At 48.6% G+C, this 71,210-nt stretch overlaps 1 protein-coding gene across 4 annotated transcripts; it reads left to right on the top strand.

The window, feature by feature from the left end:
• Window positions 1–17,291: 17,291 nt before the first annotated feature.
• Window positions 17,292–55,086, top strand: KIAA1755 (KIAA1755 ortholog). 4 transcript variants are annotated; one of them, XR_005653055.1, is made up of 15 exons: window positions 17,292–17,559; window positions 27,889–28,086; window positions 31,339–32,689; window positions 33,184–33,378; window positions 34,592–34,715; window positions 37,248–37,341; window positions 38,172–38,258; window positions 39,860–39,976; window positions 41,701–41,799; window positions 42,747–42,895; window positions 45,042–45,180; window positions 46,366–46,488; window positions 46,983–47,204; window positions 47,527–50,609; window positions 50,844–50,979. XR_005653055.1 is itself a non-coding variant. In XM_039864317.1 (14 exons), exons 1-14 carry the CDS (start codon window positions 17,557–17,559, stop codon window positions 51,543–51,545), a joined length of 3,603 nt encoding a protein of 1,200 aa, XP_039720251.1. In that variant the 5' UTR covers window positions 17,293–17,556; the 3' UTR covers window positions 51,546–55,085. The 4 variants fall into 4 exon arrangements, 2 of the variants coding, with proteins under 2 accessions (XP_039720251.1, XP_039720250.1); XR_005653056.1 differs by having other exon boundaries at window positions 17,293–17,559; window positions 47,546–50,609; XM_039864317.1 differs by lacking the exon at window positions 47,527–50,609 and having other exon boundaries at window positions 17,293–17,559; window positions 50,844–55,085.
• The last annotated feature ends 16,124 nt before the right edge of the window (window positions 55,087–71,210 follow it).

Here is a 71,210-nt window from a genome sequence, read left to right as displayed (position 1 = left end):
ACTCATCTACAAGAGCCCAGGCAGAGGGGGAGGGGTGTGCTAGTGGGGGCCACTGGCTCTGAGACGGCCAGGCTGCCTGGTGACAACTGAAAGGGGGCTTCTGAGTCTGAATTTCTGCCCCCTCTCCCAGTCTCCTGCCTTGTCTGCTCAGGGAGGAAAACAAACATTGACAGGACGAGGCCCAGGGTTCATCTGGGGGCTGCTGTTTTCCCAGCTGTGGTATGGCTGCCTCCTCCCAGCCCCCTCCCCGCCCCTGGGGTGGGGGGAGGGGTTCCAAGGAGCCAGGACAAAATATGATCATCGTGGGAAAATTAACAGACATAGTAGCTAAAGAAAATAGAGATAAGCCGTAACCCCTCCAGTCAAGAGAGACTCGTGGACACCATTTTCTAGCAGTGTGTGCGTTTGTATGTACACGAACAGGTGGAAACCTAGTCTATAGTTGGGTAACGTGGATATATTCATTTGGCAACATCGTGGATGTTTTTCCATAGCATGAAATGTTCTTACAATCTATTTTTCTTTAGCTTTCCCATTGTTGGTTTATTTTAATTGACAAAGGTATTACATACAGTACCTTTTATGGTTTGCATTTTTATTGAAGTATAATTTGCAGACAGTAAAAGTCACCCTTCCTAGTGTTTATGTCTGAGTTTTGACAAACTCATAGTCATGTAATCACCACCATAATCAACACATAAAACAGTTCCTTCACCTCTCAAAAATTCCCTCATACTCCTTTGCAGTCCACCCCTGCTGCCACCTCAGTCCCTGGCAACCTCTGATGTTTTCTTTTCCTATAAATTTGCCTTTTCCAGAATATCATATAAATGGAATCACAGAATACATAGACTTTTGAGTCTTGCTTCTTTCACAGAATAGTGCGTTAAGGTTCATCCATCTATCAATAGCGTTTCTTTTTATTGCCGAGTAATATTCCATAGTATGAATGTTTGTTTATTCATTCCTCAGTTGAAGGAATCTGAGTTGTTCCCAGTTTTGTTGATTATAAATAGCATTGCTGTAACGTTCATATGCAGCTTTTTGTGTGAACATAAGTTTTTATTTCTCTTCAGTAAATAAATATCTAAGACAGGGGTTACTGGATCCTATGATACAGCCTTAAGTGTATTCAACATCATTTTTTAAAAAATTGAGTTTTATTTATATTTGTCTGATATCATTATTAAAAAACTCAAACAATACAGATAAACTGCTAGCAGTTTAATATAAATCTTTCCTTCTTCGAAATGCATCTATGAAAGTACCTCAAGATTATATAAATAGGATTATACCATATAAATAGTTCTACAGTCTGCGTTCTTTCAATATTTCTTTCCATGTCGCCACATTAAAATCTATCATATCTTTGTAGCTTACAGCACAATGCTCCACTGTATGGATGTACAGAAATTTATTTAAGCATCTCCTTCTTGTTGGATATACGAGTAGATTGTTTTCTGTTTTTTGTTGTTGTTGTTGTTGCTGTTGTTTTAGCTCTTATAAACAAGACCCTTGAGCTAAGTGTTTCACATTTATGCTTATTTCTTTAGGATAAATTACAAGACATGGACTTACGGGGACAAAGACTTTCATGCCACTCTATTTCAGTTTACTTTTTCCTTCACATTTTTTCTCACGCGTATATAAAAAGCTGATATACAACACAACCTGCACTGCAAATCCAGAAGGAAAAAATGTCCTTTCCAATAAAAAGCACCAGAAAAATTGGCTATTCATGTGGAAGGGAATGAAAAAGATTTCCTATCTCATATCATACATTACAAATCCTTCAGCTGGATTAAGGATTTAAAGGTAAGTGGGAAAACTTATGACTTTAGAATAAAATATAGGTGAGTATCTTTATGAAAAGATTCTTTAACCAAAGCTTTTTAAAATAAGATACAAAAAGTTTAAACCATAAAGAAAATATTTGATAACTTTGACTACATTAAAATGGAGAACTTCCATTCATCGAAAAACCCCATTAAAGAAAATAAAAAGACAGGCGACAATTTGGTTAGTTATGACACACATAACTAACCAAAAAGTATCCGTAATATATAAAAATGCTTGTGAATCACTACGAGACTGATAAAGAACACAAATTGAAAATGTGCATACACTTAAACAGAAATTACATTAAAGAAAGAGAAATGATCCATAAACACGAGAAAAGACACTCCGCTTCATTATCAGCCAAAGAAGTACAGACTAAGATCTAATGACATATCATTACACACTTCCCAGATTAGCAAAAGTTTGCATTTCAGAAAGCACCAAAAGATGATGAGGGTCTGGAAGGAGCTGGTGGCCATATAAACTTTGAAAAACAGTTTTCCATTACCTTCCGTAGAGCTGAAGAGGCTGCACTGTGATGTGAACACAGATGCACACGCACTTTTACTCAGGTTTACCCAAAAGAAGGATACCTATACGTCAGCAACATATGCAAGAATATTCATAGACACATTGTTCACAATAGCAAAAAACTCGGAGAGAGCCAAAATAGTCATTAACAATAGAAAATAGATACATTGCAACGTGCAGTTGTACAGTACACATTTAATATGCAGACAATGAAATACTATATGGCAGTGAAAGCAAATGAACTTCTGCTACTATATTCGCACGGCAGAATCTTAAAAGCAGAATGTCCAGGGGAGGAAAGCAAGTCACAGAGAATATGTTCACTATGACTCCATTTATATACAATTTGAAAACAGACAAAGCAAAAGAAACTTGTGTTTAGGGGTCTATATATAAGAAGCAGTACTATAGAGCCTAGCAAGGGGATGGGTTACCTCCGGCAGGGGGAAGAAGAATGGACAGAGGGGTGTATTAACCATGTTTTTTAAAAAAATTTCTGTATCTTATGGTCTTTTAACATCTTAAAAATCTTGCTGGCCGAGGAGACAGGGCCCTCCCAGGGCTAGCCAATTCTTGGAGTTAGCAGGGGGCTCGGCCAAGAGCAAGCCTTTTATAGGCAAACCACTAGGGTCCAGTTTATTTAATTCATACACCAAGCCAGTATTTCCCTGAAGTCGTTTCAGGGCCAGAGATAGGAGACCTAACCCTACAGCCCGAAGTCCACTGGATTTTTCAAACCAGCCAATCCTAAACTGTTTGCCCCGCTCGGCCTTGCACTTTCCCACGGAAACCCCAATAAACACTGTGCCTAAGTGCTTCCTTCTCCCCTGCTTCTGTCTCCTGACCGCACAGATGCTGTTCCCATGTAGCCCCGCGTGGTATGGGGCGCCCCCTTCCGTTGGGAAATGTAAGTAATACATTTTTCTTTCCATGACATTAGCCTCTCCTAGCAGTCACTCAGTCACTTCTATCAGTTAAAATCTGCGGGTACAATCATTGAGACTGGGAATTTGATCAGAGAGGGCGTAGAGAGAGCATCAAGGTTACGGGGATGTTCTATTTCTTAAATGGACTAGTGGGTTCAAGGGCACTTATCATTATTCTTCAAACTGTACATATATGCCTTTGTATCTGCGAAATACGCCACGATAAAAATGAAAGAAATCCATATGCATTTTTGTTTACTCTGAAAGTAACACATCATTGGGCCAATGCTAATTCTTTAGTTTGGATAAATGTACTACAGTATATTAATATCGTTAATATACAATATTAACGTTAGGGAAACCTAGGTGGGGGTATATTGGAATTCTTTATAGTACCTTTGCAATTCCTCTGCAAAATTAAAATTATTTCAAAAAAATTATTTTAAAGTACTACAGAATCCAAACCATGCAGGGTCTTAGAAATTTCTCTGAAGTATTTAGATTCTGTTTTCTGAGCAATGGGTTTTCAAAAGGTGGGACAGGGTCCAATGGCTGTGAAGACAAAACAAAACTTCTTAAGAATTTCAAATATTGGCAGAGATGTGGAGGCAGAACTTCCCTTCGGCCAGATGGAGATTGCCGTGACCATCCCATGTGGTCCCTGGATGAGGGATGCGTGGAGGGGGTGCCAGAGAGAACACAGCATCCATTGATCAGAGTAGACAGCAGATGGGAGGGAGTGTCCCACAGACACGTCATAAGAGGGTCCTGGGGGACATGGGGAGGAAATGGGAAGGACAGAGGCTTCAGGCACTGATGGGGGATTGAGAGGGAGGTCTGGGAACTGAGGGCATTCTGGGGAGCCGCCACCCTCGAGCTCCCTGTGTTCCTCAGCCAAGCCCTCAGCCTTCTCCCTTCTCACTCTCTTCCACCCCCTGCACCCCCACTCTTAGCGAATCGCCTCTTTCACTCCCTTTTTCTACTTTTCCCCAACACTCATGCATGTACACCTGCCTCTTCCCTCCCTCCCTTCCTCTCAGGGCCCGGAAGAGTCCTAGACATCCTTTTATTTTTTTCTGAAATGTTTAGAGTCTTCTCAGCTCACAAAATTCTCCCTCATAAAATCAGATAAAATTTCCGTTTAATCCCAGGCCTCCTTCCAGCTACTGCCCTCCCTCCCATCCTCAGCCAAACGTCCTCAAAGTCCCTGGTCCAGACTCCCACTTGCTGCCCTCAGGCCACCCTCCCACTCAGCCCCTGGAACCTTCCACCCCACAGATGAGAGCAACACCTTCTCCTTGGCCCGCTCATCCCCTTGTCCTGATGTCTGTCTCACCGTAACACCCCTCACCTCCTGAGGCATTATATACTTATTTGCTTGCCATCCGTCGCCCTCGCTAGACTGTAAGGCAGATGTTATGATTTGAATTATGTTCTCCCAAATCCATACATTGAAGTTTTAACTTCCAGTCCCTCAGAAAGTGACCTCACTTGGAAACAGGCCTTTTACAGAGGCGATCAAGTTAAAATGAGGCCATTAGCATGAACCCTAATCCAGTATGATCAGTGTCCTTATAAAAAGGGGACATTTGGACACACATACACACAGGGTGGAGGCTGTGCGAACATAAAGATGCTTATTCACGAGCCAAGGAGAGAAGTCTGGAATACATCCTTCCCTCACAGCCCTAGGGAGGAACCAAGCCTCCCGACACCCTGATTTCAGACTCGCAGCCTCTGGAACTGTGAGAAAATAAATTTCTGTTGTTTAAGCCGCCCAGTCTGTGGTATTTTGTTATGACAGCCGTAGCACACGAATCCAGCTAATGACAGCAGGAACTCTGCTCCGTTCAGTGCCAAGAACAATGCCTGGCACACGGTAGGAACTCCATAAAAATATTTGTTGTTCAAAGGAACGAAAGAACTTCTTTCCAAACTCAATGGACACTCTTTTCGTCAGCTGGAAATTATTATTTTTTTTAAGGTATTTATTAGAACAGGGAAACACGTACAAAATACAAAGGGACAAACAGTGAGAAGCATATCCTCTCAGAGAAGTTCTATGAAATAGACATCAGATGCTTATGTAGCTGGGTGGCCTTTTAAAGACAACTGTCTCTGGTTCTCTTGTGGGTGTCTATTTCACCCCTTAAAGCCAGAGGCTTCCTGGAGTTCTGGCCTGGGACCCCTTCCCTTCCTGCTCAAATAGTCATGAGCCATCTCAAAGGACCAGTGGGTCCCGCCTCTCCTGCCAACTTCCCAGCTCCACTCTCCAGCTCAGATCTCTTGAAAGCCTTCGATGGTCATTTGCCTGGACAAGGATGTCCCACAGGAGCCTCAGGCTCAGGAGTTCAAAGCGAAATGTATCTTCTTCTCAGTCCTGCTGTCCTGTTATGCCTCCATCTAAGAGATGGCCCTGCCTCCCGCCAGTAACCTGATGCCATCCTGGACGTTTTCTTCCCCAACAATAGCGACCAGTTGAGCCCCGTGGATTTTGCATCCCGGAGAGTTAGTTTAGCCTTTCTTTTCTCCTCATCCCTGCCAGTCCTCCCGCCACAGTCCACTGCCTGGGCAATCGCAGCAGCCTCCTCCCTGGTCTTCCTGCTGTCACCTGCTCAGGTCTCCACATGGCAGCCAGAGGACCTTTACAATCTCAATTTGATCACGACCCCTCCTCTGCTTAAACCTGTTGCTGGCTTCCTATACTTTACAGAAAAGAAGAAAAAAGAACCTTCTTAGCACGTCGGATAAGTTCCTCCTTGAACTGGCCCTGTCGACGTTTCTCCGGCCTCATCTCACTCCTGCCTCAGGACCTTTGCATTTGCTGCCCCTTCTTCCTAAAACAAGCTCCACGCAGATTCTTCACAACTCAGTCTCTTGTTCCCTTCAGGTCTCCACTAATGGCCGTTATCCCCAAAGGCCTTCTCCGGCTGCCTTTCATGAAATTAGAACCCTCAGCCCCTTACCCTGCTTTTTATATTTCTCCTCAACGCATATCACCTCGTACATGTTATGCACTTAATTGCTTATACTTTGTGTGATTCTCTCCTTCCCACTAGAATTTAAGGTCATGAGGGCAGATACTTGTCCGCTTTGTTCACTGTGCCCAAACCCAGTGCCTGAATAGGGTCTGGCAAACAGTAAGCACTCAACAGACGTAATCAGTGAGTAAACTTGCCTCTTCCTGTCTCACATTTTGGCCTCCAGCAACATTTAACTGCTTTCGGCCGCCCACACACAAGATGTTGCTTCTCACCTCCAAGGCTTTGCTCCCGCTGATCCACTTCCCCGGAGGGTCTTTCCTCTTTTGCATAGAGATTTTCAATGACTCCTTTAAGATTCTGCTTGGATTATTACCTCCTCCAGGCAGCCTTCCCTGATCACTGCCCCCTTGCCTGGGTTAAGAACCCTTCCCTGGGCTTCTGCAGAATACTGGACATCTCAATTGCAGTTCTTATCATTGTGTTTTTGAAAAATCTGTTTGCTGTTTTCTTGCTTGTGTATTGTGACCATCTTATGATCAAACCCTCTGTCTGGTAAATCCTTAGCATAGAGCCTGGTATAGTCAGTGCTGAGTGAATACTTTTATGAATGAATAAATGAATGAATGAACAGATCTGCTTTGGTCCAGCCATAACACTCGCTCCATGACCCTGAGCAAGTCCATGTCCTTCCCCGGACCCTAGTTTTTCTCAGTCTGTGTAACCAGGTGTCTCACGAAACAGCTGTGTTTGTTAAAAATACAATTTCTTGTCCTAACCCTGGGGATTCTGATCCCGGAGAAGAAAGGCACATCTGCATGTAATGCACCTCCGCGGGTCACGCTGAAGTGTCGACGGCTAGACACCATGGCTTCTGAGACCCAATTTCACTCTACAGACATGACATTCTGCTTTGACAAGAAACCAGGAGTGGAAGGCGGCACTCGATGGCCCCTGAAGGGCCCAGTCCTAGAAGATTACGGGGGAAGGTAGGGGATGGGCAGGAAGAAGATGATGCCCCCCCTTCCCGGATTCGGGCTGCAGACCAAAAGGAAAAGAAAAACAGGCACAGCTGCACGGGACAATTTAGCCCTTTCATCAGGAGCTAAGTTCTCCGCTGGCGGAAAGAGGCCACGGAACGACCTCAGCCCCTCTGCCGGCGCAGCCGCCACAGCGCCATCTGCCCAGTTTTGTTCATCCTACCCAGGCCTTTTCACCCTGGGGAAATCAGTGGGTGGAAGAAGCCCAGGGTGTCCATGGGTGGCCCTGGAGTCCCAAAGTGGGGCCAGGGGAGAAAGATACTGTCCCCACGAGGAAGGAGGCATTTCAGGGCTGAGAAGCCCAGAAATGGGTGTAAATGAAACTAAGCTGCCATCCTTGCAGGGGATGTGGCTCGGGGGATCCTCACTTCCTATTTTTTGCAGCTCTGCCACTCCAAGATGACTTGGGGAAATCCCACCAGCTCTCTGAGCCCCCTTACCTTCTCAGTGGATGTCCTCACGGTGGCAGCTCTCGCGCTGTTTGATGCCTGCCATTCTCAGTACTCTGGAACTTGGAGGCAGATGGATCCCCAGTCAGGACAGTGAATTCAAATCCTGACTCTGCCATGAGCATGCTATGTGGCCTTGGTGAAGACTATTACCCTCTCTGGGCATCTCTGCAAGGCAAGTAGGGGCGGAATAGAGGCCTGTAACTTAATTATACTATTCTTGCATGGCATATCAAGGGTACATACTATTAACAGGACCTATCACTGTTGATATTGACCTTGATCACCTGGCCAAGGTCATTTTTGTCAGGTTTCTTCACAATAAAGTTGCTATTTTCCCTCCTTTCCGTACTGTATTCTTTGGAAGAAAGTCGCTACGTGCACCCACACTTTAGGTTGGGGAGTTATGCTCCACTTCCTGGAAGGTGAAGTATCTACATAAATTATTTGGAATTCTTCTGCATGGGAGATTTGCCTATTCTCTTCTACTTATTTATTTATTGACTCATTTATTTGCATCACTATAATACTTTATTTTCTTACTCAACATTTTCAACTTTGGTTAGTAGAAGCTCTTTTGGTTTTTTTTCTGTGCCCCCTTTCCATCAGTGTGAGTTTTCTTTCTTTGTTTTTAGCATTTTCTTACTTTCTGGCACTGTAAAGATGCTTCAGGTTCATCTTGTAAATTTCCTACTCCAGGCTTAGAAACAGCTATTTCTCTAAAAAGCTCTGTTTTCTTTTGTTGGAGAATGGTATTAGAAGCCGAGACTTGGGTGCTAGGTGTGTGTTGCTAATGGAGTGTCTTTGCCTTTAAGCCTACTCAGCTGATGGAACAAGAAAATATATGTGTATATACTAAATATATGTGTATATACTAACTTCTGTAGACACACATATCTATAAACATTTTTAGATGTATCTATCTATAAATCTATTAATTTATTTACATCTGTAGCTATATTAAGCTAAGCATGAGTTTATACTGTGTCCAGCTCTAATCCATTACCGCATGGAACATTCTAGCCCCTTGCTTGTCTATAACTTCTCACTCCAACAATGAGAAACCCTTTAAGTTGGCTCCTTTCACTTGAAATCGTTCTTTGAGGGCTTCCTTGCTTTCTGACACAATATATTTCAGGTTTACCTTGCTCTTTCTCTACTCAATCCTGGAATCAGCCGTTTCTCTAAGGGCTTCATTTAGTGGGGAATGATATTTAGGAACCAAGATCTGAGTACTGGGTGTGCTAATTGCTATGGGGATGTTGCAGTTCCTCGCTGCTCCTCAGTGCTTAGAGCTAAGGAGTGTGTGTGTGTGTGTGTGTGTGTGTGTGTGTGTGTTTTAAAGCATGAGCTCTCACTGATGACCGCAATTAAAACTCATAGTCACAGATCCTCCTTCAAGTCTATATTTTTAACTTTCTTTTCCCATAATGAGAATCCAGGTTCCCAAATCATTAATATATTTACTCATTTCTTCTACTGTACAACACAGATAACAATTTCAGGTTTATAACATCAACACCTCTGCTAATTAAAGTTCAAAATTTCTTCTTAGTTCTTTTTGTCTTTAGAATATATCCCACTAAGAGGTTAGAAGCCAGAGTCCCGTGGCCAAAGAAACTTGAATTATTTATGTTCTGTGTGTGGTTCTATTATTAATTTGACATACATACAGTTAAGCTCTTTTTTTCCTCTTTATTTTCAAATTTGGAGCTTAGGTTTTCATCTTTTTATTTAATTTTATTTTTGAAAATGTAAAATGTTTACATAGTTAAAAAGTCAATGCCATATAAAAATATATTCAGAAAAATCTCACTCCCATCTCTTTCTTCTCCATTGCATTCCCACTAATTCCTTCTGAGTAACCATTTCCAATAAGTTTCTCATTTATCCTTTCTGAGTTTCTTTCCCATAATTAAATAAGTATGTGTATAAATAAAAAATGCTCTTTAAAAATTTTCTTACACGAAAGGTAGCATACTATATGCAGTCCTTTATACTTTGCTTCTGTTTTATTTTATTTTATTTTTGCTTGACAATATATACTGTAAATCCCTCCACGTAGGTTCATAAAGATCTTCCTCCTTGCTTTTATGGCTGCATAATATTCCCCTATGCGGTACCATAGTTCATCCATCCAGTTACCAATGGATAGACATTTGGGTGTTCCAACATTTTGCTATTACAAACAACATCTCAATGAGTAACTTTATACATGTGTCTTTCATATTTGTGGAATTATATCTTTAGGATAAATTCTAAAAGTGAAAAATCCTGGGTCAGAGGGTACAGCATATGTCATTCTGCTAGATATTGCCAAGTACCCTTCTATAAGCCCTGTTACCAACTGGCATTCCCACCGATGATGTATGAGAGTGCCTGTCTGCTCAAGGCCTCCCCAACATGTGTTGTCAAGCTTTTGAACTTTCGTCAACTTGATAGATGAGAAATGGTATTTCAGCATAGTTTGATTTGCATTAAAATTTCTCATATGTTTCCAGAACATGTGATTGGGCTATTTCCAACAACCCCAATAGACTGGATCAGGATTGACCTACCCCCCGTGCGTTGCTGGGAGTTATGGTTTCCTATCACACCTAGGGGCCAGTGGGGTCTCCGCAGAGTCACAGCTCCTCAGTCCCCTTCTTGGGTTTCTGAATGCCACTGACCTCCCCCTCCCCCCACCAGCTGAGGGAGCAATGGCTTCCTTCACACAAAGAAGACTCTGAGTGAGGAGGATGACTTGGCCTCTGAGAAATGCTGAACTCTTGACCTTCTCCACAGTTCAGATGGCCAGCTGGGGCTGAGGGATGACGGAGCCAAGAGCACTGGGTGCGGAAGACTGGGTGAGATGTTGCTTGAGGAAGTTGGAATTTGGAGACACAGGGTACCCCGTCTCTCCAGGATGACTGATTCATCCTCTCGCTTACCTCTCAGCTTTAAGGCTTGTCAACTCTATCCTCCCATACCTGGCTGCCTGACATCTCCTCCTAAAACTTAGAGTGTTAAACTAAACACTCCTAGGTTACAAACTTCCTCCAGCTCTCCAGGAGGGTGAACTCAGTTGGGATCTGATCCCCATTCACTTTTCCAATGGAATCTCCCACCCTATCTAACACACTCTGTATTCATCCACTTATCCATCCATCCATCCATCCATCCATCCATCCATCCATCCATCCATCCATCCATCCATATTCATTACCTATTGATGCATAACAAATAACCTCCAACTCGACATCTGAAACAACAATAAACATTTATAGTTTCACACCGTTTCTGTGGATCAGGTTTTTAGAAGCAGCTTATCTAGGTGGTTCTAGCTCAGGATCTCTCATGAGTTTTCAGGCAAGTTGTCAGCTGGGCATGCAGCCATCTGAAGGCTAGAAGGGCCACTTCCAAGGTGGCTTGCTCGCATGGCTGGAAGTTGGTGCTGGCTATTGGCAGGAGGGCTCAGTCCCTCAACACGCGGGAGTTTCCATAGTTGCTTGAGTGTCCTAACAAAACGGCAGCTGGCTTCCCTCACAGCGAGTGATCCAAGAGATAACAAGGTGGAAACCACATGTCGTCTCAAAAGTCACACACCATCGCTTCCTCTACATTTAAAGGCGAGTCTCTAAATCCAGCCCATGTTGAAGGAGGCTCTACCTTGGGAAGGGAGGAGTGTTAAGAAATTTGTGGACGTGTTTTAAACCCATCACACTATCCATCTACCTAGTTCAACATTTATTGAGCACTAGCTGTATGCATGGCCCTGTGGAGCAGCTCATAGTCCACAACCTTGAGGAACATATCATCTGGATTGGGAGTGAAAACTCAAATGCCTCAGGGTCCACGAAGTAGCATAAGTGAATAAAGTGAACCAGGTGGGGGCTCGGGCGAGCCGGCTACCACGGGCCTGGATGAAGGGACAGGCTGCTACTCAGCTGCAGAAGTTTACGTGAAGCCTCCCTATCGTTAGATAGTGTCAGTATTTGTTTTTATTTTTTAAACCCCGTGTTTGCCTCGTTTGGCCTGTACATCACCAGTTTGCAAACTCTGATGCCGCCACACCGAATTTCTCAATGTTCTCCCCATTCGTTCATTCAACAAACATCTGTATGCACTGGGCCCCTTTCACACGTTACAGAAATGACTCGCAGTCGCCGCCTGCACACACTATTTCCTTGGCCTGGAATGCTTTCCCCCCTTTCTCCTCTCAGCAAACTTCTATTCCTCCTTCACAACCCAGATGCAAACATCACTGCCTCTGGGAAACCTCTGATCCCACCTCTGGGGGCTGTTACTGGTTCCCTACTCTAGGCTCCTATCATGCGTGTTTCCACGGCTCTCCATCATTGCACTTCCTTGCCTCCCTCCTCGGAAGGTGAGCTCCTGAGGGATGAATAAAAAAGACCAGGTGCTGCCGAGCGGAGGAGGGACAATCACCTTGGGGCACTGGGCACAGCTTCCCAGAGGAGATGGTCCTGAGAAGATGAACAGGACTTGCAGAAAGGAAGTCCTGTGGCAGGGGGAAGAGGTTAGGCAAAATCACAGAGGCAGGGAAGCGTGGGTGGCGCCTAAGGCTGGCAGAGTCCCAGCTCCTTCCTCCTTAGACCTCCCCACAGCTGGCAGGGCTCTTGGCTGCCTCCCCAGATGGTGAGGGGCGAGGTCTGAAGGTCCTGAGGAGCTCCGAGTAGGGGGGAAGTGGGGAGACGGCTGGAACAAGAAACCCAAGTCTCGGATGAGTCATCGATGGAGTCTGTCCCACAATAACAAGAAAGGGCTGGACTGAGAGGAAAGAGAACCCTGGGGGTGCAGGGCGCAGAGGGGCATGAGCTACGGCATGGGCTGGGGGAAATGGGACAGCCCTTAGCACCCCCTTGCCTTGGGGTGTCCGGCCCCAAGTCCCCCTGGGGCCTTGGTCTTGGTGTCCACTGCCTTTGGAGCTAAACCTTTCTCCAGCCCTCTTTGGCAGCTCCCTTGCTGGTGGTCTCCTTTCAGCCCCTGCCCTCCTTCTACTGTCTCCACCCAGCTGCTAGAGAAATATTAAAAACAACAACAACCAAAAAACCCTAATCTGATCATATCGTTCCCTCCTTAATTCCCCCCATGGCTTTTCATGGCTCCTAGGAGAAAATTCAAACTCTCTGTGATCTGCAGAGCCTGCCCACCTCTCCCACCTCTTCTCGTGCCCCTGTCTCTCTCACTCCAGCACTTTTGTGCCTCTAACCTGTTCTCCTGCCACAGAGCTTCTGCATGTGCTGTTCCCTCCGACTAGAATGTTTTTCTCTGATTACTAGTTAATTCTTCCTCTCTTCAGATCTCAGTTTAAGCCTGCAGAGCAGCTCTCGCAGACCTTTAGAGCCTACCGGATTCCTTCGATATGTGCTTTCCCCCCGTTTTAACAGCTGTACCACCATTTTCACGATGCATTCATCATTAAGATCTGATCCCCTACTACACCGTGAGCTATGTAAGGGCAGGGGCTGTCTATCATGTTCCCCGGCACTCAGCACACTGTCCCTGGCATAGAGTGGGTGATCGATAAATGCATCTCATGACCTCTGTCCCTTGCAGGATATGACAAATGCTCGTGGCTAGTGCCTCACAAACAGCAGGGGAGGGAGGCAAAGCAGAGGTTACTGGTTCCATTGTGCAGCTGAGAAGACTGAGGTTCACAGAATTCAGGCAAACCCCATGACCCTCAAGGAAGTTAGTGGGCAGGCAGAGACTTGAACTCAGGGCCCCCACATATGTATCATGGGCTCCTGTACCATGAAGCAATTTTAGGAGCAGACCAAGTATGACAGGTAGTTGTCCTGGCTGGGCAGTGGGCAGTGTGACCCTGTGTGAGTCACCCGTCTCTGAGTGGATCTCCTTGCTATGAATTAGGACAATTGAAAAAGCAAATTTCAAGACTGAGGGGCTTCGAGAGGTTTTGTTCTCATGGGTTGTTTCCATCTCTGTCCCTGTCACCAGATGTGGGCATGCTAGGAGAGGATGGGACAGTGTCTGAGGTACCTGTGCATTCACAGGTCTCCTCCACTCCCATTCCCAGACTTGGTATCAGGAAGCTCACTTAAACTTTACATTTTCCCTTGCAAGAAGAGTAGGTCACTGAAGGATAAAACCCTGTCTTTTCCATCTTTTTTCTTCCTAGTGTTCATGAAGTGGACGGTGATCACCAAAGCTTAACCTGTCGACTTAACCTGTTTCCATCTCTCTCTTTCTGGTTTCTTTGAAGACCTTCTCTCCACTCCATGCTGTCCTGGTAGAGTCACCATCATGTGTTCTCACCTAAGGGTGTGGATAGAATCTATTCTGACCAATCAGACAGAGTTGCCCGAGTTCTGTGTTGAGGAGGATTCTGGGGCTGCTTCTAAGGTTCAGCAGGAAGTTCCATGCTTGATGAATGATATCTACCATGGGTAAGAGAGGGGCGAGTATAAACATGTGTGCTAAGTATTCACTATCATTATAGTTGGAACAAATAAATACTTATTGAATGAATCAATTCTGAACTACATGACATTCTGTTTAAATTAGGTGATTCCCTTTCTCCAAGTGAGACTGTCCCCTGGTGAGATGTCTTGGCATCTGGCCCTGGGAATCTCAGATGAAGCTACCATTTGCTGGGGACACATGATAGGCCCTATAAGTGGATTCTCACGAAAGTCTCATGAGGAGAGGATTATAATATCCACTTTATGCTGAGGAAACTGTGACCCCAAAAGGGGAAGGATCTACACAAAATGACACAGCAAGTCAGTAGTAGTGGAGCCCATTTCCACACTGCTTCCCCATTTTCTCCACTCCACCGTGTGTAAGACCAGTGACTGGTTTTGCTATTTCTCCAAATCTAGTGTAGCAATTGGAGCATGATTCAGTTATTCATTTACCAAAGAGAAAGGAAATGAATACTTAAACAGTCCTTGGAAAATTCTCTGGAAAGTCCCCAAGGGACGAACCCAGTCCAATTCAGCAGTTAAGCCTGTTTACTTGGAGACTGATTTCACAACCATTGGCCCCTAACATAAACAACACTATTTCATGTGTTGTATGCTAATTCTGTTGCATACCAGGCACAGCGCAAAGCACCTTACATTCATTAACTTATTTAATCCCCAGCATAGTCCTATAAGGAAGTAAATATTCTGTCTTACAAAGGATGAATCTTAGTTTCCGAAAGGTGAGTCTCCTTGAGGTCATGCACAGTATGAGGCCACACCATACGAGGGTGTATGTATGTGTGTGTGTACCCTTTTGGGTGCGTGTGGAATTGGACCATGTCAGTAGAGAGTATTTTTGGGAAAACATGCTTGAGAATAAAGGTGCAAAGGATGTCAAGATGCCCAAAGGGTGGGCCGTAATGAGCACTTGTTATTTATAAGCCTTTTTAGATCCATTCCCACCTTTCTTAGGCAATCTAATCTCCTTTTGGGTGACCAACGACTCCTGATATGTCCAGTGTTAGCAGACCCTGAGCACATGACCCAATTAGAATCTCTCCTTTAAGTCTTCACATCTAGCAAGGAGTGACACAAGCTTTGAGATTCATTCAGAGAGCACAGAAAGGGGGGTAAACAAAATAACTTCTGGAAATGAATAACCTTGTCCAATTCTGGACTCCACAGTTCACTAGCCATCGGACATTGAGCGAGCTGCATCGCCTTTCTGTGCCTTGTTTTTTTTCATCTGTAAAATGAGGACAATAATAGAATCTACCTTATGACTGTTATACACTTAGAGAAGTACCCAACACATAGAAAGTTCTACTTTGGTGTGTGTGTCTGTCTTGAGATAATTCCACCAATCTTTAAGGGTTTACAATTCATTCCTGCTAATGGGACCCCTGGAGCATCTTGTTTGTTCCCGTGCTTTCTAGAAAAAGGCACCCCCAGCCTTTTCATTGATTCCGTGTTCACCTGACACTCTGCTAATCCATTATTTTTGTGCCTCCTGCGTCTCTCCTTCATCTCTCTGTGTCTCCAGTCCAGGTTTCGCCCATCTCTCGGGCACCTCCTCTCCAGGAGTCAGAGTCAGTCTCTGTTGCCTGCAACCCCAGAACACTAGCTATCATGTCAATTTGGTCTCACTGCAAAGCTGGAACTCCAGAACCTCCAAGTTACATCCCCCAACTCCCAGTGGAATTCTGCGCTTGACATTGGACAGTCTGTTCTCTCCCAAACTCACGTCTGAAGTAGTGCTACCAAAACCACTCAGACTGGCTCCTGGGTGGTTAGTAAACACTGCTGAGGAAATCTCTAGGCTATGTGGCATGGTGGAACTATTGAGGATTATTTGTCTCAAATTAAGAATGAGCAAATGGAGATCCAAGGAAGTGAAAGGGCTTGTTAAAAGTTACACAGTATGATGGGCTGCTCCTAGCTCAGGTTATCTCTGCTAAAAGACTGATTAGCCTGATGAGATGAGAGATGGGCTGTGAATAAGGCTTGGGCTTTTACCTTAAATCCTTACTAAAGAACTTGTCCTTTTTCAGTTCTTTGCTTTCTCTCAATTTCTTTAAGCTTAGTACTACCTCAGAGCCTTTGCACACGCCGTTCCCTCTACCTAGAGCTGTTTCTCCCCCTTGCCCCTCCCTCACTCTTCACCTAATTCCTTCCCCTCTTCCAGATCTAGGCTTCTCTGTCCCTTCCAAGACCCTCTTAGGCGATCCCCTTACCGTTGCCAATGTCAACATTTGTCTGTTTCCTTAGCAGTTAACAGCACTCAGTTATTTATTTATTTATTTTTTCCTTGCCTATCTTCCCCCCTCCCCCACGAGATTGTACATTACCTGGGAGCAGACACTCTGACTTGTTCTGGTTAAGTGCTTGACACAGTGTTTGATAAATAAATGGAGGAATCTCAGAATCATCGAATCAGAAATCAAGAAATCATCTAGTTTCTAGTCTCTCTCCAAAGTTAAGGAACAATAGCTTGGCCAAGCTCACAAAGCTAGTCATTATCTGGGAAACACAAGATGCTTATTCCTCACCACCAAACCTCAGAGGCAGGTATCATCATCATCATCATCATCATCATCATCATCACCATCACCATCACCATCACCACCATATCATCATCATCCCCATTTTACAGATGGGGAAACTGAGGCTTAAGATAGTTAGTCACCGGCCCAAATCCCTCAACTAGGAAGTGGGCGAGGGGCGGACTCGAACTCGGGTCTCATTCAGAAGTCAGCAGGCTGTGCCTCGGTCTGCCAGTCTGTAAATGGGGGCTGTCCAGGCGGGTGGCGCTGCGAGGTGGAGGCGGGAGCGCGGTAGGAAGAGGAGGGGCGGGTAGGACAGGGCGGCGGGCCGGCTCGAGCTCCCCTTGGCAGCCGGCGCGGCCTCGAGCCGGGAGCGGGGCGCCTGGTTCTCATCACGCGCGCGGCAGGGCGCGGGGCGGAGGCGAGGCGCCGGCACAAAGGGCCGCCGTCGCGCCGCCGAGTCCCACGCGGGGGGCCGCGCTCCGACCCGGGAGGGGACCTCCGGCAGCCCCCGCCCCGCCCCGCCCCGCCTCCGCGGCCGCCCCTCGTTGGTGGCCCGGCAGCGCCGCCCGCGTCTCTCTCTCGTTTCTCTGTGTCTCCAGTCCAGGTTTCGCCCGTCTCTCGGGCACCTCCTTTCTCTGTCTCTCTCCTTGTCTCTCCCGCCTCCCCCTGGAGAAGAGGCTGGGGTTGGAGCCCCAGGCCGGAGGGCTCCGGTGCTAGGCGGGGGCCGGGGGCTGCACCCTACAGACGGACCCACGGACCTACTGACCCCGTGCGCAAGAGAGGAGCAGCCGTCGCCGCTTATAGCCCATCACCATGGTAACGCTTGCCAAGGCCTGGACCACCTCCCTCTATATTCTTTTGGCGGGACCCTCAAGGGGATGTCCAGGGCCGACCCCAACCTTTTATGCTGTGACGACCCTCAGTTGCCTGCCACGGCTCTGTGCTTAACTGCCCCCAATGAGCAGGGGCGAGGTAGTAGGGGGGTACAGGAACCTATCCCTGGTGATGGCCTCTCTGCATTCTGGGATGTAAAGTAGATGGTGTGAGACGATGACTTGTAAACTTCGTTATTGCCCTATGCCACTGCCTAGATCAGAGCTGGAATCCTTGCTCTTGGGCCTTGGAGCAAACTTGCTGTGGTGTTGCATTTCAGACCTGGGCTGAGCGTCAGACATGCCCACTGTCCTGCTAGGGTTTGGATGTGGATGGGGGTTAAAGGCCCCTCTCAACTCAATAAGGGCACAGAGCAGGGCGGGGTGGGGTGGGGGTTGTTAAGGGTGCAGAGTAGAGAGGAAGACATTGCTCACCAAAACTTGGGATGGTTTTGCTATTTTAGACTCAGGGCAGGGAAGTCAGATATGCATATTGTGCCAACTTGAGGTGCTTCCGTGGGAACTGGGTGGGAGGTAGGCCTGCAGGAGGGGACAGAGGGAGAACAAAACCTCCATACTGTGACTTCCTCATCCCACTTCAAGAAGGTTGGGATGAGGCACGCGCGCACGCGCGCGTGTGTGTGTTTGGACAGAGAATGAAAGAAAAGTCTGTTTTCAGGGAATCCCAACCCAGCTCCAGACAGGCTCAGCAGTCCTGGGCGGATTCACACCCATTCGCAGGAGATGGGGAACTTGGAAACGGGCTGTGAAGACAGACCAAGGCTTTAAGTCCTTGACTGTGATCTACCGTGTTGAATTTGTGTGGGTTTTCACTATGAGCACATCCACACACAGAAGAATTCTATATAGAGATGTGTTCACACGGACACACGTGTCCTCTCATACATGTCCACCTGCTCTCCCATACTGCTAGAATATGGGCACATGACACAGACATATTGCAAAACCAGGCTCCTAAATTCATACACCAGCAGGGCAGGTGTACACACACGTTGCTCTTGGAACTGTTCGACAATAATCATCGAAGTGAATAAGCTAATGTTATTCACTCCTCACCGCAGGCAAGGCCCTGCTCTCGGTCATTTACATGCAGGAGCTCGTGTAACTCACAGCAGCTTTAAGAGTAAACCTGCTGGTATCTCCACCCCACAGATGGAGACCTGAGGATCTGAGAGCATAGGTGGCTGCCTAAGGTCACCCTACCAGGAAGTCAGAGTCAGGACAGTGTGAATTATGAACCTATCCTCGGCTATCATGGCCACCCCAGAGCCACCTGCGCCAAGTGGTATTTGCAAAACTTGCCTGATTTTGGATATAACTTAGTTATTAGTTTTAGAATTCAGAAACTCTTTGCTGAACCCCAGACCCTAAGACCAAGGGCGAGGCACTAGGTGGCCCTCTCAAAGAATGAGCAACTCTTTCCTGAATGGGAATGATGGACAGATCTCCCTCCTGTTGTTGCCCTTAAATATTAAAGGTTATCACCTGCCCACCTGTCTGGCCTAACCTCTGTGCTCCAGACACTCTGACCTTCGTTCAGAGCCTCATAGTTTTCATACTCCCTCCTGCCAAAAGGAAGTATGGGTGGGACCCCTTCCCCTAATGAATTCTATTCATCCCGTACATCTCTGCCCAAATGTCACCTCCTCAGGAAAGCCTTTCCTGATTTTCCCAACTCTCACTCTAGCATGCTGTAATCTCTTCTTCATGGCACCCATCAGAGTTGTAATTTTCATGGGATGATTTGATGAATAGCTATCTAGTATTCTGGGGCAGCCCAGTTTCAGAGCATCTTATGACAAAGGGGTTTAGAATTTATCCCACATTCGCAAAATGTTAGTATTATCATAATAGTTTTTACATATCCACTTAATACTGGATAAGGTATTATAAGAAAATAATAAAGCTACTACTTATTATTTGCTTAATATTTTTCTTTAAATCAATGTACTTTATAAACTTAAAAATATATTTAAATAGGAAATTTCACATCATGGCCTTGAAAAACCAGTATCCATTGTCAGAATAGGTAATAACTATAAAAACATGTGCAACAAAGGCAAATCTGTGTTAGAAAATTCTGGCTGAATGAGGTTGGCTCATCTTGAAGACTACTTTCTTTTTGTTAAAAAGAGTAGTGACGAGGTATTGAGAGGTGTTTAAGAAATGCTGGCAATGAACTGAGACTTTCTGTTCCATGTCATCAAGAGCAGGGAGTCCCCAATCCCCAGGCCACAGTACTGGTCTGTGACCTTATAGGAACCGAGTGACATAGGAGGAGGTGAGCAGTGGCAAAGGAGCGAAGCTTCATCTGTGTTTGCAGCCACTCCCCAGCGCTAGCATCACCGCTTCAGCTCCACCTCAGATCATCAGGCATTAGTTTCTCATAGGAGCACTGTCCCTGGTGCCAAAAAGATTGGGGACTGCCAATCAAGGGGACCGAAAGAGAACTGAAGTAACTTTCTCACTGTGATTTCATAATGAGTTCACGTCCTCCCCAGATCGTCGTGTGGGCCACCTGTGATACCACCCCACACTTTGAGAAAAACTGGCTGAGTCCAATTCTATTCATTCCACTTTGCCAGAGTACCGACTTCGTGTGGTCCCCGAGACCACCTGCTGTGTGCCAGGCCCTTTGTAAGGACCTGGGGGAGAGATGTGTAAGCCCTAGTAGTTCTTGCTTTGGAGGCTTACAGTCCATAGGGAAGGCAGCCTTACTCACAGAATTCTGTGCTGTGTGATGGCCAGAGGGAGTCCGTCCCTTTGCCTGGAAGCACACGTGTCATGAGAAGAGAAGAGATACAGGTGGAACAGGTCTCTAAAGGGTGGGGGGAGCTCTCCTGGTCCAGGGAGGGATGTATGCTTCCCAAAATGGGGCACCCACCACGCGTCCTTGGAGCAGAGACTTTCGATGGCCCTTGGATGAATATTTTTTTTAATTTTCGGCTTCTCAATTTAGCAAATGTTAGGAAGTGATTTAAACAACACAGATACATGATAATAAATACGAATAGATTTAAGTTGAAAAACGAATTGACACAGAGACAAATGTGAAGTAAATAATAAACAATATTAAGAAAACAATAAATGAGGACCTGTGAACAGCACGAAAAACTCGTGCATGCAGGATGTGGGTGATGGGGAAGCCCTGGTTAGTATGTCAAGGGTGTTAGAAGAAGCAGGAAAGGGATGCTGGGTGTAGACTCTTAGGCCACCAATGCTAGTCTGAGTTGCTAAGGCAATCGGGAGCTGCTTGAAGTTGTTGACCAGTGGAGAGTCCCAAAGGCCACTGCAGTGGCCAAAGGAAGCCTGGCCTGGTGGCAGGGAGCCTGGGGAAGAGGCAAAGGAGCTGGTAGTTATTTACACGGATTCATCTCCCAGCTCTACCATTTACTGGCAGTAAAGCTTTGATCTCAGTTTCTTAACATGCGAAATGGGAATAAAAATATCTACCCTATAGACTCCTTGGGAAGATGAAATAAAATAATGTGTGGAAAGTGCTTAGTATAAGCACCAGTACAGAAGACTTGCTCAGTAAGAAGACGTTCTGGTTGTAATCGTTATTACGTGTTTTGGGTGGGAAATGGTGAGCTCCAGGGTTGAAGCGATCTGCCGAAGGTCACACGGATGATACATGACAGAGCTGGACTTGAACGTGGGTCTTCTGACACCCACTTGCTTCTTGGTTCACTGCGACTGGGCTGTTTTTCCAGTTTCTGAAAGTTCTTTTTTTTAATTTTTTAATAGGAGCCAATTCTCACTCATACCTCCACCCACACAAAAATAAAAAGGATTTAAAGCAGGAGAAGGTTGGACATGAGTGAGAACTTCTTGGCAGCCAGAGCAACAGAATGCTGGTTTTAGAATCTTCAGCCTGGAGAAGTTCGAGAGGAGTGTCTCCGGTAGCTGAGGCTAATGGTCACAACCTGACACCTACTGGGCTGTACCTGGCTCACAGATATGTTTGTTTTGGCCGCCCTATAAAAAAATGAGAGGTTTTACTAAAATATCAGTAGACTAGGCAATGCTGGGTTAAGGCGACACTCAACTAAAGCTGATGAGATGGGGCATGTGCCTCAGGCCCCACTACTCCCTATTGCTTCCCTGACACCAAGGATGACTGCCAGGGACTTCTCACCAAAGGGCTAGAGGGGTTGTCTTCTCTTCTCACACTTGGCTCACTCTGTCTTGCATGTCACCTGTCAGGCCCCTGTAGGCATTTACATCTGTGGATGCTGGTTTAGACTCTCCCTGGGCCTGAGTAGGTAGATAGATAAGGCAGAGCTTTCTAAACTTTCTCACCAACTGAGGATTAACTGATCTCATTTAGAAACTACAGCCTAACTCTGAACCTTTCTGGACCTGATGATACCTTGAATTCTAGAATGGCCTTGCTGGAGGTAAAAAAGCCCAATGCCTCTATTTTACACATGGGGAAACTGAGGCCAAGGTCACCTAGTGAGTCAAAGGTGGAATCCCATCCTCCCTAAGCATTTCTGCTACGAAGGAGACTGGGTGTTGAAGGCAGCCCTAGAACAGTGCCAACCTGGGCTCTTCTCAACTCTGTCTTTCCGAGCTAGGAGGTGCCGATGCTAAGTGATTATAAGATCTTTGCCTGGTGAAGCAAATGGGTAAATCTGGACCTATAAGAAAAGTTCAGCCCACATTTCAGAAGGCCTGACTAACAACATCTGGTGAGACCATTTAAAAAGAGGACCAGCCTTAAAAACCACACAATAACACTTTGATTTTTCTCTCGATAAAAGCTCTACGAGCTGGTTACAGAATGTTTGGAAAATCCAGCAAACTATAAAGAAAATGAAAACAGTGCCTTACAATGACCCTGGCCCTTGCAGCCCTCAGGGGGAGCCATAGTGAACACTCTTGGATGGCCTCTTGGCTGGCATGCGTTTTCCACGGTGGAGATCAGAACGTGTGGGGATTTTTCCTTTAAAAAATTCCGGTAGTCAGAAGAGGAGTAACCCCTGGGGTGGCGGTGCCATCTGAGAGGGGCCTCTTTCGGGGGTAGTAGAAATCCTGTATATGGGCCTGGGTAGTGGTTATAGGGGTACGTACGTAGGTGAATAGGCATCAACCTGTGCACTTCATATTTGTTTATTTTACTATGTTAAGATTACAATAATAATAGAGGCTCATTGCAAAGACATTGAAACAGAAGTGTACAAAAACCTGACTCCTCTCTTCCCACGCCCGGATGGAACTGCTGGAAACAGATGCTTCTCTATGTCCTTTGGCACCATACGAGGTCCTTGGGAAGGTCCATGAGCATCACATAGGTGCCAGCCCTGTGGGCCGGGTTCGGCTGTTCCCTTTGCGGCCTCCTTCTCTGGCTCCGGGTTGCAGGGGCGGGGGGAACCAGAGGCCGCAGACTGGCGCTGGCTTGTCTCGCCTCTTCCTTTCCAGCCTCACACTGTCTTCTGCTGAGGAGCAGTTAAAGGCCCAGCCAGGCTGCGCTCACTGGGAAGGAATGGAAACATGTCGATTAAGTTTCACGAAAATCATTTCGAGGGGCCCATGTCTGGCTGACGGTGTTTGGGTTCTTGTGGTTCCAGGCTAGGCTGCCCGGGTAATCGTGAGTGGAGAGTGGCCAGCTTTCCTTCCTACAGCCTCCTGGGCCCCTTCACGGCATGCTTCCCCCAATACTTGAGCTTATGAGCCCCTGGGGTTCAGGCCTATAACAGGTAATGCTCTGGCCAAGGGCTCGGAGTCCCGTTAACTTGGAACATTCTTCCTCGTTACTGGCTGCCTCTTAAACGGTTACAGTGTGTGTGGGCAGCTGAGCCAATTTGTGAAAGCCAAGGGCGTCCTAGACTGTGAGCCTTGGTCTGTGAGAGGTAAACAGCTTCTTTAGGACTCATTGGAAACAGCACAGGACAGGCAGCTGGGAAGGCCATTCCCAAGACTGGTGGCCCCGAAGCAGATAAGGCACCGGGTTACAGGGGAAGAGAGCAGACTTGGCTGATCCAGACCTGGGTTGGAACCTGGCTTTGTCTCCTTCTCTCCGATCTTGGGCAAGATCAGCCTCAGTTTCTTTATCTGCAAAATGGAGTGTTTCTACTTAGCTTCTAGTATCATCGTGTGGCTAAGCAAGTGGGTGTGAGCAGAGGGCCTGGGGCACAGTAGGTGCCTGGAGACTGTTGTTATTCTTGGGGTGACGGTAGTAGATTCAGGAAGAGACCAGGAGAGGGAAGATATCTTTGCACAGAGGCTGTGACTTGAGCTTTGCCTGACATGATGAATAAAAATAAATAATAAGCAATAAAAATAACAATAGCAGTAACACTTTTTACTTTTCCCAAGATGCCCTACACCTGTTATCTCTTGTATCTCCAGAACAGCCTCTGAGCGAGACAGGATAGGACCTAGAATCCCCATTTACAGATGGGGAAACTGAGGCACATCAAGGCAGAGCTGGGTTAGCTCATTGCTCCCAGAGGTTGGGATACAGACAGCAGTTGGGACGCACGTTGTCACAGACTAAAGCTAAATAACATGGAATCATGTGGGGAGAGAGTCAGTCCCTTTTGAATTCTCCTCTGACCTTTTGAGGACCCAGAGAGAAAACTTCCCTCTGGGATGATGTCTTTAACACATTTCCAATGCATGGCAATCTTACTTTGGAAGAAAGAAAGAGGAAAGACTTACTGGGCCTTCAGGAGGTGACCAGATGTCCCCAGAATTTGTTTTCATTACTTACTTTTTATTTCTTAAAAAAGTTTATTTTTATAGAAACAGAAAAATTAAAAATAAAATATATTTTATATAACAAGTGCACATTTATTATGTGGTTATATATTACATGACTTATGTAAAAATATGCTTTAGCTATTCTAATAATAAATATACATATATTTATTTAAATAAAATAATATAAAAACCACCCAGTGCACCATTGGTTTATTTCTGGAGTTTCATTCTATTTGTAGCAGTTGATACTGATTTTTCCATTTCAAGTGGTGGTATAATAATAATATAATATGACCACAAAAATAGCAGTGATGTCTGTTGCTTAATGAGCACCTACTAAGTGCTAGTCCTGTGCAGGGGATTTACGTGTATTATTTCATTCAATCTAGCTCAACTCTTTCAGAGAGGTACTGATGGGAGGAAATTTAGGGGAGGAAATGGAGGCAAATAGTTAAATAACTTGCCCAGTCCCGTAATCAGTAAGCGGCAGAGCCAGAACTTGAACTCGGGCTCTATTCTCATAACCAGTATGGTAACAGAGAGTCTCCCTTTAAAATGCAATTATGTAATTTCTTTTTTTTTTTAAAGTGAGTGGATTTGAAGAAAAACAGTAAGTGCTAAGAGTACAAATGGTACTAGGATATGCTAAAATTCATGAAGGTGACAGTGAATGATTAAATTTCTGAAAACAAAATGAAACACACCTCGCCCGACTCCATGGGACACGAAGAAAGAGACCCAGAGAAGGAAAGCACCGACCCCAGGCGGCACGGTGAAGTGGAGCCCAGGGGAGCCAGTGCCCTGGGAGAGGCCGGGTGGAGTGGGGAAGGCGTCGTGTGTCTGTGTTCTCGGATGGCAGACATGGCCTCCAGCTCCCGTTCCCATTCTCACCACTGTCATTAGAATTGCATGGGTAACTGTTGGGGTTTGACATTACTTGGAGGGGCATTGAAAGAGGTTACCAGGCCAATTGAGACAACCAGTCTGCCAAATTGAAGACCCCTCCCCACCTCAATGTGAAAATAGCCCCTTCTGGGCATGTGCTACATCGTCCCCTCTGAGCTTACGGCCAGGACAGTGCCAGGACCTTCTTTCCTTCGGAGTGGGGGCTATAGACAGCCATCCATTCATTCTGCAAATAGTGATAAAGGACCTACCCTGTGCTCAGTGTGAGTACCAAAGACGGTGTTGACACTGACTTATGTTTACATGCTCTGGGCTGGTGTCCCCTGTTCTACAGCCTCCTGGCATTAGAATATTTCTAAGATTCAGAAATGTCATCTTTTTCCTCCTCTAAGTTCCTGTTTTATTTCCCTATCTATCTCCAGATGCCTCATCTATAAAAATGAAGATTCTCATTTATTCTCCTCTTCCTTTACATCCCTGAATGTTAAATAGACTCAGAGCTTTCAACCAGTCTAGGGCAACCAGAATGGCTTCCATTAGGCTTCGTAAGAGCTGGAAATCATAACCATAGATTATATTACTGTACCTGGGTGAAAACCTCTGGCCTTGTCTGACTTGCCTATTTTACAGATGGGAAGACCATGGTTGAGAGAGGGACATCGTACTTATCCTTCTACGACACTTACTGAGCACCTATTTTGTGCCTGGGGCTGAAGACTCTAGGGGAATAGGAGCCAGTGCTGGCTGTGTTTCTATTGCTGCTGAAGCAAATGTTCACAGACTTCGTAACTTAAAGCAACACCAATTGATTATCAGAAGTCACTCAGGCCTCGTTGGGCTCACATCGAGGTGTTGGCAGGCTGCATTCTTTTCTGGAGACTCTTGCGGAGAACATGTCGCTTGCCTTTTCCAGCTTGTAGGAGCCGCCCGCATTCCTTGGCTCTTCCTCCCTTTTCAAAGCCAGCCACATTGCACCTCTCTGACTATTCTTCCATGGTCACATTTCCCTCCGACCCTCGCCTCTTCTGCACCCTCTCGCACTTTTGAGGAATCTTGTGATTGGATTGGGTCCACCTAGGTAATCCAGGATGATCTCCCTGTTTTAAGGCCAGCAACCTTTATTCCACCTGCAACATTCATTCTTCTTCGCCACGGAAGGTAACGTGTTCACAGGTTCCAGAGATTAGGATGTAGGCATATTTGGGGCCATTATTCTGTTTACCATTCCTGTCCTCGGGGAGCCCAGAGTCCACTGAGGCAGACAGCAATCAGTGAGGGAACCACTGTGATAGGGACACCACAGAAGCCCAGAAAAGGGGACACCTGACCTGGGGGAAGAAGGGAGGGAGATCAGAGAAAAATCTGCAAGAGATGCGGGCTGACCTGAATCTTGAAGAATGAGACTGAGTTAGCCAGGTGAAGGAGTGGAAGCGAAAGGCATCCTGGGGGAAGGAACAGCCTGTGTGAAGTCCTGGAGGTGAGTGAGAGAATGCGTATGTCATTGCGGTAGAAGCATGAGAGAGGCACTGAGGCTGGAGGTGAGGCTGGATTGGTACGCGATGGCAAGATCACGGGGCATCTGAGTGCCTGGAGGCAGTGGGGAACATTAGAGGGCTTTGAGCAGGAGACTGAGGAGATCAGATTTGTATTTGAGAAAGGTCACTCTAAGGTCTTGATGGAGAATGGCTGGAAGCGAAGCTGACTAGAGGTTGGAAGGCAAGGAAGAGGTGGTTCAACAGAACAGGTGATAGATGCCTGGGTCAGGGTGGGGGCAGGGAAACAGAGCAGAAGGAGTACGTTGGTGAGCTGCCGGAGGCGAGAAGACTGTAAAAGGCATGGCTGAGAGTTGTTTGCTGGCCACGGAGGCAGGAGTAGGGGGTAGGATGATGAGCAGATTTCTGGCCTGGGAGCTGACTAGACGGTGGTGCCATCACTGAGGTAGGGACATGGCAGCAGGGGTAAACTTAGGAAGGTATTGAGTTGAGTTTGATGTATTGATGGTCTGCGTCTGATAGGCCTTTAGGGGAGGGATCTAGAAGGTAGCTGGATATGTGACACTGGAGTTCATTTATCAATTATATCAACTCGTATCAATTAGTTATTGCTATATAAAAAGCCACTCCAAAACTCAATAATAAAAACCATCCATCAGTTATTATCACTTAGGCACCTGCATGCTGACTGGGGGTTGTCAGATCTAGGCTGGGCTCCACTGATGGCTTAGCTTCAAATGGCAGGTCTGCAGATCTGCCAGGTGGTGGGATGTGGGGATGCTGACCTCTCCTCCCTCTGGCCCTGACCTGGCAACCTCCCCCAATTTCTCCACTCGGCCTTAGACCAGTGGGTAACATTTAGGCAAAGACCTGCAGGAGGTGAGAGAATGAGGATGTCTTGAGGAAGAATATTCTAGGCAGTGGGAACAGCCAGCGCAAAGGCCCTGAGGTGGGACTGTGCCGAGTGTGTTTGAGGACCATGAATAAAGGCCAGTGTGGCTGGAGGGAGTGAGTGAGGGGGAGAGGGCAGGAGAGGAGATTAGAGAGTTAGTAAGGGCCTTAGTCATATGGGGCCTGGGGAAGGGGGCACTATCCTTATTATTACTGCTATGATCACATTTTATCTTCTCCCTCTGTCCCTACAGGACCCCCCATCCCTGGACACAGCCATCCAGCATGCCCTGGCGGGCCTCTATCCTCCTTTTGAGGCCACGGCACCCACTGTCCTGGGACAGGTGTTCCATCTACTCGATTCGGACTTCCGGGGGGACGGGCTGAGCTTCCTCCTGGACTTCCTGATTCCTGCCAAGCGCCTGTGTGAGCAAGTACGAGAAGCAGCCTGTGTAAGTTGGAAGGGTTGCCCTCCCAATGGAGCGGGAAGGTCACTTGGCCCTTTATTCTCTGACATCTAGGAATCTATCACATTTGCACTTTCGCTAGCGGGGAGGAAGGTCTGGATAAAGGGTTCCCTGTGGGTTCCTTGGCCCCCAGGAGCTTGCCCTGGGTCTGGCATTGTGGGCATCATCAGGCTGTCTTGGCTGAAGTGGGGCAATTTCAATGGAAATAGAAGAGAATGTTCCAGACCTTTCCTGGAGCCCTTGAGTCCTCAGGCCTCTCACTTTCTTCCCAGGAGACTTCTTCAAACTCAGATCTCTCCTGGGGCAAAATGGAAAGAAAAGTGTTTTAGGCAGGACTCATTGGCTGCAAATGACAGACCCAGGCAAGGTGATCAGACCTCAGACCTGAGTTAATTCACTGATCAATCCCCTGAAGGTCCCTATCTCTTGGCTCTGCTTCTTGCTTGCCAGCGTCATTCTTACAGGCTAGGCGTTCCCACAAGCCTGGAGCCCAGGGACTGATTGGTCAGGCTTGGGTCCTATGTCCACGCCTGGACCAATCACTGCTGCCAGATGAATGGAGTACCAGGATTGGCCAGGCTAGAGTCATACGCCTACCTCTATGGTCAGAGGGTGGAGACTATTTTAAGAAAAGGGTGGGGAAAGGCCTTTGGAGACCAAACCCTCAGATACCCACTGCTGGAACTTGCCCACACCCTTCATAGATTTGCTGACCGTACCCTGCTGTGCTGTTATTTAATGCTCACCCTCCTGCCACCCCAGCCTCAAGAACCACTAAGAGGTTCTTAGGTCCCACCAGCCTTTCCTGAATTGCTGATGCCTGTCAGGGACAAGGCACATCAAGCGTAACGTGTAAAGATGGGACCATGTTCATCATTTCAGTGGTAAAAAGAAATTGACTCTGTGGTTAGAAGTTCAGGCTTAGGAGCCAGAATTAGAGATGACTGGATTGGAACTAAAATCATTCATTTAATGTGCTTAGCACAGTGCCTGGCATATAGAGTTTCATACACATTCATTGTTATTGTAAGAGAAGGAAGATTCTCACTGAAACATTTGCAGCCAACTCCTGCATATTCACATTACATTATTTCATGCACATCCTTCCCCATCCTTATTCCTTCTCCCCAACAAGCTATATGACCACCCACTTCTTTTATGTGGCCGTTAAAACTACATCTTTTAATTATAGTCAACTTTAATTATAGGTGAATTTGTGTCACCTCAGAGTGGTGGATAGTAGCGTAAAATTAACAATATGGCCTCAGGGCTATACAAATGCCAAATTCAAATCCACTCTTCATCACTGTAAACGTGGGGGATCATGTCTTTGCTCTGAGCTTCAGTTTCCTTGTGTGGAAAGAGGAAATGTTAATAACGCAGTACCTACCGCACAGACACGTGCAGCACGGAGCCTGGCATGCAGTAAGTGCTCAGTAGCTGCTGCCTGTTACTATCCTACTTCCTCCTTTCTCCATCTGAAATAAGAATGTGCCAGCCTCAAAGTCTGCCTTTGTAACCACCAGTACCCAGAGGCAGCCAGCCACCCTGAGAGGAAGTCTAGTGGGGACAGACACAGGCGACCGCAAACGTGAAGGTCTAAGCACAGTCTTGCTTTTTCAGCTTATCAGCTGTGTGACCTACAAGCCGATTCTTTTACCTCTCTAAGCCTCAATTTCCATGTAAGTAAAGTGAGAATAATAATGCCTGAACTAGCTGCACCCCTGAGTTCTCATGAGAGTCAAATAAAATGGTCATAACTGTCATCTCTATAGTGCTTTGTTATTTGTACCACGGCGCCGTTGCCGGGCTGTTGTCTCATTCAGTGGAAAGATGAGGAAAGCATATTGCAAACAGCAGAGGTCTAAGTGAACAGGGTAGAATAACCTGCAGACTCTTGAAGCTTTTCTGAGGGAGCCAGATCTACAATGTAACTGATGTGAACTAGTTTATCACTTTGGGGTACAAGTATGGTCTGACCTCATTATTTCTCCAATTAGTAATTCAAGGAAACATCCGCTTAATTAGCCAGAAGTTCAGTGTCACCCCATACACATCCGAATTATATAAGATTATCCTGGATTTACTCAGTCTACAGGAATTAGACTCTTGTCCAAAGGCCAGGCAGAGAAAGACTTGTCAGTCCGGTAGAGTGTTGTTTCTGTGATTGACACAGGGTGTCACTGTTGAATACTGGTCCCGCACAGCCCAGTGAAGAAGCTCAGCTAAGCGGGATCACTAGGTAGAGGCTGGCTCAAGCCACGGGATGACTTGCTGTGTCTACCTATACACGGAGTTGTCGGTACCTTCTGTTTAAAAAAAGTTAAAAGTTCTGCCTCACTTGCTATATTGTCACCACTAATACAAAATAAATAAACAAATAAATAATACATATACAGGCCCAGAGAAGTGGAATGTCTTTTTCAGGGTCATCCAGCAAGTTACTGGCAGGGTCCGATGTCCTGACTTCCCACTCAGCGTTGCTTCTACTTCACTTTTGTAATCTCTCTACTTAAAAAGAGAAGGGTATAAAAGCAATAAATGAACTTTTCATTTTTTAATTGAAAAGCCCCACAATTTTCCCAAAAGGAAATGTTGTCAAAGGGAGAGGGAATTCATATTTATTGAACATCTATCTACCTATTATATGCCAGGGATTGTATCAGGAATTAAAAAAAAAATTGTATTTATTATTGCACGTCATCTTCATACCAGCCCAATAATACCAATATGTATCATTATTCCTATCTGCAGATAGAGAAAACGAGGCTCGAAGGAGTTAAGTTATTTGCACAAATAAGCAATTCAGACCTTGGAACTCATGGCTCCCTAACGGGGAGGGCTGAGGCTTGAGCTGGGCTGAGAGGACGTTTGGACAGTTGGAGAGAAGGGGGGAGCACGAGTCAGCAGGACGATCCTCGTGGGGGAGGCACTTGCTAACTAGTGCCTCACACTCGGAGCTTTTCTCCTTCGGGCCAGTAGGCTAGCAAGTATTTTCAAGGTCAGGGCCGGGAATAGAGTGAGGCAAGAGGCACCAAAGGTGCAACATTTCAGAGGTGCCCACTCTCAGGACCGTGCAGCTCATGGGGCCTGAGTGTGGGGCCTCCTCAGATGCTGCGTTCTAAGTACCTCTCCTGTGTTACCTGTTCAAGATTCCTTCTGGGAGAAGGAAGGATGCAGACCATGGGTGGGGCTTTCAGGGCCAGATTCTCTGACGCTGTCCCCTTCTCTCTGTAGGCCCCCTACTCACACCGCCTCTTCCTGCACGAGGGCTGGCCGCTGTGCCTGCGGGATGAAGTTGTGGTCCACCTGGCACCCCTCAATCCCCTCTTATTGCGGCAAGGTGACTTCTACCTACAAGTCGAGCCCCGGGAGGAGCAGTCCGTCTGCATTATGATCAAGTGCCTCTCTGTGGACCTCCGCACAGTGGATACAAAGCCTGTTCCTACATCGTCCTACCCTATACTTTTCACCCAAGAGTGGTTGGAGGCCATCAATGGTGACTTTGAGGGAAGTCCCCTATACAACTGCCTGGTAGCTTCAGAAGAGGGGATTGCCCCAGTGCCCTGGACCAAGATAACCAGCCCAGAGTTTGTAGATGACACACCCCAAGCAGTGACCATTCTCTCCCTGACCGGGGATTCCTTTCAGTTAGAGGCACTCGATTTGAGCAGCCCTCAAGAGCTGCACCAGGCCAGGTCCCCAGAAAGCCCGATGCTTCTTGGCCAGAGCTTGGCCAAGGGTAAGGGCAAGATACATGGGAACAAGTACCCAGGACTCATCAAAGTGGAGCAAGCTGGGCCTGGGGAGGCAGCCTTCAGGATGGACGATGTGGCCAGCCAAGACTTGGAGGGAGATTATGTGGCTCTCCTGGATGATTCCCAAGAGAGCAGAGGAGGGTCTCCCAGGAGGGAAGCGGAGACATCCAATGGCTGTCCTTCAGGAGCACTGGAGGTGCTATCCGGAACTAAGGAAATCCTTTCCTCTCAAAGGATGCTGCCTCTCTTGGGGGCCAATGGGGAACCTTCCTTGGAAAAAAAGGCTTGTGTGAAGCCAGCAAGCTTGGAAGAGGAGCCCTGCGTTTTGGGCTTGAGGAAAAAGGTCAACCATAAAGCCCCCTCCCACAACTCAGAACGCCAGCCCCTAGAACCTTACCTCAATGTCCTCGAGAACACACCGCGCTGTGCCTCTGGCCTCAGAACAGGTGTCTCAGAAGAGCCAGCTGCCTCCAAGATGCAAGGACCTCTGGGAAACCCAGAGAACATGGTCCAGCTCAGGCCTGGACCAAAACAAGCGTCCTCTCCCCGGCTGGGCCCAGCTTCTCCTCCTGCAGCTCCAACCCTTGAAACTGAGATGGAAAAGAGGACTAAACAGGGAAATGGGAGATTTCCCCAGCCTGAGGCCAGCCCTGGCCAAAACACCTCCTCCTCCAGATCCCCGACTCCTGGGCTCAAATTCTCCTTCTTGAAGGGGCAGAGGCAAGCCCTCATGCCCTCGGGGAAAGCCTCGCTCCAGCACAGTGGGCCCTGGAAGGTCTTGTGTTCACTCTACTCTCCCAAACCCAACCGAGCCAAGTCCTCGGGGAAAGGTACGGTGCCCACTCATTCCGCTGAACAGGGAAACTATTCTCTGGATGGGATCAAGTGACAAGATGGTACAGGCAGTCGGGGCAGAGACCCACCTGGGCTGGCTTGGTCTCAGGAGTTTAGAGTTTTGGGTGGCATGTCAAAAGCCTTGAAGTCTTTTGGGTCTAGAACTGAGCAAGGTACTGTGACTGTGTTATGACAGCTCGAGTCCACACCCCAGGCTCGCCACACACTGGCTTAGTGACCTTGGTCAAAGATTTAACTTCTCAAAGTCTAGGTCTCCCTCTCTGAGCAATGGGGATCTCTCCTGCCTCACAGAGTTGTTCTGAGGTTCAAAGAGACATCAGAAATAAGGAGCTTAGCACAATGCCTGGCAAACAGTAAGAGAGAAATAGTTGTAAGCTTTAATTAGTAGTCAGAAGATGAAAGAGAAAACATCTCCCCTGGGTAAATCCGTCTTTTGCTCAACACCCTTTTCTTTGTTGCTTTTCTCCAGCTGGGACAACTCAGACCAAAACATCTGGTCTGACTGCTGACTTGGGCCCACTGACCGGAGGAAAGGCTGCTTTCCCAGAAGCTTCTGCAGGCCCTCCAGAAAGAGGCCCCACCCTGCATGAGCCACCGGGGCCTGAGCCCAGGATTGGGGCGCTGAGTGTGGAGATTGTCCACTCCAGGATAGCGTGCCTGCCAGGTCCTCGGGATGATAGGGACAGGTGGAGCCGAAGGGGAGGCAGCTGCTGTTTGTGGGGGAAGACAGGGAAAGTTCTGGAGGCCTGTGTTCTGGATGGAGCCTCCCTGGGACTCAGGCTCCTCGTCTTTCCAATGAAGGAGTTAGATTATATAAAAGCAGTTTCTAGGTGTCCATCCAAACATCCATCCATCCCAACATCCATCATCCATCCATTTACCCATCTAAACGTCCATCCATCCTACTTTCAGTGAGGCACCCAAGGCGTGTGTCTTAGGTCAGGTTCCCTTAGAAGCTGAGCCAGAGACAGGGATCCTTGGGAAAGTGATTTATTTTATTGAAGGTTGCTCTCAGGAGAAGGGGAGTGAGGGAAGCAGGGCAGGGTGGGGGAGGGGCGATGCAAGGATGTGGCCTGATCCCATGGGGTGGGAAGCTCTGGGGCATGAATTACAATTCAGAGCGGGTTCTATGGTAAGGTGCAGGGGGCTGGCCTTTTTTTGCCTGGGTCCATCGGTCATCAGTCCAGGCTTATCCTGGGATGGAATTGCAGAGTGAGCCCATGATCCAGTTCGGCAGAGGGTAATTCTTCAGAGGAGGGGGCATTTAAGAGCTATTTACAGCCAATACTTAAACTGCTGGGTGCTCTGGCCTGATGAGGGAGTCTAGATAGGGCATTAACAGCATCTAATACAGAGGACATTATCATTCCTGTTTAATCTTTATTCATTTTTGCAACAAATATTTATCGAGCACCTGCTGTATGCCAGGCCCTGAGTTTAGCACTGAAGGTTCAGCAGGAAACAAGTCTGATGTATTCCCTGTTGTCAGGAAGTCTACATTCTAGTGGCAGAGAAAATTCAACAGGTTATGACAACTCAGTGTAAAAAAATTGTGGCCATACAGGGGGCTGTGGGAGAACAGGTATCTGCGTGACCCCAAAGCTCATTCCATGAACTTTACTGCCTAGGGAGTCCAGGACAGAGGGGATCCCGAGGAGGCCAAGGCCACACCTCTGCATGGAGGGATTCAGGGATGACTTTCTGTGGAAGTGGATTTTCAGCTGGGTCTTGGAGGATGGATGAATAAGAGTTCAGCGTTCACAGAGGGAGGAGAGAAAGGGCATTTCAGGCAGAGGCCTGGAAGCCACAGAGCAGGTTTCTTGGACAGAGAGTGCTACCAAAGTTCTCACTGTGCACGTGTGTTCCCTCTCCTCCAGGCGGTCGGGACAAGGTGGGGCGGCCCCTGCTTCTGGTGTCGACCACCCAGGAGGCCTGGGAGGCACCATGGTGCACGATCTCAGAGGTCACCAAGTTGCTCTCCTACCTGTGCACTGTCCCCAGGTAAGAAGCTGGGCCACCTGGCCACTCCATCCCCTCTGACCTCTGAGCCCAGGACCAGGCACCAAGTGAAGAGACACTATATCCTTCCATACAATCATCTGTCCCCAGAGCCAGTCCCAAGCCAGACGCTGGAGGGAGAGCAGGACATGCTTAGTCCCCACCACTGGGGGTTTTCAGGCTGGTGAAGGAGACAGATGGTGTGCAAGAAACAAACCGTGGACAAGCAATTCTAAGGGGTTGTTAGTATGGTGATGAAAACAGGGTTCTCAAACTTTAGCATGTATCAGACTCTCCTGAAGGGCTCTTAAAATAGATCCGGGCCTCACCCCCAGAGTTTCTGATTCAGTAGGTCTGGGGTGGGACCTGAGAATTTGCATGTCTAGCAAGTTTCCAGGTGATACTGATGCTGCTGGAATGCAGACCACCTTTTAAGAACCACATTGTAGAGTGAGAAGGGCAGGGAGACTAATTCCAATTGGGACATCATGGGAGGCTTCCCTGAGGAGGTGATAATTGAGCTGGCATCTGAATCATAAATATTTGTTGAACAAATGAAGGATGAATGAGTGAGTGAATGAATGATGAGTGACCCAGCTGATTTCTAACACTCCCACCCCCACCACCATTCAGACTTCCTGTTGGATTGGCTGGAGAAGAGGCACCATCTTTTCTTCTGAGTCCCAGCTCCAGCCAGAGTGGCCTCAGAAGTGGTTTTTGCTTGAGACTATGGTTATAGACCCCACTCCAACCTAGAGATCCTGCTGCTGGGGGTAGAGGGAGGAGGGACTGATGGAACCCTTTGGAACCTTCTCCACGTAACTCATCCCATTGGAGCCATCACTGCCACCTGCTGGCCAGTAATTGTTATTCCTCTTTTCCAAGGCTGAGTGGTTTTTCTGGCCTGACAGGGAGATGGGACCCCCTTTTCTGTGCTGAGAAGTGGCCAGCGTGATAGACAAAACGCTGGAATCTCACTGACTTGCTGTGTGACCTTGGGTGGTAACTTCCCTTCTCTGAGGTTCACCTGACTAAAGGGGATTACCAGGTGAGCTCTTAGATCCAAATGTGGTCACAAAAAATGGGTGTGAAGTGCAGCATAAACCATGGAGTGTGGCGTGCATGAGGTTCCTGTGTGCTGGGCTTGCTTCCTGCTTTGAACCAGAATTGCTGGCATCTGCTCTGGGGCCCAGCTTAGTGCTGGGACATTCTAGAGACCCAGATTCTCCTCACATTGGGTCCTGTGCTTTAGGGGCCTCCAGGCTGGTGATGGAGGAAGGCGTGGAACAAACCATTCTCCTAGCATGGGCATAGCCAGTGGCAGGCGAGGTGTGGGACATGAAGTTAGAGACCTAGTGTCACTTCTGAGAGCCTCCTCTCACAGCTACATTGCCGCTCTGTGCCTCAGTTTCCTCTTGGAGAATAGTAATAATAGCAAACATTTATATCCCTCTTACTGAGTGCTTTACAGTAATGAATTGATTGGTCCTCGCCACAGTGCCAGGAGGCTGGCACGAGTATTATCCCCACTTGCAGATGGGAAATGGACTCCCAGAGAGATGAAAGAACTTACCCAGGTGACCAGATAGGACAGCAGGGCCACAACTCCACCCTCATGCTGGCCACCTCCGCTTTCGTCTGTGAACTGACTAGTTGTGAGGTTTGAAGGCAGTTGGGGTTATTTTCCCAACCTGCTTTATTGTCAGAATTGGCGAGGGCAGTTGAAAGCACATAGACTCCCTGGCCCCACACCTTACCTGCCAGCCAGATGTGTGTGTTGGGGGGCGGGGGGGACAGTTATGGGGTGGAGGTGAGGGTGAGGGATCAGTATTTTAACAAGTTCTGACAACTGGCCAGTTTGGGAAATCCTAAGGTAATCACTGAAAAGTGCGGAGTGAACCAGTGAAGGTGTTTTGGTTTCAATTAACAAATTCCAATTCGAAATGTCTTATCTGACAAGGCAATTTATCATTCTATGTCTCTGCCTTATAGCTCTTTGTAAGAACTTTATAAAGACAGACTGTCTTTTCCAGAAGTCCCCCAGCAAACTTTCCCTCACATCTCATTGGCCAGAAATGTCACATGACCCCTATCTAAGCCAATCAGAGGAATTGGGTCCCTGTTGGTCTCAACCAATCATAAACTAGCCCCTGGGGGTGAGGGGGCCATGGTAATATGGAAGAAGTGGGATTCTTGAACAAAATGAGAGTTCTGTCCACACAAGAGGGGTGGGTGAATGCTGGGTGACTCACCCACTGCAACTGGGAGAGTAGCTTATAGTTTATAATTGTTAGGGTGTAAGAGAGGGCTGTGCAAAGTACTGTGGGAGCACTGAAGAGGGAGCAATGGGTTCTGCAGAAGGATCATGGAGGGCTTCTTTGAGGGAGGGACATTGGATTTTGGTCTTATAGGATGAAGAGTCCACGAAATAATCAAGGCTTCCAGCAGCCAGTTTTCCTTGCCTTCCACTAGGTCCTTTCCGCTGGAAAGCCTGGTCCATCCAGCAAGACTGTCAATTCTGTTTACCACCCACAGGCCAGAAGATAAAACAAAGGGGCTGGCGGTTGTGATCGATGCCAGGAAGCAGCCTCCACACCCTGGGCTGGTCAGTGCCCTGCAGGCCATCCAGGTGAGTAGGAGGTGGAGAGCATCAGCCTAACCAGTCTTGGGAGCAACAGAGGCCTTCTGATATTTGTGAAACCCGGGGAGCTCAGAGCTGGGTCCAGGGCTCCCAGGCGGGGTCTCCTAGTTGCAGCTCCAGAAACCCCAGCCCAAACAGGCTTAAAGACAAAGTTAATGTGACTTGACAGTCCAGGAGTTGAAGCCAACTTTGAGTAAGGCTTGATTGGGGGGCTCAAATATTGTCACCAAGATCTAGTTCTTCTCTCTCCATTTACCACCCTATTCTCCTGGGAGGGTGACCCTCTTTCTCAGCCAGGCCCCCCTTCTGCTGGCAGTCTGGCTCTAACTGCACATGGTCTTTCATTCAAGTCCAGTAAGAAAGAATGAGAGATTCTTTCCGCAGAGGTCCCAGCAAAAGTTTCTTTGTGTCTCCTTAGCCCCAATTGGTTCAGGGGAATGTGACACACTGACTGGCTTAGACTTAGGTCACATGACCCTCATGAACTGAGAACAGGGGAAGGAAGAGATTCCTAACTAGCCGGTATGGGCAGCAGAGCAAATCGAAGTTCAGTATATGCTCACCTCGTCTCTTCACTATATAGATGGGGAAATCGAGGCCCAGAGGCGGCGGGTCATCTAGGAAATTTGCCGCATGGCTTGGATCTGCTTCTCTCTTGAGAGCCAATGTTTGACCCTCCAAACATACCATACGAGGGTCCCAGCCTTGGGAACCCCCTGCCCTGTCCCCATGGCCCATTTGCTTGCGCCTTAGTGGGGAGGCTCAGAGGCACAGCAAAGGCCTGAGCAGAGCAGCTCTGATATGGTTTTCTCTGACAGGCTCTGGACCCAACCTCCATCCGTGCCATGCTCTTCCTGGGGGAGAAGGAGACTGCTATCCCACTGGAGACATTACCTGACGTTCAGGTGAGAAGGAGGCAGCGCCGGCCCAGGTGGAGAGAAGATGTTGGGCTTTTGCTGAGCTGGGGTGAAGAAGTACACAAGTCACGATCTAGGAGAGGCTCTGAAATAATGTAATGTTGGTCAAGAAATACAAGGCCCAGATGCTATGACTCGTTGGCCTTGTCCCCATGGCAGGCATTGCCAAATCAGCCACAGAATTATTTCTCTCTGGCAATCCTATCAATGCCTGATAGATACCACCACGTGACTGAGAGCTGCACGTGACATGCAACCTGTCTGAAAAGCTTCATCTAGTCAACCCCTCCCTCCTTGTTTTTCAGGTGGGGAAACTGAGACTCAAGGCCACACAGCAAGCAGGAGGCAGAGGTGCCTTTTCTACCTGACCTTCCTGTATTTCTCTCCCTAGTTTCTCTCAGCATCTCCAATTCAGATGCAGAGTTGACTTGGGACTTTGCAGAAAAGAGCCCGGCAGCTCCCTTTAATTAATGCCATGTACAATAATCATGAATGTGGGCACCAGGAAATGATTTTAAAGGCCTCCTTCTTCCTCCTGGTTAGTGACGAGGCATATGACCTAGAGATGTGCTTTTCAGGCTTTAGTGTATATGACCTAGAGATGTGCTTTTCAAGCTTTAGTGTACCTACGAGTCACGTGGGGATCTCATCAAAGCGCAGATTCCAATTAATTTGTTCTGGATGGAGCTTAGGATTCCATCCTAACATGCTCCTAGGTGATACTGATGCTGGTCTATGAACCACAGGTGATGCTGGTCTATGAACCACACTTTGAGTACCAGGGATAATTAGTGGGCCCCACCCGATCCCAAGCTTAGATATCTGGAGCTGTTTGTAGCATAAACCTCAAATTTCACTGACTGGGAGAAGCAGTCACCTAATCTCTCCTCCATGTCTTAGGGCAGGGGTTCCCATTCCCCGAGCCATAGACCAGTCCCAGTCTGTGGCCTGTTAGGATCCGGGCCACACAGCAGGAGATGAGCGGCAGGCAAGCAAGCAAAGCTTCATCTGTATTTGCAGCCGCTCCTGAGCGCTAGCATTACTGCCTCAGAGTCACCTCAGATCATCAGGCATTAGATTCTCATAGGAGCACCAGTTCCTGGTGCCAAAAAGGTTGGGGACCACTCTCTTAGGGGATACTGTTAGGATTTGATGACCTTTCTTAACAGCCTCAAGGAGGAGACAGCACCTTGGTGAGTCATCAGAGAACAGTATAAGGGTTACAAAGAAGTTGTAATCGACAAGGGCCAGCTTCAACCAATCTGTGCCACTGCCTGGAGAGCTGGGCTGGTACAGAGTGACGCTGGGGGATCAGAGGATCGAGTGCTGTGATTGATTAATGATGTCTGCCTTGGGCAGAGGCTAGGCTGTTTATTTGCCATCCTTACCCAGGGGCTGGTTCTAAATTTTGAATTTTCAGAATTCGCAGGGAAGACCCACTGCCGAGAAAGCAACTCCGAAAGCCGGGGCCAGACTTACCTGTAGGAGGCGGGGTAGTCCTGGGGCTGCGATCACGGGCAGGACCTTCTGCGACATCTGTTCCCACACCGAATTCCCTGGTTCTCCCGACTTGCTTGTTTTGTCTGCAGGTAGAGGTGCTGACCTCTTTGAAGGCTCTCAGCCACCACGTGGACCCCGGCCAGCTGCCCGCAGCCCTGGAAGGCCCTTTTCCCTACTGCCACAGCGAGTGGGTGCAATTCTTCCAGGTGTCTACCGTCACAGCCTTTACCCCGTACCCTCACTCCTTCTCTCTTTCCCCTCCCTCTCCCGCCCCATGGATCCGTCCACGCCATGAGGTTCAATACCAGTCATTCGACAAACGTTTATAATGAGGGTGCAGAGTGAAGCAATTGAGAGCTCAGGCTCTGGGGCCTGACTGCCTGGGTTCCAATCCCATCTCTTCTGTGTGGCCTTGGGTAAGTTATATATCTTCTCTGAGTCTTTTTCCTCATTTATAAAATGAAGGGGTAAAAATAGTATCCACTCAGGGGGCTATCGTAAGCAGTAATTGAAGTAATGTGGGTAAAGAGCTTCGAAGACTGCCTGGCACGTGCTAAGAGCTATGTCTATGTTAACTGAAAATAAGTGTACAGACATCTGCTCTGTGGACCCCCACACCTCAGGAGCTCAAGGTCTGGTGGCGGAGGCAGACGTGCTCCCTCTTGTAAGAGGGAGGAAATAAGGAAACTGCCAGCGCTGGGCTCCTTTCCTGTGTCTTCTCAGTCCCTCCTTCCCACAGCCTGCGAGGGGGCATCCCATGCCCAGTTTAACACGTGAGAACACACAGGACAGGGTGGCTCAAGCAACAGCACAGATTATTGGCTTAAACCGCCCTGGAACCATGCCCACCAGTGCCCTTGCCCCCCGGGCTTTCTCTAGACCAGGGCTGCTTGTCCTCAGCACTATTCACATTTTGGGCCAGACCCTACCTTTCTGTTTGAGAGCTGTCTTGTGCATTGTAGCACGATTTGCATCATGCCTGGCCTCTGCCCACCACACAAATTATGACAACTAAAATGTTTCCAGTGTTTCCAGACCTTACCAATATCCCAGGGGTGGGGGGCAAAATCACCCCCTATTGAGAATCACTGGTCTGTACTGACAGCCTATAACATGGTGGTCTTATTTTCAAAAATCATATCTGTTTTAAAATAGGCAGTATGTTCAAAACTCAAATGGTATGAAAGGGTATATACTGAAATGCCTCCTTTCCTACTTGCTCCCAGACCCCCAGTTCCCTTCTCCAGAGGCCTCCAATTAACATTTTTGTTATAAACTTTTCCCTTTAAATGAAATCTTACCTATAGAACCAGCATATAAAACCGGCAACAGTAACGGCTAACACTATGCGCTGGGTGCTATTCTAAGTGCCTTGTACCAACGAACCCATTTAATCCTTCCACAACCCTATAAGGTAGGAACTACTGTGATCCATTTTACCGAGGAAGAAGCAGAGGCACAGAGAGGTTAAGTCACTTGCCCAAGGCCTCACAGCAAGTAAGTGGTGGAGCTGGGCTGAAGTGGGACCCAGCAGAGGATGTTCCCTCACCGCCACCCTCTCAGTCCCCCTTTCTGCTCCTCCCCCAAGGTATCCCCACTGGCTTGGAGATAGCTCAGGCCTGTCTTTCTTTTCCCTCTCTCGTTCCCAGCACCAGTGGTTCTCAAGCTGTGGTCCTTGGACCCGCAGTGTCAGCATCACCTGGGAACTTGTTACGAATGTACATTCTCAGGCCCCACCTCAGAGGAACTAAGTCAGAAACACAGGAGTAGGGCTCAGCAGTCTGGATATTAAGCAGCTCTCCGGGTGATTCTGATGCAGCTAACATTTGAGAGCCACCACCTAATGCTCCCCCTGCGTCCCCCTGGATGGGGGAGGTGCCCTCCTCGGTGGTCCAGGCTGACACCCCCACTCCGGCCTTCCATCCTACAGAAGTCAGACCCTTTCCTTGCCGACCTCCGCCGGGCCTCTTCCCTCCTGCAGGCTTTCATCAAGGAATTTGAGAAGGGTGACCCCCCTGGAGGGCCGCAGGTGAGCCAAGAGCATGGGGTGGGAAAGCCACATCCCCCCAGATTCCATGGACCAAGGGCTCAATGAAGGAGACAGCCAGGGTGGGCATGATCATCCCTGTTTTTCATTCATTCATTTGACATATTTATTAGGCACTCGCTATGTGCACCCAGAGACACAGCCTGGGGCAAACTGACTTGTCCCTGCCCTTGTAGGGTTCACAGCACAGTGGTAGAGGTAGTTGTTAAAAAATCAAATGAAGAAATGGACATGCAGTTACAAATTGTGCCGAATGCCATGAAAGTAAGATTGAGAATAATGGGGAAGGAGGAAGGGTCTCCCTGAAGAGATGGTATTTAAATTGAAGCCTAAGGGATGAGAAGGAGCTGGCATAGGAATAGGAGGGGGATTGGGCTCCAGGTGAAGGGCAAGCACGTGCAAAGGCCCTGAGGTGGGATTATGCTTGATGTGTTCGGGAATAGCATAGAGGCCAGTGTGAAACAGAGTGAGTTGGGGTGGGGAATGGAGGCTGAGGACAAAGAGGATCATCTGGATCCAGCAGAAGCTGTATCAAGGAGGATTTGCGTTGGGATTTCATTCTAAGAGGGCAGGGAAGCCGCTGGAGAGTTTTAAGGAGGAGAGGGGGTTGATCAAATTTACATTTTGAGCTTCTTTCAGTTTCCATATAGGGAACAGACTGCAGGGGGAGCCCGAGTGCAGCAGGAAGACCAATGAAAAGGTGGAGATAGGTGTCCCTGCAAGAGATGATGGCACTTGGACCAGTGAGGTTGCCATGGCAATGAGAGGAGTGGCTTGAGGAGATGCTTTAGAGATAAGAAGGATAGACCTTCTGTAGGGCCTTAAATGCCAAACTGAGGGAGTCAAGTGCGATATGGGTGTGGGGAGCCCTGGAAGATTATAGAGGGAGAGTGGGGATTGGGTCTCAGGCCACCTCCCTACACTGGAAGGAGGCCTCCAGGTGTCTGAACAAGTCCAAGTTGCTGATGGAAGCTGTGCTGAGGGATCCAGGCCTGCTGGGCCTCCAGCGGGAAGGTGGAGCCACCCTGGCCAGGCTGCAGCAGGAGGCCAGCAGGCTGGACTTCAACCCGGATGTCAGGTATGGACACCCAGGCTTTTCCCCTCTCGCCTCCACCCTGTCTGCTGGCCTGGGATCTGGGAGCTAGAGACACATAGAGCGGACCCCAAGATGCCCGGGATGCGGATGTTTGCAGGGTTCATATCCTCGGCTAGGCCTGTCCGTTCTCTGCTGCCCTCCTTCAGCCCCCACCTTCTTCAGGCTGGGGAGGGTATTGGAGGACAGACCTGCCCATTTCTGTAGGACCCTGAATACCAACCTGGGGGAGTCAAGTGTGATCTGGGTGCGGGGAGCCCTGGAAGTTTGTAAAGGGAGAGTGAGAATTGAGACCCGCACGGACCAAGCACTTTCTCTGACCCAGACACCAAGCCGAGTCTGGCTGGAAGAACCTCACAGCCTGTCAGGGGGTTTTAGAGTCACAGAAGAAATAATATAGGAATTAAATCAGTTGGTAATTGGAAATATTTTATCTCTGACAAAACAAACACAGTTCCAAAGTTTGCAAAGGCATCTAAGGACTATTTGTTTATTTAACCAAAGCTTAAATGGCACATGGTATGAGCACAACATTGTTTTAAGGGCTTTACAAATGTTTAATTCTCACCCATGAGGTGGATCCTAGTAAAATCTTCATTTTACAGTGGAGGAGCCCGAGGCTCAGAGAGAGGTTAAGTGCCTAGCCCAGGGTCACACAGCTGGGATGCGGTGGGGCCGAGACTTGAGCCAGACAGCCTGGCCCAGAATCTGGAACACACCACCCTGAACCGTGCCCACAGAATCATGTCAATGTGAGCACCGGGCAGCAGTGGTGCCAGGTGTAGAGTCATTTCTCTGCCCCTCACACCTTGGCGGGGCTGGCACTGTCATTCCCAGCATGTCGTTCCACCTTACTGTCTGGGTGCCAGGCCTCTCTTGTCCACTCACTCACTGGTGGCCCCTCCAGACCATTGGCCGTTGGCCTCTGACAGCTCCACCAGGGAGCGCTGTGGTCCCATGTGAGCCTCAAGCTTGTTCTGCAGATGGGTCTGTAGCTCCGGCCTACGGCCCCTTATTCCCTCCCTCCACCTGGCAGGCTGGCATTTTCCATCCTGTTCATGTACCCTGGGGCCTCACCTGGAGGGGCAGTGACCTGTGGGGAACGGCAGTCAGATGGGGAGGCCCAGAGCCATGCTCCCCCCAGGCAAGCAGGCTTTCCTTCTATCTCCTCTTTTTCCTTTTCCTTCTGAAGTAAGACCCCTTCCCAGGGCAGAGAAGGATGCAGTGGGATTTGAAGGGTGTCGGAAAAGCCCGGGGATTCCTCCTTTCACCCAAGTGTTACGATGCTTGGATCCTATTCACAACCCTTCATTTATGTCTTGCTGGCTTTGACCTAAATTAAAAAAAAAAAAATTACGTGCAGCCACTGGCTGGGTTCCAATTCAGACTGCCATGCTTGAGAGTCAGTTCCTCTCTCTGGACTTCAGTTTTCCCATCTGTAAAGTGGAGGTGGGGGTGGAGGGGTTGTTACGGCTGCTCACTATCACTGCAGTAGAAATAACAAGCGCTAATACCGTGTGCCGGGCCCTATGTTAAGTGGTCAGACTGCATGAGGATTGATTGGTTCCCAGCCCCGGCTGCCCCTGGAGCTTCCCGAGGAGCTTAAGAAAGCACCGGTGTCCAGGCTGCACTCAGACTTGACTCAGTCAGCCTGGGGGTGGCCTGGACATCGAGATCTTCAAAGCTCCCAGAGCATGTTCTAATGTGCAGCTGGGTTTGAGAACCAAGACGTTAGATCATTTAATTTTTGCAAGCACTCTGTGAAGTGGGAGGTAAAAAAGTAAATAAATAAATAAATGGAGGCACAGAAAGGTTGCAAAATTTGCACGAGGTCTCACTACTAGCAGGTAGCAGGGCTAGGATTTGAACCGGGATCTGTCCTGCTCAGTGCATGCCCATCTAGGTAAGGGGGTGTTCATTTGGTTCCCTGCTGTGTCCTCTGGTTCTCTCAGTCCCATGGAAGGCCAAAGTTGAGGCCCAGAGAGGTGTAGGGACTTGCCCAAGCTCACACAGTAAGTCAGCAGCTAGAATACCCAGGACTGCTGGGGGTTTGAGGGGGCAGACCTATGCCAGGCAGGAGTGCTGGGGGTGGGTGCGTCCTGGTCCCCACCCACTCTCCTCTACCTCCCAGGAGTCATCTGGCTGAAGCCACCGCCCTCTATAGCCTTGTGGATGAGCAGCTGCATGTCCTGGTCACCACATCCAACCACCTCCTGGGAAGGTTGGAGCTCTGTGTCCGCCTGGGCCGCCTTGAAGCTGCCATCCACCAGGTGAGAGGGAAGGCTGGCCCGGGGCATGTGGGGGACTTCTGCCTGGCCACCTCCACAGGGCAGGCCCTGCTCCAGGCCTGGCCAGGAACTTGTTCTAGTGTAAGGACACAGGTTGGCCATTCTCCGAGAGTTAAGTGGGCATCCTTGGGACATGGCACATGACGTGACACTTAGTAAGTTCTTAATGGATGAAGATTGAACCCCCAAAGCTGCGCTTACTAAACACCCTGGGCCAAGCCCTGGGCCAGAGCCTTTGTGCACATCATCCTCTCCCAATCTCGTCACTTACCAGTGATGTGGGGACGATGCTAGGATTTCTCTCACTCGCAGATGAGGGAACCGAGGCTGGGAGACATATGTCACCTGCCCATGGTTGCACACCTGGGGGTCTGATCTTACACTTGGCTCTTCAACCGACTGCTGATGCCTAAAACAATGCGTCCCTCCAGGCGTGGGGCTGTGGAGCACAGTGAACTCTGCAGCTGGACGGCTTGTGTTCCAATCCTGCCTCTGGCCCTTATCGGCAGCGTGACCCTAGACAAATTATTTACTATTCAGTGCCTTGGTTTCCCCCTCTGTTAAATGAGAGGATAATTCACACTGGGCTTTGCAGGAATAAAGTGAGTGAATATATGCTCTTTAAGACCCTCCAGAATAAGAAGGAGGCTTCTGTTCATGGGATCGAGAGCCATGTTACCCCCGCTGTCCCTCACTGAGGCCCAGAAAGGAAAAACACCTTGCCCAGTTCACGTGGTGAGCTCATAGCGGGCCCATGCACGTTCCTCTGCAGAGGGCAGTCAGGGACAGGAAGCTCATCAGTCGCGAGACTGTCCCTTTTATGACTGGGCAGCACTGAGTGGTCAGAGTGAGCTGAAATTTGCTGCCCTGTGACTTCATTCAGACAAGTGTTCCCTGGGGGCTTGCTATGTGCAGGGCGCAGGCCAGACCAGATGCCCTCTGGAGTCCCATCCCCAAACCTTCTCCTCTTTGGATATTTAAAGAATATGACCATGCACTTCCCCTCCCCAAGCTGTTTCTCTTCCTCCCCCAAAATGGGAGGGTTTCAGTCCCTGCCACTGAGTGACTGAGGGCAGGAAGACCTCAGCCTCCGAGGAAGTCGATGAGTCGGCCAAGGGACATCTACCCAACAGGCCCTCATGTCCGAGCCTCCCTCCCCTGCCCCAGGTCAGCAACTGGATGGAGCAGGAAGGAAGCCGGTGCCTACAAGCGCTGACCCCCAAAGACGGAAGCTTGGAAACGGTGGAGAAAGCCCACACTGAGTTCGAGGACTTCTTTCTTCAGGCTGCAGTGCGTTCCTAGAACAGAGGAGCAGGATCGGAGCAGATGGAGAGGGCAGTAGAGAGGGCGGCACTGCTGGGGCCAAGGCGTGGGGGTGGGAAGGCGCAAGGGGACTTCCAGAGACAGTGAGGAGACCAGCTCGGATCATAAAGGGTTCAGCTTAGACGCTGTCTCCTTCAGGAAGCTGTCAGGGACCGCCACGTTCAAAGACGACTCGTCTCAGAATTCCTCACAGAACTCTGAAGGCCATGGGGGATGGAGGCGGAGGACAAACGGGGAAACAGAAAGAGAGAACTGTGGGGAACACAAAGACTTTGGGGTCAGGGAAGTTTTCCAGAAGCAGAGTCCCAGCGAGGCAAAGGCCTCGACCCCCTCGTGTAGATGACGAAACTGAGGCTCAGGAAGTCTCATAACTCAGCAGTGGGGCTGTGGGAAGTTCCTGACTCTGAGGGAGACCTCGGCCAAGGTGGGAGCTGAGTGGACACCCCTCCTTCCTCGCTCAGGCCCAGTACCGTCGAGGCCTGGAGCTGTCCAAGCAGGCGGCCCATCTGGGAGCTGCAGTCGGCGGGGCCGGCGAGGCAGGGGGAACAGAGTTCCCAGAGTTGGCAGCCTTTGCCTCCACGCAGCGGGCCTTCCAGGCGAAGCTGACCCACTTCTACATGGCCGCTGAGCGGCAACGCACAGACCTGGAGACTCTGCTCCACCTATACCACTTCTGCAAGAAGGTGAGCCTCGTGGTCCACCTGTACAGACCACCGCCCAGCTGAGGGGTAGGGTGGGGTAGGAAGCAGTCTAGTGGCAGCACAAGGCTCTTTAAATGATTTATGCCACAGTCCCATTGGGGTAGGGAAAGCATTATCTTCATTTTCCTGAAGGGAAGCTAGATCTGAGCAGTTAAGTCCCCCTCCTAGACCATGTCTGGCTGATCCCTGACCCCAGCTTGTTTCCCTACACCAGGCAACCTCTCAGCAACCCTCGGGTGCTTCTTAAATGTTGGGATTAGGGGAAGGAGCCTAGGGGTTTCTGAAAATCCGATCAAATCCACAGGCTTTCTCTCCACCCATAGATCTCTGTGAGCAGCTTCAGGGATCGAGACTAGGCTTAAGAACCTTGATCTTGCCTCGCCCCTCTGTTGCGGATTTGGAGACACAGGATCAGAGAAGGGCTGTCACTTAGCCAAGGTCACACAGCAAGCCCATGGCACCATTACAGTGCTCCTTCCCATGCCTTACCTTGCCTGCTCAGATGACATGAGCAGGGGTGGGGGGCTGTTGGCTGAGGGTGGGCCCAGAGTCTGCTCTGAACATGCTCCGAAGAGAGGCTCAGTCCTAGCCAGGAACCCAGAGTTTGGCCAAGGGGGTGGAGAAGAAGGTGGGATTACTGTGGTGGGGTGGGAGTGAGGGACAAACACACAGTATTGGGGTGGGAGGCAAGAGGAACGCCATTACTTTGCATCTGTCATCTCTTGGCAACCCAGCATGGCAAAGCTGATCAGCCCGTTTTACAGATGAGGAAACTGGGACCCGAAGAGGGGAAGGGCCTTGCCCAAGGCCACACAAGGGCTGGAATGTGAGCACAGATGTCTCCGTGCCCTTTAACATGCCCTGTGTTCTTTTCCAAAGGCGGAAAGGGGGACGGACGGGGAATGGCAACCAATAGTCACGCCCAAGCAACATGAGGCTGACGATTAGATGATTATTAGGAGGGCGGGGAAGCAGCCTGGGAGAGCTGTGACCCAGACAGGACAAGAACCCGCATCTCTGGCCTGGACCCAGTGCCCTCAGCTTCGCCTCATACTCACCACCGAGGACAGAGCGTGGGAAGAGCCTGACCTCAGCCTCCCATTTGTCAGGCCTGCCCATCACACAGAGGGCAGAGAACACAGGTTGCTTCAGAGGGCGGCGGGAGGGACTCTGATCAGTCACGCCTGGGGTGCTGGGTGGACAGGCCACTCTCAGTCTCCCTGGGGCAGCAGGCAAGGGAGGCAGATGTGGGCCATGACAGCGAAGGAATCTCCCCACTCCTAGCTGCACAGAAGTGAGAGAGCGAGGCAGCTTATGCCTGTGTGGGCTGTGTGGCCTCGAAGACAGTCTCACTGCTCTGGGCCTCAGCTCCTGGTCAATAACAATGCCGCTGATGATGATGATGATGATGATGATGATGATGATGATAACAACAATAACAACTAATGCTTCCATGGTTCTTATTATGTGCCCTGTTCTAGTCATTTCACACATGGTTTTATTGTCACACTAACCCTATGAGGCAGGTACTATTATTATGCCCATTTTGTCTACAAGGAAACACAGAGAAAATAAATAACTCACCCAAGGTCACACAGCTAGGAAGTGGCAGAGCTGAGACTCAAACCCAGAGCATCAGGCTCCAGTGCCAGCCTTGCTGGGTAGCATTAAATTGCTGAGAGAATTAAATCAAATGTAAGTGCCCTCCCCCTGGGGCTTTGCTCAGATTTGGAATTTTTATTTTTAACACCAATATTATCATCATCATTGGTAGCAGTGATGCCTCAGGGATTAAGGGTGTCTGGAAGCTTCTGTCTTGCTCATCAGTGTTAGCCAGTTTCAGTCCTATTGGTCTTCTCTGGAGAAACCAAACTTGTTCCAGCTCCGAGGCCTTCGCACTTGCTGTTCCCTCAGCGAGGAAGACTCGTCCCCTCCACTGTTCGGCTTCTTGTCTTTCTTCAGAGCTCAGCTCACGTGTCCCCTCCTCACAGAGGCCCTTTCTTGACCACCTGCCCCCCATTCTCTCTCTTCACCTTGTGCTTATCACTTCATGGGGCCCTGTGTGATCTGAAAGTATCCTATTGCTTCATCATCTGCTTGTGTCTGGTCTGTCACCTGTGAGGTGAGCTCCCAAGGCAGTAACTGGATCTGACTGGGTCCTGGTGCTGTCTGTAGTGCCCAGCGCAAGGCCAGCACCCAGAGGGGCTCAGTGACCACTGTGGATGGCTGGCCAGGTGGCTGGAGGAAGGGTGAGGAATCAGGCAGAGGAAAGAAGGCTGGGGGGGCGTGTGGGGAGGCGGAGTCTGACCCAGGCCTAGAAATTGTACAGGAGGCGGCTGCCCTGACCTTAGGCCCGCTGTGGCCGTCTCTTGCTGTTTGAGCTGGGCAGGCCCCTTCTCCCCTCTGGCCTTGAATTTTAACCAACACAAGAGTTTGGGCAAGATGATTTCTGAGGTGTTATCCATCTCTGTCTAGCTCTGCCTGGAAGATGGAGTCCTATACAGACAGACAGACAGGACAGCCCAGGACTGGGCTCAGCCCTGGGTGGAGAGCATGTGTACAGCAGCTTTGGCACTAAATAATAATAACATGATTGTGCCGCTAACGGAGATTTATGGAGGCCTTTCCCAGCCATGAGCTCCGTGTGCTTCCACGAATATGAAGCCATTTATCTAAAGACAAGTTCCTTTAATTCACGGAAAGATGGTTTCCTCAGAGAAAATGGTTCTCCAATCCCCACAGCCTAACAGCTCGCTGTCGGCTTCTAAATTAAAGGAGAGAAAGATTATGTTTTTCACAAGCTGCTGGGAACACGTTGGCTCCTTTGCAGCCTGCGGACATTTTGTGGGTGAAGTGGGGAACAGGCAGAATCCCAAAATGGGACAGAGGGGCTGGTGCAAGGGGGCCGCCGGACCTGCGTTGGCTGATGGTCTCGCTGGCCTGGCCTTGCCTGGGCCCGTTTCTCTTGTGCAAGGAGCTGCTAGGGAGATACCCTCTGAGTTCGAATCCCGGTAACTCCCTGACTTGCAGTGTGACCTGGGCAAGTGATTTCATGTCTCTGAGCCTCAGTTTCTTCCTCTGTCGAGTGGGCTGCTGGTACAGTTTGTCGTGATCAGACGTGAGATGCACAGAGCCTGGCAGACAGGCGGTGCTCAATAAATATGAGCTAGGCTCCGATCTCAGTACCGTTCACAAGGGGTTAATGCAACCGAGAGTCCGAGTGTTCGGCTCTCCAAAAGTTTTTCATGACCATCTAGTGTGACCTCCCATTTTACAGAAGGAGGAACTGAGCCCCAGAGAGTCAGACATAAGTCCTTACTGGCCCTTAGGTGTGTCAGAATGTGCCTGAAGTTCTCAAGGGTGTTGGGGACCATTTCCTGGTGGCAGGTATGTGTACCCTGGGGAAGAGAGAGTAGCCACTGTCATCATTGTCAGCAGGGAAAATCATGGTCATCTGGGTAGGGGGGGCTAACGTTTTTGGGGGACACATTATTAATTCAACCCAGCAATACTTAATCTTCAAGTCCTCTCTCTGCTCAGAGAGGTCCATTCTGTCCTCACGGAGCTCCCCTAGTCCCGCTCCTGGCCTGAATCCCACCTCCCTCTCTTTTTGCTTCCCAGATGGCCTGGTTCCACATGGACTGTCAGGACCTGATGACCCAGCTCCAACTGGGCAAGGCCCAAAGGGCCAGCCCTGGGGACCAGCGCCGCCTCCACCGCTACCTGCAGCGTCTGGCGTCCGAGTTCCCTGCTGAGAAGCTCACGGCCATGGGGCTGCAGGTGGCCTCCCTGAGCCAGGAAGGCCTGGGCCAGGACCTGTGGGAGGAGGCCCGGGTGAGACACGGGGAGATCCAGACCCTCCTGAGGAAGGCATTGGCCCACTGTCCGTGCCCAGCAGGTCCCACTGCCCACTCAGCACACCCGGAACTGCGAGGGGCAGCCGCCAAGGGCCAGGGTCTGAATGGAGAGGTCACTTCCAAAGAAAGGTGGGACCTGCCCCTCCAGGACTCACTGGGCCTGAATTGTTTACCAAAATCCCGCTGGCTTCCTCAGGCCCCCAGAGGAGCACAGAACCGACATCTGCAGGCAGGCCCTCTGCCCCAGGATGCTGGCCAGGCCGCAGAGGCTGATGAAGGCAGGGGCCCCCGTGAGCCCCCTGATCCTGCCCCTGAGCATTTCCTCACCACCCTCTTCTCCTGGCAGCGGCTCCCCAGGCAGAGTCAGATGCCCCTCCCCGCAGAGGGGAGCTCCTCCTCCGAGGGAACAGACTCACAGACATCTCTGGAGGACTCGCCCCAGACAAGTCCCCCCGCCTCCCTCTAGCTGGGAGCCCCCACAGGCTCCAGAGGGTGCTGGGGTGGGGACGCGGTTCCTGAGCACTCAGTGTGTACTTGGCCTGTGCCAAGGAGATGAGAACCGACACCAGAAAATTCTGGGAAGACCTGACCTTCACACAGAGAATAGAGAGTGGAGATCAGAGCAGGGTGCATTGGGGCTAGCTCCATCACCCCGGGTACAGACCCCCTGCAGAGGTCTCAGCCTTAGGCAGGCCACATGGCCGGCTGGAGTTCAGGGGTACACAGCTTCCCTTTGGGACACAAGAGGCATAGTTGTCCTCATATGGAGCCATGAGTGGGAGATTCGGGAATGCCTTCTGGTCTTAGGGTCCAATGGAAACAGACCCTAAGACAAGGATCCAAGTGCCCGTGTATCTGACAATGACCCCAGAAACCTGTTGGGGAGGAGCAGGGAGGTGAGCCTAGGAAAGAAATAAAGGGAGTGTTTGCAAGCAAATTACCCATCTATTTATTCATTCACTGGCGCCACTGGCCTTGGGGGCCAGTTAGTGCCTAGGGATGGGCTAGGCGGTGTGGGGGGAGTGAGGACACTGGGCAGAGGCCTTTATACCTTTGATCTCAGCGTCTCTAGAGGACAGCGAGCCCTTCATCCTGCCCAGAGTAGTAACCGCTGGCAGCTCCTCCCTTAAATGTCATTATCCGGAGACTGTGCCCCGTCTCTGCCTTTGCATGCATTACCAGCGTGACTGGTGGCAGCCTCGCCGTGGAACTTTCCTGGCTCTGGGAAGAGGGTGGGGCACACATCCTCCCACAGATGAGGCTGTGGAAAGAGAGGGAGGCAGGACTGGAGCAGGCCTAGGAGGACAAACAGGCCTTCTCAGGAGTCATCTCAGCGGAGAGAGCCACACAAACCTCAACGCCCAAAATGGCTTCAGGAATCTTGCAAGACTTAAGATTTCATCAAGTTTGGTCTGGAGCCTGTCTGCCTCAGAACCAGTAGCTGTGCTAATCTAAGGCAGCTTCCTAGGGGGTCCCACCCCAGATATTAAAATCAGACACTTAGGGCCAGTGGTAGCTGGAATCTGCATTTGTAACCAACTGCTCAGGTGTTTGCCATGTGACACGGTGAGGTGGGGGCTGCTGTCTGGAAACACCTGGGGCTGGAGTCTGAGCTGGCCCTCCACCCTAAGCCAGCCCTGATTCTTGCATTCCCCTCTCTTGCCTTCCATCCAGACAGGACTGAGAATGCAAGAGATTTTTGATCAGCCCATCTCCATACATGCTTCTTGCCTCAGAGAGGAGCTGAAGGCTCTTAAAATGCCATTGCCATAGCAACAGCATCCAGCCAGTGGGGACCACAGGCAGGGAGCCAGGGTACCTGGGGTGCAAGGATGGAAACTGACTTCAGAGAGACTACAAGTACTGTGAGGGATGAGGGGGGCTGATGAGGGGGTTGGATGATCTAAGAATCTTTAGGAGGGAGGGGTCCCCCAAACCATCTTGTGTATCCCTCTGTGTCCAAAAAGAACAACTTATTTACTCACAGCAGCCCCTGGGAGAAAAGGGAGTGCAGAAATGAAATATAATAATGAATAATAACATAAAAATAATGAATAATAATAACACTAATAGCTAACATTTATTCTGCATTTTCTTTGTGCTTAGCTTGATGCTAAGCCCTTTACAAACTTTACAGGGCTCGTTGAATTTTTCACAAAAACCTTATGAAGCCAACACTAATTTCACTCCCCCTATTAATGAGGAGGAAGCTAAGACTCAGAGAGGTTTGGTGGTACCTTGCCCAGTGCCATGCAATGAGTGGCAGAGCTGGGGCTTGATGCAACTGGTGCTCCTGACTCACCTTTGGACAGGCCTGGGCTGATTGTTGGGTCTGTAATAGCCACATGCTTTGTCCCCTCAGGAGTCCTGCTGTGCATGGTCACTGCCCTGTACTCAGGGGCCTGGTCTGGGCTGGGCTGGGCTGGGCTTGGTCCTTTGAGCAGCATTCACATCTGGTCTCCTGTAGCATGCAAAGCAGTGTTGTCCAGGGGTTGGCTGGACCCGGTTTCTGCCAAGGCTCCACCACGCACACTCAGCGAGTCCTTGGCCAGTTTATGCTCTACCTCTCTGTACTTTGTTTCCCTCATCTACAAAATGAGAATAATCAGACCTCAGAGGTTTAATGTAAATGTTAAATGAGTTAATATGTAGAAAGCCCTTAGAAAGTTGCCCGGAACATAGTAAATGTTCATTAAATGGTATCTAACATTATATTTGGGTACCAGCCCAGCCAGCCACTGTTTTCATTACCTGAAAAATCAAGGAGGAAATTTCTCCGAGGCCACCAATAAATTCCCAAAGAGTTTTTCACTCTGAATTGTGTAGATTTCCTAATTAGTTTTCTGGATTCCCAGCTGTTTCTTAAAGGGCAAAGAGACCTGATTTATTGACTTTTGCCCTAACTCGCCCATGGGGAGGGGCATGTGGTGGCCTCCCCTAGAGATTCCCCACTAGTGACAGCATAGCTTTGCATCAGCCTCAGCTCCTAAGAGGCTGCTCTGAAGACACAGAGGTGCAATGTCCCTCTGTGGGAGATTTTAGAAAGTTTGCAGCCTGCTCTGGTGGGAAGAAGAAGGGCTGACAAGGAACCCCAAGTCTGCCAGTGACATGACTATAAATATCCCACTGTGTTGGGAGCCCCTTTTTCAAGCTCTTGAGGTCGGTGGGCAAGGGGTGGTACGAGGAGCATGACCTGGGGGTCGGGGACCTCACGTGCCCCTTCTGCCCTGCTGCTGACTGCCCGTGTGACCCCAGGCGTGTTGCTTCCTCTCTCTGGCTCTCAATTTACCCTATCTGTCCACTGGGGACATGGATGGATAAGGATCTTTCTCATCTTTGGACTCAGAGAGCCCTGCCTTTGAACCCTTTGAATCCCTACCTCGGAGTACCTGTGACTCTGAGCAGGTGGCTGCCTCCCAGTTTACTGCATCCGTCCAGTGGGTTTGTCAAGCGTGCGAGGCCAAGATAATAAGATCTCTGGATGCCTGAGCTTTACACCAGGACTTTTTCCTCTCCAGAGAGGTGGCTGTCTCATGAAGGAACAAAGCCTTAAAAGTCCACTGGGCAGTGGCATGGGGCACAAGTAGAAGTGGGCCCAAATAGAAGTAGAGGCACTTTATAGTTTACAAAGTACTTTTTTGTCCATCCATTTCTTCGGCCAATATTCACTACAACTCTGAGGGGCACGAAAGTCATATTCTAGGATGTCCCCATTTTTCCAGATGAAAAGACTAAAGCCTGGAGAGGGGAGGAGACTTACCCAGGGTCACACGGCAAAGAAAGGAATAGGGAAGGGAAATCTCAGAATCTGGACCTAGTTCTGATCAATGTCAAAGCCAGGGGAGTAGATGAGCCTCCATCTGGTCAGCTAATCTGAGGTGGACACCCCACACCCTCATACCCTCAAGTTTCTCACACCAGACCCAGACAGGACAGCTGGCTGGGGTCATGGCACAGGCTGCCCTCATGAAACAGAACTGTTCTATTCTCTGGAGTCTGTGAACTGGCCACCAGCCCGGGACAAACCCATCTGGCCCGAGACCCCCCACCCTCTCCCAGATGAATAATAATTCTTTGAGGCCAGAGTCCATGGCCACACGGAGAGTGAAAGCTCTGGCTGGACAGCAGGACCCCTGGAGTTTAACCCCTCTCTCTAGGAGGTGATGGGGGACCCCGAGTGACCCATTGTACTTTCTCAGGTCTCACTTTCTCCATCTGTGAAGTGGAAGGATTGGGCCAAACCAGAGATGACAAATTGGTGTTGTCTTGCATGTGAAACTCCTGATCTGCCCTCCAAATCTTGCCTCCCTTTCTGTTCACTGACCACCCATCCGGGAGCCCTGGCTGGAAACCTGCAAATTGTCCTTGAATTTTCTACCCCCTTAAATCTACCTCCTTGATCTCTACTCTTCCACTTCTCCTTCCACCTTCCCCACCCTGATCCCAGGCTCCATCCTCCCTCTCCGGGCCATCTATAACAGTATCCTCAATAGTCTTCTTGCAGCCATTTGGGCCCCTGTCATCTGTCCTCCACAAAGAAAGTAGAGGGACCTTTGCGAAGAGTAAAATAATATCAATGGATTCTTAGCTATGACACCAAAAGTACAAACAACAAAAATAAAAATGGATAAATTGGACATTTATCAAAATGAAAAACTTTCATACATCAAAGGACATTATCATGAAAGTGAAAAGACAACCTAAAGGATGGGAGAAAATATTTTCAAATCATATAGATAAGGGTTTAACATCTAGAATATATAAGTAACTCCTACAACTCGACAACATAAAGACAAGCAACCCAATTAAAAAGTGTGTAAAGAACTCGAATAGACCTTTCTCCAAAAAAGACATACAAATGGCCAGCAAGCATATGAAAAGATGCTCAACATAATTAGTCATTAGGGAAATGCAAATCAAACCATAATGAGATACCACCTCACACCTACTAGGATGACTATAATCAAAAAAAGCAGAAAATAACAAATGTTGGTGAGGATGTAGAGAAATCGGACCCCTTGTACATTGTCCGTGGAAATGTAAAATGGTGTAGCCGCTATGGAAAATTTTGATGGTTCCTCTAAAAGGTCAACATAGAATGACCCAACAATTCCACTCATAGCTATGTACCCCAACAGAACTGAAAGCAGGAACTCAAACAGATACTTGTATGCCAGTGTTCATTGCAGCAATATTCTCAACAGTTAAAAGGTAGCAACAACCCAAGTGTCCATCAACAGACAAATGGAGAAACAAAATGTGATACTTATATAAAATGGAATATTATCCAGCCATAAAAAGGAATGAAGTTCTGAGGCATGCTGCAATATGAATAATCCTTGGAAACATTATGCTAAGTGAAATAAGACAGAAAGGACCAATATTGTATGATTCTGTTATATGAAATATCTAGAAGAGACAAATTCGTAGACATTAAGTAGGTTAGAGGTCACCAGGAACTGGGTGGAGGGAGGAACGGGGAATTTTGTTAAATGGGTACAGAGTTTCTGTTTGGACTGATAAAAAGTTTCGGAAGTAGATAGCGGTGACGGTTGCACATTGTGAATATGATTAATTTATACACTTAAAAATAGTTAAAATGATAAATTTTATATTACGTATCCATTTTACTACAATAAAAAAAATTTAAAGAAAAAAGTACTGATACATGATGCAACGTGGGTGAGTTACATATTGCATGATTCCATTTATATGAAGTGTCAGAACAGGAAAATCTGTAGAGACAGAAAATAGAGTAGTGGTTGCTTAGAGCTGAGGGTGTGGGGTGGGAGGGTATGGATCTCCCTGAAAAGTAAAGGATTTCTTTCACAGGTCATAAAAATGATCCAGAATCGACTGTGCTGGTTACATGTATCAGTGAATACACTAAAAAATAATTGAATTGTACACTTTAAATGGATGAATTGTATGGTATGTGAACTGTATGTCAATAAAGCTATTAAAAAAAAAAAAAGCCAGAGAAGGAATACAAAGAAACAAAAAGTGATCATAGGGAATCTGGGTATAAAACTGACAACGTCTGCTTATAAGCTCTTTCTTATCTGAAGACCTGGAATGTTCTTCCTAACCCCCTTTCAACTAGTTAAGCCCTCCTCAGCCTTCAGATGCAGCACCAGGATCTGCCAGCCTTTTCTGACCACTCTGAAAGAGTCAAAACTCCCTCTTATAAAAACTATGTACTTCTCCTTCATAGCACTTATCTCAATCACCATTTTGTAATATTTTATTAATGTTTCTGTCTCCTAAACTGTGAGTTTCATAAGAGTGGGAATTGAACTTGCCCATTCAATGTATCCTTGGCACAGGGAAGAAACTCAACAAAATGTGTTAGGTGAATGGATGGATGACTGAATGAACAAATGCCAACTTTGATTGATTAGTAGGGACTGCCTAGAGCACCTGATTGGCTCGGTAAGAAAAAATTTCTATGATTGATTAACCATGTCTGCCATGGCTGCCAGCAGAAATAAAGGTAATAGATATGTCCCAAATTTGCCACTCCCGAACTAGATAGGGTCTTGCCTCACAGTCCCCCGTCAGAGGGCACTCTAGAAACAGTCTCATCTCTCCCTCAGCTCCCAGGAGGGGCGTGCAGTTGTCATTCCAGCTGGCTTTGATAATCAATCACACAGCCTTTGGGCGCCCGTTAGGATTTGTCACTGAGCCACATCCAGGTGTGCCAAGCAAGAGCAGGCAGGCTCATTTGCATCTCATCTGCATGTATATTTGCATATGCCTCCGCAGCCCTGTCTTCCTGCAATTTTCAAGTTAAAATGTCATTATCGCTCCTGTGAAGTCTGTTATTTCTTGATTTCATTCTCCCTGCTCCCCTACTCCCACTCCCTCATATGCCTCAGATACTTAAGCTTGGGCTGGGAGAAAAAAAAACATTTGTGCTCTGGTGCTGCTGCTGTTGATTCACTTGTGACTTCACTTTCTGGGTCACATCTATGCCACTAGGCACAGGAGCAGGGATGTGGCTGCAGGAGCCACCCTTCCAGCAGCCACAGGAGAGCTGACACAAACTTGTCCACTCAGCATTCTCCACACAAATTCTCTGATTCCACCTCTCTCGGCCTTTGCCCTTGTTGTGCCCTCCTCCTGGGAAAACCTTCTCCTTTGCTAAGAGTGAATGTCCAATCCCCCCACCCATTAGTTCTCGGCTTATACTGTGTCACGACCCGCTGGCCATAAGCTGATTGGATGAGGAGATGGACATGTGACCCTAGCTCGCCAATAATATTCTTTTCCAGGATTTGGCTTTGGGAATCAGAGCTGCTGGGCAGCTTCTGAGCTGAGCACATGTGAACTCAAGTGCAGAGGGCCGCTGTGTCCAGCCTTGTCCATAAAAAGCAGAAGAGTAGTCCTCGGTGGGAGAAGACTAAAGCCGACAGGCCGAGAGCCAGACTCGAGGGGCCCAGAAGCAGCAATTGCCCTGGCTCCAGGTCCAGCCCCCACTCCCTACTCCGAGGTCAGGCTGCCCACTCACCACTGATTCTACCATTCACCACACCATCCTGCCCGTCGTGTCCTCTCTTCCCTTTCCATGCTTTAGCAAGCTCTAAGGACTTGTGTTCCTTGTAGCCATGATAAAACATTAGACAGGTGAAATGTGCGCTCAAGGACTCCAAAGGGAACTTTAGAGAGGAAGAAATTTAGAATTTGACATCTCAGAGAGAGCGTGGAAGTTATCACGAAGCTAGAAAGCTGACTTTAGTGAACTCACTTTTTTGGTATTCGTACTGAGAAAAGGGGGCATTGAAAGCTCTTTAGAAACAGGAGTTATGACCATGATCTTTCAAGACACCTGCACTGTGACCCTACCCAGAGGTCACCTCCTTCAGAAGCCCGCCCTGGTGCCCCCACCCAGGTGAGAAAGCCCTCCTACTTCTCTGAACTCCACAGCCTTAGGCCTCTCCTTCGTGTCCAGCACTCACTCCCTTAACCTGGCCTCATTCCCAGGCACTGTGTATAACCCAAGGGCAGAGCTGTGTCTGCGGTCTCGAGGTCGGCCCCTCTCAGTACCCAGCATCATTAATTAATAACAATAAAACTAATACAAAAATAACAACAGTCTCTTATTTACTGAGCACTTATTCTGTGCCAACATTGTTGTGGATGATTTACCTGCGTTATCTCATTTTATCCTCACAACAGTCCTATGGGGGTTGGTCGGTTTTTTGAATGAGAAAACTGAGGGTCAGAGAGGTTAGGGAACAGGCCTGAGTTCACACAGCCCATAAGAGGTAACACCAGGATGTGAACCCAGGCAGTCTCATTTTGAGTATGTGCTTTGAACTTCTATATATAGATTTGAATCTCTCTAGGGGTGCCCCATGACTTGAGGGGTTCTCAAAAATATACCTGCCTCAGAACTCTTTGGCCCTAGCCTGTGGCTGGTGCCTCGGTGTCTGACATTCGTGCTTCTAAACTTTGAGTTCAGCAATGACCCATCAGTAGGGTGACCAGACAGACATCCCTGTTTGCTTAGAACAGTCTCGGTGAATACTTCATAATTATTAATAGCTCCTCAAAGTGTTCTGGTTTGAACAATCAGTTACATGTCCACAGTCAGTGCCTTTCACTGAGGAGAAGTGTTTCTCTGGGAATGGGCGGAGGGGATGGACAGGTCTGGTGTCCTCCTCACTTCTGAGGAACTCTCTGGGGCAGGGAGGTTAAAGCGGGAGCAGCCTCAAGGCCCCTGGGATGTGGGGCTGAGTCATGGACTATTTGATTAGCTGTCTGCAGGGAGGGAGCTGCTGGCTCATCCCTGTTTCTTCATCATCTCACTCATCCTGGGGAAGGAGCCGTTGGCAGGATGTTAGCCAGGGTCCAGCTGTAATTTCTTCTCCCCACCCTCAACTCCTCCAGAAGGGGAGTGACCTGGTATCCTCACTGGGCCTCAGCTTGCCTGTCTGTTAAAATGGGGACAAGTATCATGGCCTTAACTGCCAGGATGCTGGGATAGGATGGCTGGGAGTTGGATACCTGTGGAGCCCACCTGCTTCCATCCCCTCCCCACCCAGGAACTCCTGCTGACAAAGCCATATCTGGTTGGGGCTCCTGGGAGTTCTAGTTGCCAATGACCTGAGGAAGCTCCAACATGTCTCCATGAGGGATGAGGGCAGAACTATCCAGGCATCCCCAGTACCCTCAGTGCGGTCCACTCTCTCTCCCTAAACATGCACCTGAGTGTGAGTGCCAGGCTCAGGGTCTCATCTTAGCTCAACCATTTATTCCCTATGTATTACATTTCCTCCTCTGGAAAACGGAGTTGCCCGTACCTACCCTTCATGGGGTGCCAGTTGTGGGGCTGGGTGAAGAGATGCTCAGCACATGGAGTGCCATGGATGGGAGGCAGAATTATTAATAATTAGAACCATTTAAACAAGGGATTCCGAATGCTAAGAAGCCTCTGCTGGACCACACAATGGAAGAGGCAGAGCCCTGGGTTCCAGTCTCAGCTTGGCCCCTGGTTTACTGGAAGATCCTAGGCAAGCTCCTCCCCTTCTCTGAGCCTCAGTTTCTTCTCTCATTGCTGGGGAGGGCATCACTCGGTGGAGGATGTGGAAGTCTGGAACAAGCTGAGTTAGCAGCTGTTCTGGCTCTCACACCCCCTCTCAGGATCTCAGCAGCCCTGATCTCAAAGATCCTTTCCATGCTGGAATCTGCTCAGTATCACGTGACCCTGGTGTGCCCTGGGCGCCTTTCAGGGGCCCTATTTTGACCATCTGCTCTGAGATTATTGCTCAACTCAAAGTTTAGACCATCACTCTGTGGGCCCAGGCCAGGACCCCCGCTCCACCCTCCATCCCTCAACCCACAATCACTTCCTCTGGCTTTCCCGGCTTGTTTCGTCTCCACATTTCCCCATCTGCTTGGCCGACCTTCCAGGAGGTCTTCGGGGCAGATGCATGGGTGGAGTGTTTGCTTTTGTTTCCTTCATTGTTTGGAAGAAAAACGCTTAACAATCCTGACAGTTTATGTGTTCCCACTGCCGGAGGGGCCCCAAGATTAGCTCTGGAAGGAGATCTGGGATTGGACCTGGGCTGAGTTTGACCAAAACGGGCTCGACTGGGTCTGAGGGAGGGGTCTGAGCAGTATGGGCTCCCTGGACAGTGCTGAGGTCGCCTCGATCCGGGGTCCTTGCACCTTGTATATGAGGCAGATTGTATTTCCCGAAGATGCCCATGACACCCACCATCTCACATGCTTTACTTATGATGTGGCTTTCTGCCTAGTGAGCAGTGGGGGTCTATGTTCCCTCACATTTGTGACTACTTTGACCAAGAGAACATGACTGAAGCTGCCAGCTGACAGCCAACATCGATCTCCAGACCTGCAAGTAAGGATGCTTCCGGCCTCCGGCCACTGAGTCACCCTTCAGTTGTTCCCGGCTGACATCATGGATCAGGACAAACCGTCCCTAATTGTTCCAGGTCTGAATTCCTGACCTGTGGAATCTAGGTACAATGTAGAACGGCGCTTTTACACAACAAAATTCTGGATGGTTTGTGACATGGAGATGGCAACACAACATTGTGCCTTGCTGGGAACTGACTGCCCCACCGGAAGTTCTCAGCTTTTCCCCACCATTGTCGGCCTTAACCCCCCTCATCACTGAACCTCACCCAGAACATCCTCTCATTGTTCAGGTGAAGAAACAGATTCAGAGGGATCAGCGACATGTCCAGGGTCCCATAGCCTTCAGTGGCTAGCTGCCTGCTGCAGGGAAAACTGAATTAACTAGATTCCTTAAAGCAATCAGCAAAGACAGCCACCTGGTTTTGGCCCACTACTCGTTTTTGTAAATAAAGTTTTATTTACATATCACCTATGGCTGCTTTCACACTATAAGGGAACAGTCCAGTACGCCCCACAAAACCTAAAACATTGTGTTGACGAAAGAAACACCCAAACCTATAGAGAATTTTTATGAGTTTATTTAAGCCAAATTGACAACATATACCAGGAGCAAGATCTCAAATGCTCCAGAGAATGGCAGTTTTGCAGCTTATTTTATACATTGACTCAAAGGAGGAGCTGTAAGAAGGATTATTTGAAATCCATTGATGGTTGATTAATGAGGCGGGAGAAGACAAAGAGGGAGATCTCTGGGATTGGATAAAAGACAAAATGGAGAAATGCACACTCCTTTTACACTGGTGGGTACAGAGTCATTAATGAATTTACTGTATATAGAGATGGTATGCAGAGAACAAGGTAACAATGAGGGGTTCAGGGGTTCTGTGATCTCCTGCTCTGGGGGTCTTGTGCTCTGGTACCGATGGTGGTGATTTTGAGGGGTAGGAAAAGAAAATTACTCTGACATTTCAAAGGTATGTTATCCTAGGTGCATGAGAACACTGGACAGAGCTCACGTAAGGTAAAGCTTGACCTTTCTCAAGGAAGCTACAGGCCTGGGACCTGACAAACCACCATGACCTGCTCAGTTAGGAATTTGCGATCAGATCAAACTGTGTGGTTAATTTTGGTCACTTGTCAGGTCTGTCATGTGCCTGCCCCCCTGCCCCCCTACCCTCACCCACACCTCAAACTTGTCAGTTTTATTACACAGCTCCTTTTTCATTCACAATTAACTGCCTGGCCTTTTACAGAAACCTTGCCTTCCTTAAAGGCCTGAGGAAGCTGCAGCTCCTCGTAGAAGCTCAAACCTCCCTAAGGACGAGTTGGAAATTTTTTTAGCAAAAAGCTTGAAGTTTGACCCCAGGAGACCTAATTAGACAGAGGGCTTCAAATCTCCTCTTTCTCTCCAGGCTTCACTTCTCTCTTCTGCAATATGAGGCAAAAACTGCTCCTGCTTCTGACGGGTCCTAGGCGATGGAGGAAGTGAGGAGGGGGAAAGCCCCTGTTTGCAGGAGCTCCGGCGCACAGCACGCCTTCACTCCTCCTGCGGGCAGGCCCCGCCCAGCCCCTTCCCTTCCACCCAGAGACGTTTCTGGCATGCAGGGAGGGCAAGCACGGAGCCCCCAGAGAAATCACTTCCTGGGCTCTGGAGGCTTCACCTCATTCGTGATGTTAATTGCATAGATTTGCATAATGTGCTCACCGAGGTGTTATTTCACTTGCCCATTGAAATCATTTAATCACCTGTGTTTTTTCCTCTCTTAATCTTAATGATGCCAAGATGGAGAGGGAGAGGTGAAAGAAGAGACTGGTTCTCCAGGTCTCTCTCTCTCTCTCTCTCTCTCACACACACACACACACACACACCGAACATCCAAAATGCACTCCGAATGCAACCCAAACACCCAGCACACTCTCCATCTCCATCACTAGATTCCAGCCATACTGGCCTTCTTTCCATTTCTCTCACAGTCAGCGCCTTCCTGCCTCAGGACCCTTGCACTTGCTTTTCCTCTGTCTGCTCCATGTCTCTTTCTCCAGATAGCCACACAATTCCCTCTCTTACTTCCTTCAGGTCTTTACTCAAACATCACCTCTTCAGAGAATACTTCCTTGACCACCCCGTCTTATTTAATAGCTTCTATCCTGCATTTTCCTGCAAAACACTTGTCATCACCTGACATTGTAGTACATGTTTGTCTATTCATCTGTCGTCAAATCCCTTAGGAGAACATACGCAAAGGGTAGGGCTTTTGTTTTATGGCTCGTGGGTCTTTTATTTTCCTCTCTCTCCTAGTGCCTAGAACAGTGCCTAGCACAAATATTTGTCGAATTAATGAACTCGCTCACGTTGAAAGATCTAAAGCCCCAAAAGGATAAAATGTGATGGCTGTAAAGTCATAGTCTGCCCAAGGACTTACACTGAGGCCTTGTCAGCCCTGAGTCCAGGACACAGGTTTGCTACCAAAGTGAGGACAAGCTTTGTCTAGAAACAGAGCTATTTCTGGAAAGGGCCTTGAAGCACTGAACCCAAGTCATCTTCCCCTGGGGAATGACATTTCCTGGGCAGGCAAGAACAGCCGTCTGGGCTGAGGGAGCCTGAATTGGCAGACTTTTGGGGAACCGGCTGTTGTTTTGCAACCGAGGCGCGTCACATGTGGAGGCCCTTCGCATCAGGCTGGTAAGCCCAGAGGTCACAGTCTGATTCTGGAGCACTCAAGGAAGAAAGAGCTGGGTCACAGGGACAGAGAGGTCACTGAGAGTCCTGAGATGGCTGCTGTTCCCACTTTTTAGTGGATGTTTTGAGCCGAGGGTCAGAGCTGGAAGTCCAAGCCTCTTCCGCACCATTGTGTAGATGAGGAAACTGAGGCTCGGCCCAGGGAATTGGCTTGTCTTGAGCAAGACCCACCTCCCACAGGAGTTCCCGGGCTGAGAGGCCCCTGTTCCAGAAAGCGTTGGTGGCTGTTCACACAGCCTGCGTTGTGACTCTTCCTTTTCAGATCCTCTCAGATGTTACTTCCTCAGAGAAGGCCTCTCTGATGCCCTTGGTTTAGGTCAAGTTCCTCCGTTCTCAGAGAATCATTCTTTCCCCTCAGAGCCCATGTCTTTTCATAGTGATCATCTGGCGTCTGTGTCCCCATCCAGGCTCTAAGCTGCTAGAGGGCAGGCACCACACAAGGCCGTTCTGTTCACCGCCCCGCTTCCAGAGCCTAGTATGTGGTGGGCGCATTGCAGGGTCTTAATGACTATTGGCTGAATGAACATGGACACAGGATGTGCAAATATGTAGAGATGGATCGTGTGGACGACGAGGTGGCCACCAGAACTGGCGGGGGCACTGAAACGGTTGCTGTTTCCTTCAGCACTGGCAGTATTCTGCCCATTCCCTCGATCTCTTTCCTGCTTGCTACACACCAGCTCCTGAGATGCACTCATTTCCAGCAGCCTGCACCTGCCATCGTGGGCTGCTCAGGCTGCCAGAAGCCCCCGTGCCCATGTCCAGGGGGAGCTGGAATCACCTGGGAACAGACGCCCCTTGCTCACTCCCGGGGGGTACAACCCCCCCGCCCAGCAAGGCCTGCCGGCTACAGGGTAATAGAGACTCTTGTCTCTGTGCCTTCTGCCCAGCAGGGGTCTTACCTGCCTCGCACACCCTCGCTTGACCTCCTGTCCTGCCCTGTCTCACTTCCCCATTTGGCTCTGGTGATGCCTAGAGACAACTTTGGCACAAATCCTGTCTCATTCAGGACGCCTTTCACGCCTGGTTCAAGCCCGAGTCAGACACACATGCATCCAATCCCAACTCTGCTTCTGACCAACTGTGTGGCCCTAGGCAGCTTCGTCGACCTCCCTGGCTACCTCTGCAATGGGGTGTGGCGAGAATTAAAAACCGTACTTGTGAGGGTCTGATTCAGGACAGGCCCACGGTGTGTCTCAAAGAGAGTTAAGTGTTCGTCGCTGTCACCAGTGTATTCTAACTAAACATTCTGGATCCCATGAACTACTGAAGCCTCAAATGTGGAATACAAGTTCAGAAAAGCAGCCATCCTGGTCCTGGGCTGTGCATGTACCAGGAACCCAAGAGTCTGCTCTAGAAGCTTCCGAAGAAACCGTCTGACCTTCGCCAGGTCCTGGGCTGTGTATGTACCAGGAACCCAAGGGTCTGTTCTAGAAGGTTCCGAAGAAACCGTCTGACCTTCGCCTTCCCTATCTCTGATGAGTATCTTTGACTCAGTTCTCAGGGACCTCATAGCTTCCTCCTGACCCTTGTCTGGGTCAGAATAGGTCATAGGAAACTCAGAAACATGAACATCAGGGTTTGGGTCGCCCTCAGAAGATCTGTGTGGGTTGGCCCATGCTTTGCCTTTTCCCAAGCCTTCTGGCCTTCTAGCAGTTTCTCAAAGAAGTTGCATTCTCCTGCTCTCCTGCTCCTCTAGCCTTGGTACCTGCTGTTCTCATTTGCCTGCCTGGCTAAATCCTACATATCCTGCAAAGCACAGCTCTGACATCACCTCCTCCTAGAAGCCTTCCAAGATCATGCTCCTCCCCAAGTCGAGCTTAGTGTCTTCTCTGGGAACCCATATCTCCTATTCTTGACCCAATACAGATCTGGCCATATTTGTACATTTCTGTAATTGCCTCTAGACTTGTCTGTCTCCAGAGAACTGGGATTGGTTTGCTCATAACTGAAACCCAAACACCCAGCACAGAGCCTGGAACACAGTAGGTGGTCACACAAATGTTTGATGAATGAATAAACAAATGAATGAAGATACCAAGCCACCCTCAGATTTCTCATCCAAGTTTGTAGCTCACATGTCAAGGATTTGAGTGGGAGTGGGTACAACTACACATTATGGGTTTGCCTGGGGGTTTTTTTGGTTTTGTTTTTTCCTTTTCTCAAGAAATTGTTTCAGATCCGAGGGGCCCTGTCCTAACTTTCTCATTACCAGGAATGTCTGGGCCCTGGTATCACTGGATCATCTGGCAGGAGCTGAGGGAGCTGCTGACACCCTTCCCTTTGGAAGAGGGTCCCCAGCACACGCTGAACCCTCCCAGCCTCTTCCCTTCTTCTCTGTGAGGCCCTGCAGTGCTGTGGAGAGCTGGACTCAGAGGCTGGCTCCCAGGTCCCTGGGAGGGTTGGGCAGGCTGAGATGGCAAAGGGAGGAGGTTTGTTTTTCAGGGCCTGGCCTTCCCTGGGGGCAGTCCCTCCTTGGCCTACAGGGCTTGGCCCAGCCCCCGGCACAGCCAGGCCTCTGCTGGGGGTTGAAGGTTCTGTGGGGGCGACTCTGGCCTGGCCTCAGTCTCCTGCTCTGACACTGACCGGGCCCTGCTTTGGCCTTCTCTGCTTTAAAAAGCAGGGACCTATGTCCTCTGCAGGCCATCCCTCAGGGACTAGTGGTGGGTTAGGGCTGAGGGGGCTGCCTGTAGCAGCAACCAAAGGAATTGACCGGAGTGAGATTTCTGGACAACATGGTGGTTAAGGGCATGATGGCCGCTTATTTGAATCCCAGCTCTGCCTTTTAGCTTTTCTGAGCTTCTGTTTACTTATCTATGAAATGGGACTAATAATAACGTCTACCTCTTGGGGTTGCTCAGAGGATTCAATAAGCGATTATTCACTTGAAACAGCATTTGGCAGATGGTAAACGCTCTGTGATAAATTTGTCCTTGGACCTGTGGGAGACCAGAAGTCCAGACCCTTCTCTGAAAGTCCAGTTCATAGGGGCCTGAGTAACGCCAAACAGACAGGGACAGTGTCCAGAGAGGGAAAAAGGAGAGAAGAGCAAGGTAGGATATGGAGCGAGTGGATGGGATGTTTCTCTGACTGGGAGGATGGACTGCTTTTCGTTCAGAGACCCTTAGAGTGTGGGGGTAGCACAGGCGTGAGGACAATGGCCTGGACTAGGCTCAGGAAAGCCTGAGTTCCAGCCCCAGCTCAGACCTGCATTACTGTGTGACATAGGAAAGCCACTGCCCATTTCTAGCCCTTGATTTCTTGGAGGCTGGGAGCCAGACCATCTGGTATCAAGGGGCTGCTTCCGGCACAATATTTGGTTGGGGCTGAATCCCAGAAAACTAGCTCAGGAGCCTGTTAAACTCTGAGCCAGTGGCAGGAAGACATAGCTCTGAGCTTCACTCTGTTTATTTCTTCCTATTGGCCCGGGCAAAGACCTTATACTCATTTCATAGATGAAGAACCAGGCTCAGAGACTAAATGACTCAGTAATAATTCTTCACCTTTCAGCAGCAAAGTGTGTTCTAGAACCCTTCCGTATGTATAAGCATCTCTTTAAATAAAATAAACTTCTTGTCTGTTACCATTTCATACAAAACAACTGAGTGGATTTTTACATGCTAGGAATGATCTGATTTTAAATATAGGCGGCCTCAAGTATTCAGTACTCACCTTGGGGTTTCTAGGTCTACCTAGAGCATCTCAGTAAGAAAACAGCTACCACCCAGTAGGGCTGAAACTGAGGCACAAGAGAGGCAGGTGAGAGACGAGGCAGTGGTGAACTCTGCAGAGGCAGACATTGAGTTTTGACCAAGCTACCACCAGAAAGTCAAGGGTGTCTGTCAAAGTCAAGTGCTCCTTAAAGAGAAGCAGTGGGACTTATTTATTTAATGATGACCGACTTGACTTGGTATTCCCACTTGGATATTGAAGGCCGCGTCCCACACTGAACTTCTGCTCGTGCCCACCAAACCAGCTCCTCCCACATTTGTCTCATTGAAGACAATGACAAAGCCCTCCTTCCTTAGGTCACAACTCCGGAATCATCTTTGATGCCTCTCTCTCACACTCACACTCAACCAGTTAACAGATCCTACTGCCTCTACCTTTACAATATCTCCAAAATCTGACCCTTTCCCACCACCTCCCCTGCCACCTCCATCATCTTCCACCTGGACCATTGCAGTGACCCCCTCACTCATCCATCGGCTCTGAGCCTCCTGCATCAGTCTGATCTATTCCCCACACAGACTCCAGAACATCCTGTTACAGCCTAAACTAGATTGTCTCCTCCACTTAAACTCTTTCAGTGGCTCCCATCTCACTCAGAGTAAAAGACAATCTCTTTGGAATGTTCTAGAAGGCTTAAATCGTCTGGTCCTCCTTGTTGGCTCCTTCCAACAGCTCTGGGAGGTAAGCAAGGCAGGAGGGATTATTCTCACTTCACAGATAGGGACACAGAGACCTGGAGCATGGAGAATTCGTGTTTGGGGCTGGAGTGCAGGTCGCCTATTTGAGGACTCTGTCCATCACTCTGTTCCAGATGCCTGAGCAGGCAGCTCTTGGTGTCTCTGATCTGATAGGGTCACTTACCCCGCCTACTCCACAGAGCACTGGCCCCCTGCCTGTCCTCCAGAGACAAGCCAGATGCTGAAATAGGCTTGTGGACACTCTGTGCTCGGCTGGAACCAGGCTCCGGATTCCACCCCTTTTTAGGCCAGATCAGAGCCATGCACGGTCCACTCTGGGCTGCTGAGTAGCCATCAGAGGAATTTAAATCTCCTAAGGCCTGGAGGAGGTCAGCCCTAGGGCATCCTGCTGTACCCTGGCTCTTACTCTGATTTGCCAAGTGACACTGGACAAGTCACTGCTCTGTTCTGAGTTGCGCTCTTTCCGCTCCTCCGGAGTTCTAACATTTACGCATTCTAAGAACAAGTCAATGAAACCCGGGTTGCACCCTACATGGTTGACAAAAAACCAAAGCCAAAAGATGCCAGATATCAGCTCGCCACTGGCCCAAGGAAAGGTTTAGGGTGGAATATCGCAGGGTTCTGTCCCCAGTCCCATCCTATTCAACATGTCTATCGATTGCTTTAAGGTGGAAAGATGGCCTGTTACAGAGTAGCTGGGAGGAACAATAAAGCATCGAATATCAGAACCAGGAAGCCCAAAGACCTTGAGCAGCAGGACCAATCAGCTGAATATAAGATAAAATATAATAAGAGTGAATGTCACTTGGGTGACATTTGGGTCCTGTACTTGGGCCCAAACACCACCAACTGAGTTTGGAATGAGTATGAAAAGATTGAAATGAAGCAGTTTGAAGTCAGTAGTTCTCTAGGGGACATTTTACAAATTCATGGGGCCATTTTTGGCTGTCACTATAGTTGGGTGGCTCTCATGACATTTAGGGGGCAAGGACCAAGCATGCTGGGCATCCCACAAGGCACGGGACAGACTCACACTACTGAAAATCATCCTACAACCTTCACAACTTTCAAGTGTCCACCTCATGAAAATTCACAACAAATATAAACATCACAATGCTGAAGGGTTCTTAGAAGAAGTTACACGAAAAACTCGGTAACTTAGGACAAGGTTGTGATTGACAGGGAAGTATAAATGGAATAAGGACAGTAACTCAATTATTGAATAATTTTCTTCTTGCCCAGCCTGTCCAGTGTGTATATTAGACCATCACCAACTACATATTTAGAGGGAAAGGTTTCCAAGGCATGAATGCAGCTACTGAAAAACAGTGAAACCAACTGTAAATATTTAATAGAGGAGATGTGTAACTCTTTTTTTTTACAGGCTGAGTCAAATATTAGTAAATTAGAGATGCAAGATATCTCATTGAATTTCTTTAAGAATGATCATTTTGAATCTATTTTAGAAAATTATATGTTGAGATTATTTATTTTCAGGTTACTTCTTGTTTTTCAATCTTACTTAGAAATTGTCTCCACAGATGCACGCATGGTTTCTTGATAATGTTGGTTGGAAAACTTCCTTCTGTGATCCATCTGCTTGTCACCTCCACCTAACGCGGCATGTGGTCGCAAAGGGCTTTTTTTTTTTTTTAAGGTTCTGAAGGCGAAACGCACCCCTCTCTTGAGGAGTGAGATTCCAAGGAGGATGTGTTTCTGTGTGACCACACTACTATCCTGTCCTGTTTCATAAAATGGGAATTATTTATCCTTATGCTCGAAGGCTCACCTTTCTTATTCTCTCTCCCCTTGACAGGCTACAATGTGTCTTGCTGTGTTCTCCCTGCTTCAGTTAAGGTTATTTCTCTTTCTCTCATCTCACACTAATAATTCAGTCTGTTATGTCTTACCCTAACAGCAGTTTTTATTTTAATTTCCACCTGCACCTTCTGCCCTGTCATTTTCCTGCACTTCTTGTGTGTAATAATGTCTGATCTGCTTACGTTTCTGGAATCCAAACTTATTCATTATGGGTGGATATGAGTTATTATGTCTTCTTGAGCAATTGTACCCAAGAACATATTGAAATTCACATGATTTTATTGTAAATTACTTACTATTTATACTTCCTTTATATTATTGACTGGGCATCATATTGACATCTATGTGTGTGAGTAGATTATCATACATGAATTTAATTTCAGAAAATTACAATGAAAGGAAACATAAAATATTCGCAATAAAAAAAGAGGCTTTGGCATTATACTTTTCTGTTTATACCTAACTAGAATGTTTCAAATTGTTCATTGAAAGGCATGTGCAAGTATGCTGGCAGCAGCATGTTTGTAATAGCCCCAAACTGGAAACAATGGGATATCCATCAAAGCTGAATGGATACAAAAACTGAGATGAGCCACACAGTGGAGTTCTCCACAGCAAGAAGAACAAGCTATTTACAAGTACGTGCAAAAATGCAGTCGGATCTTACCTAAACATGTAGTTGAGTGAAAGAAGCCAGACACAAAAGCGCACATACTGAATGATGCCATTTCTATAAAGTTCTAAAACCAGCACA

This window comes from Pteropus medius, unplaced genomic scaffold (assembly GCF_902729225.1).
Source record: "Pteropus medius unplaced genomic scaffold, Ma_sr-lr_union100, whole genome shotgun sequence".
Classification (NCBI taxonomy): Eukaryota; Metazoa; Chordata; class Mammalia; order Chiroptera; family Pteropodidae; genus Pteropus; species Pteropus medius.
This window is presented reverse-complemented; position numbering and strand designations above follow the sequence as displayed.

Excerpts from the sequence above, each read along its gene's own strand:
- KIAA1755 (XM_039864316.1), top strand. The coding sequence starts at position 27,811 with ATGGGGCCTGGGGAAGGGGGCACTATCCTTATTATTACTGCTATGATC. Across the intron at positions 37,342-38,171 it reads GTGCCCTGCAGGCCATCCAG|GCTCTGGACCCAACCTCCAT; the intron begins GTGAGTAGGAGG and ends TTTCTCTGACAG. Across the intron at positions 38,259-39,859 it reads AGACATTACCTGACGTTCAG|GTAGAGGTGCTGACCTCTTT; the intron begins GTGAGAAGGAGG and ends TTTTGTCTGCAG.